A 58,382-nucleotide genomic window follows, 5' to 3' on the forward strand; every position below is an offset into this window, starting at 1 on the left:
CCCAGGCTGGGAGAGCGCCAGGCTGCCCCAGCGAGCCCTTGGCGGCTCAGGCCAGCCCTGAGAGACCGGACTAGGGGCGGCGCAGGGCGGGGCCTCGGTCCGAGCCGACTCTGCGGCCAGGGCCGGCTTCTTCAAAATCTCGCGATTTCGAGGCTGTGGCGTTACTCTTCTGAGGCCTGTGGGCGGGACGGCAGGGTGAGGGGCGGGGACAATGCGGGACCCTCCTAGGAGCCTCCACGGAGGGGCGGAGCGAGCCTCCTTCTAGATAACGGTGAAGGCGGGCCGCGCCGCGCTCAGAATTGTCGTAAAAGGGGGCGGGCCGCGCCGCGCTCAGGATGACGTATGGGGGTGCGTGTCGCTGCAGCCGGCGGCTGGCAGGGACCGGGCGCCATGGAGCGCTACGCGGGCGTCTTGGAGGAGGCGGTGGACGGGGCCCAGCAGCAGGAGCGGCACTACCAGCTGCTGTCGGCGCTGCAGAGCCTGGTCAAGGAGCTGCCCAGGTGCGCGGCCGCGGGGCGGGGCGAGGCGGGCGGCCGAGGCGGCCCGGTCCCGCCCGCGCTCACCGCGCCCCTCCGCCGCAGCTCCTTCCAGCAGCGGCTGTCCTACACCACGCTCAGCGACCTGGCCCTGGCGCTCCTCGACGGCACGGTGTTCGAGATCGTGCAGGGACTGCTGGAGATCCAGCACCTCACCGAGAAGAGCCTGTACAACCAGCGCCTGCGGCTGCAGAACGAGCACCGAGGTGCGCGGGGGCGGTGGGGCGGCGCGCGCTCCTCTTCCGGGAGCTCAGCCTGCCCTGGGAGCTCTCGGGCTCTGTGCAGGGCGAGGCCTTCCCTGGGTGTCGCTCGGAAGAGGTCCCTAAAATTGACCAGATCTTTGCTAGCGCTTTTTGGTGACAAATAAGTCAAGCCAGTTTTGTCAGTTGCACGGTCCCCTTTTAACATAACATCCAGAAGCTCCCTGCTCGGGCTTTCCCGTGCCCCTACTCTTTTCCAGGCAGGACGGCCCAAGGCCTCGGTGCCTGGTCAGCCCACGGGCAGATCCTGGTGGTGGTGGTCCGCGTAGTGGTTGACAGCCCCCAGCGATGGCCCTCAGTGTTGACAGCTCTGCGGCGCCCTTTAGGTCAGTTCCCTCCAGCGGCGCAGAGCTCCACACCAGCTGCGCATCGAATTCCCACGCACCGTGCCCTGTGGCACTCTCCGGTACCTGAAAACATCCCCTCTGGAGCCACACGCTTGGCCACAGCCTCGTGGGCCTGGGCCTCTCCCAGGCGTTCCACTCGGGGGACTCCGGAGCCCCCTCCTGCAAGGTATGCAAAGCAGCTTTCCCTGCCGCATCAGATTTCCCACCTTTGTTATTTTATTTTTCCCTAACTTATTTATAAAAAAAAGTTCGAACATTTAGAAAAGTTGAAAGAATAGTATAATGAATACTCGCTATAATGCTCTCCCGCTAGATTCGATAATTAACATTTTGCTGAAGTTCTTTATATCCCGAAATATATGCAACACCAAAGGGCTTCACCGTGAGTCTTCAGCATTCCTCTAGACCAGAATTTTCAACCGCAGTACTGTTGACATCTCTGGCCAGAGAAGTCTTCATGGTGAGACAGTGTCCTGTGAATTGTAGGATGTTTAGCAATATCTCTGGTTTCTACCCACTAGATGACAGAGGTACCCTGCCCCAGTCGTGACAACCAAAAATGTCTCCAGACAGCCTTGGGGGTCAACATTGGCCCAGGGTTGAGAACCAGTTCTCTAGAACACGAACACTCTTGTACATAACCACAGTGGATAACCTCTTCAGAAATTAATTATTCCTGGGTATCTTTTGACCCTTCCACGGTGGAATTAATTCACTTGTCTCAAATTGTCTTTCACTTTAGAAGGATCCAATGTACATTCATGCATTGTGGTTGGTTACTTTAGTCTCTCCACTTCTGGAAAAGTCCCCATCCTTTATTGTGGCGTTGACTTTTTCAAGAGTCCAGGGCATTCTATATGTAGAATGTCCCCACTCTGGATTTGTCAGATTGCTTCCTCATGCTGTCATTTAACCTGTTTCTCCACCCTCTGTGTTTCCTGTAAACTGAACAGCAGGTAGAGGCCTGATGATATGCACGTTAAATGTTTGTGGCAAAAATTCTTCCTAGTGATGCAGAGTCCCTTCCGTATGGGGGCTGGCAATGTACATTTGCCCCAGGATTAGTGTGTTTCTATCAGGAATGGATGTTGGGTTTTCTCAGATTCTTTTTATGCATCTGTTGAGATGATCATGTGGATTTTCAGTTACTATGGTGAATTGCTTTGCTTTTTTTGTGTGTGTGTGTGAAGATGATCAGCCCTGAGTTAACCTCCATGCCAATCTTGTTCTTTTTGCTGAGGAAGACTGGCCCTGGGCTAACATCTGTGCCCATCTTCCTCCACTTTATGTGGGACACCGCCACAGCATGGCGGGACAAGCGGTGCGAGGGTGCGCGCCCGGGATCCGAACCTGGGCCGCCAGCAGCGGAGCGTGCGCACTTACCCGCTACACCAGGGGGCCGGCCGCTGCTTTGCTTGTTTTAATTCCTGGGATAAACTGCATTCCTGGGAGGAATGCTACTTGGTCATGATGTATTATCTTTTTTCTCTATGTTGGATTGGATTTGTAAAATCTCGTTAAGAATTTTTGCCCCTGTGTTCGTGATGGACATTGGTCTGTAGTTTTCTTTTAATATCTTTGGTTTGGCTCTCAGGGTAATGCTGGCTTCATAGAATAAGTTGGGAAGTGTTCTCTTCAGTTTTCCAGAAGAGTTTCTGTAGAATTGGTATTACTTCTTGCCTGAGTGTTTGGGTGGTGCCTTTGTAAACATTTTTATTGAGCTATAACATGCATACAAAGTACACAGCTCATTATTTTTAATACTCAAATTGTTGCACATTGGCCAATGGGAGAACTTGAGGCTGGCCGCTGTGCCCTTTTGATGTGTCCCCATCGTTCTTTGAGCACTGTCTGGCTTTCTGGTACAGGAAGGTGTTCAGGCTCATCTTTTTTTGCTCTTTCCCTGCCTCAGCCCCTCTTCTGTCAGCCCTCCACCTCCAGCTTCCCCACGCCAACAACCTCTCATCGGGCCAGACCTTCTCTTAGTGCTTTTTCCCACTCCTCCTGCCTTTGACTGAGGCTCTGCCACATGCAGGAGGTGGTGGCGGCTCACTCCCTTGCTGTTAGTAAGTAGCAGTTGCTCTCCTTTCAGTAATCTTTGTTTATCTCCACAGAGGTTAGTAGTTCAGGGTGCTCAGAATAAACCACTCAAAATTTAAAAAAAGGCGGGGAACCAGCCAACCAGCCATTTCTCCATGGAGCCCTGGTTCCTTTTAGTGGGGAGGGTTTTTTTTTTTTCTTCCCCTGGGTAAGATTCGCCCTGAGCTAACATCTGTTGCCAGTCTTTCTCTTCTTTTTTTTCCCCTCCCCAAAGCCTCAGTACATAGTTGTATATTCTAGTTGTAGGTTCTTCTAGTTCTTCCACATGAGCTGCCACCATGGCATGGCCACTGACAGACAAGTGGTGTGGTTCCACGCCCGGGCACCAAACCCAGGCCACTGAAGCAGAACACCCCGAACTTTAACCACTAGGCCATCAGGGCTGGCCCGTAGTGGGGAGTTTTTGATAACTCTACTCTAGACACTTTGCTACTTGTCCTTTGGAAGATTCAGGCAGATTTTGGTGCCACCAGCCATGGGCGAGCACCCTGTGACTTTCTGCTTTTCCTTTCCTCTGACTTAGCAGGTGGTGACTGGCAGCCATTGCTCTGCTTGGTCCTTACTAAGGCCAGGCCCCTTCTGCCCAGGCAGTGGGCACAGCTCCCTTCTCACCTCTGGTTGCTCACCCAGTGGGCTCTGGAAGTTGACCTGGGATTTATAGCAACAGTTGATAAACAGAGCGAAGGAGATGACATTTCCCTGCACTTATCTGTTTCCTCGAATCCTGCCACCACATGGTGTAAACATTAACTAGGGAGTGTCTTTCTTGTCCCTCTGTTTATGGAGATGTCTTGAAGGTGGCTCTTGGTTTCAAACTCTAAATTTAATGTGATAAATACCATAGCCGAGGTGTTTACAGAGTGTTAGGAGACAGGAGACTGGGGAAGGCTGTGAGCACCACAGGGCCTCCTGAGAAAGGCTGTGATGTAAGCTGTCTGCCTAGGAGGGAATTTTGGGTCTGTGTTCCCTTACAGCCAGGGACCCCTCCACACAGTGGACATCTAGCCACTTACTGGTCTACGATTTTGGCTGTGTAGTGTCAAGCGTTCTGTTTTGTGATTGGTTTCTTTCCATCCCATGATACTTCTCTCCTCTGTCCAGTCCTATCACACTGGACAGTTTCACACATGCTTGTATTTATGGTACAATTTAGTGAGGACCGTGGGAGCTTTGCTCAGTGGCCATGGTGAGCTCCTCTCAGAGCAACACAGACTCCCCGGCACAGGGCTTCTGCTGGCTCATCTCATCCTTGGGCCTCCCAGGGTCTGTGCCCACCCTCCTCCCTCTGGGAGCTGTGGATGGTGCAGGGCGGCTCTGCCCACCCTGAGGGGCAGCACTGAGCAGGGAGCGACACCACCACCCCTGGTGGGCAGAGGCCGCACCGTGCTTGGGCACAGTGACCCCTCACCGCCTCCCTTTCCCGGCCTCTGCCTGGGTGGTCTCCTGGACATCACTGGATGTCCCATGGATGATGGGCAGGTTACACCCAGGACTGCTGGCCTATGGCCATCTGAGCCCAGAAGCCTCCAGAGCGCAATCTCCCACCTCTTTGCCCTGTCCTGCCCTGCCTCACCTCCTCTAGTGCCCTGCACCTTCCGGAGTCCCTTGGAGCCTCAATGCTGAGAAGGGCCCTGCCCTGGGTGAGGAGGGGACTGAGTGGGCTGGGGGCTGGGTGTCCCCTGGAGCTCCACCCAGCTTCCAGTGCAGGGCTTTGGGCGGGCTGGATCATCAGGTGGGGCGTTATGTCTACACCTTTGGCCTAGCTGCCCTTTAATGGGACTGCTGGGGCAGGCGCTGAGGTGGGAGGTGTTCCTGGCCCCCCTGCCTGCCCCTGCCGCCTGCTGATGGACTCTGTTCTCGTCCCCTCCCAGTGCTCAGGCAGGCGCTGCGACAGAAGCACCAGGAAGCCCAGCAGGGCTGCCAGCCCCACAACTTGCCCGTGCTCCAGGCGGCCCAGCAGCGTGAGCTGGAGGTAGGAGTGCAGGCAGGGTGGGCACCACCTGGGGTCTGCTGGCTGGGCTGTGGTGGAGGGCGTTCAGGTGGCTTGGGAGCTGCTGGCTGCCCTGGGCCTCAGCCTGGGGTGGGCTGCTGGAGGCCTGGTGAGTGCCTGCATATGACTCTTCAATGTGGGGGGTTGGGCTGTGCCAGGCCGAGTAGAGTGTATGTGATGCTCCGTCCCCCTTCACCTGCTCCCCAAGACTGCAGCTCCTCGTGCGCTGGGCCTGTGCAGGGCAGGTGCTGAGTGGGGGCTGTTGTGCCCTGTGGCCTTGGAGGAGGTGGTAGGCCGGAGGGTGTGTTTGAGGCTTTGATGGACAAGGGGCTGAGCCACCCTCACCGTGGCAGGCAGTAGAGCACCGGATCCGCGAGGAGCAGCGGGCGATGGACCAGAAGATCGTCCTGGAGTTGGACCGGAAGGTGGCAGACCAGCAGAGCACACTGGAGAAGGCGGGGGTCACTGGTTTCTATGTGACTACCAACCCACAGGTCAGTGCCGCAGGCCTGCCCTAGCATAGCTCAGAGGACGCTGGTCTCCCAAGGCCCGATTCCATCTGGGGTTTTATAGCTGATCTCTGGGGAGCCAGGCCTTGCAGGGGCTGGGAATTAGGCTCTAGGAAGGGTTTCTGTGCTGTGCTCAGCACAGAGGCCAGTCCCACCATCTCTGCTCACAGGAGGGTAAACTACTGCTTGCAGGGCATTGCGCACCTATCCCAGGCCCACTGCACCCTGCAGGGCCCTCGTCTGCTCCCCCTGCATATACACCTGTGTGTGCTGAGCCAGGGCAGTGCAGGCCCTGCTGTGGGCTGGAGTCCCAGCTTCTGCCCCTTTCTGGCAGGCCATGGCCGGGCTTCATTGGAAGTCAGCCCCATGGGCTCATTGCCTGGTACCCTCTAGGTCTTGATATTGGCCTCTGCCCCTTGGGAAAAGGGGACTTCTGCCTGTGGCCTTTGCCAAGGCAAAAGGGGACCAGGTGTAGCTCTGGCCTCACAGCAGCCCCTCTGCATCCCAGGAGCTGACACTGCAGATGAACCTGTTAGAACTCATCCGGAAGCTGCAGCAGAGGGGCTGCCAGGCTCGGGGGGCAGCCCTGTGACCAGGTGGGGTCCCTGCCAGTTACCCACTGCCTGTCAGGGCTGGGAAGACTGCCCATCCTACTGCCACCAGAGCCAGCGTAAAGCTGAGTGGAGCTCCTCTTCCTGACATCTGGCCACCACCTTCCCAGCTGCCTGCAGGAGGGCTTGCCCTCCGAGGAGAGGCCAGGTGGACCTTGACTGCACCTGCTGCCCATCTTTGTCTGGGTTTGTTTTGTCCAAAGGTAGGATGGTATGGTAAAGGGCAGAGCGGGCCCAGCCTGCCAGCTGGTGCCCCAGAGCTGGGCGAAGAGTGGGGCTGGAGGTCCTAGCACCTTCTCACTCCACTGGGCACATCCCGACCTTGGTCATGCCCTGGGCTTCATGCTTGTTCTGGTCTCGCCCCCCCCACCCCCCGCCCCTTGGCACGTGCAGCCTCCAAGTGGGAGAGGCCTGACGCCCAAGCCCTGTGTGACCCAGAGAAATAAAGACATCTCAGTATGGCCTGTATGTGTCTCGTGTGAGAGCTCTGGGGCGCCTGCTGCAACCAGGGCCCAACCAGGGCCCTTGCCTGGTAGCTCTGTGCCTACAGAGGAATCGGCAGAGGATGTCCCCAACCCCCATGTCACAGAGGCCCCTCCCTGGGGCACCCCTCTCTGGGGCTCCCCCATGCAGTTGCAGGCCCAACCCCACCACCTTTCCTGCTGGGGCAAGCTCCAGGGTACTAGGACCATATCCAGTCTGCTCTGTGGGGCTGGGGGCAGCCACGGGCCTGCTCCTTTCAGAGCAGCAGGAGTGTGGTGTGGGTCACTGGGGTGGCGGCACAGAGTAGCAGGAAGGGTCTGAGGGAGGGAGAAACCCAGCGTGAGGAGGCACCAGCCTGCCCTGGGAGTGTCCTGTCTGCACTGATCTGAGCACAGGTGCCCTGCTGGGGGTTGGGGGGGCATGTCCAGCACCTATGTGGCCAGGTCTGCCATAGAGCCAGAAGGGAGGTGTTGGTGGGTCCGCCCTGTCCACAGTGGGCCTGACCCCCAGGGCACATGATGCAGGAGAGGCAGAACCTGAAAGGGAGCTGTCTAGAGCTGTCGGAGCCACTCCCCCTTTGCTTGCTTACCCCACGTGAAGAAGAGCATTGCAGGCATCGAGTTGCAGGCCTCAAGCTGCAGAATGTGTTTTATTGACCAGGCCAGCTTCCCCAGCCTGGCCGCTGCCCCCCTGTGGGGCTTGGGGTGTGTGGGCTGGTTCCTGGCAGCAGGAGGACCTTTGGGTGCAGGGTTGGGGGTGGGCAGAGACTGGGGCCGTGCTCACTCGTTGAGGAGCAGTCTGCGGCAGTGCCCGCAGCTCTGGCAGGTATGAGACTTGACACACACCTGCGTGCCCATGCCCTGGGCAGGGCCCGGGTGCACCGAGGCCCCACTTCCAGCGGGTCTCACAGGCTTGGGTGTAAAAAGGTGAATCCTTCTGAGGTTGGGGTTGGCGGAAGGTGCAGTGTCAGCCTGAGGGCATCTGGAGGGAGCCTGGCGGGCAGCGGCCCTCAGGCACTAGGCCGGGTGGTGGAAGAGGCCGCCCGTGCGGAGCCTCCGCATGAGCTCCTGCCACAGCAGCTGCCGCTGGCGCTGGCCGCCCATCAGGATGCCACTGTTCTCCAGGGCGCGGCGGGACAGGTAGGGCAGCACCTCCATCACAGGGCCGTACGGCACATACTTGTACACGGGGAAGCCCGCCTGGCCTGCATGGGTGGGCAGTGAGTCCCGGCCCTGCACACCCCCAGCCCCGCCCCCGGGGAAGCCAGCTCACCCAGCGGGAAGCTGATCTGGTCACACATGCCCAGCAGCTGTCCAAAGGACACCTGTCGGTCGGCAGGGTGCAGGCCCAGCTCTTCCATCCTGTGAACGGGCGAGGTAGTGGGTGAGCCCTGGGCTGGCTCTGAGCCCTTCTGCCACCCCCAGACCCCAGCCACACTCCCGCCTCCGTCCCCTGCAGGTAAGGCGTGGCATAGGGTCTGTCCTGCCCAGACCAGGTCTCTGTGCGCCGCTGCTCCCACCTCGGCCCACAGCCACCAAGTCCTGTCCTTCCGCAGCCAGCCCCTATGCTTGCTCCCCAGCCCTTCCCTCTTGCCTGCCCTGCCCTGTGCCCTGGCCCACGAAGGCAGACCCACGTGGAGGCCCACCCTGCGGCACGGCCCGGGAAAGCTCTCAACCCTCCCCCCGCCTGTTCCTCAAGCCCCTCGCCCTCATCTGGGGACGTCCCCGTTCCCCAACCCCAGCCTCTCGTCCTCCCTTGCTGGCTGCTCTGTCTCGTTCACAGCAGCCACCAGCTGCCGGTGGCCGTCCCATCTGAGAGGCGGCTGCTCTAGATGGAGGTGTGCTGCAAGTGCACGCGGGGTTTGAAGGCTGAGTGTGGAGAGCACGCAAGACAGCTCCTTGTGCTCTGAAACACCAAACACGTTTCCATGGGAGTACGCTGCATATGTTGGCCTAATTGAAATGTATGATTGAAATTAACTTCATCTTATAATGTGGCTATTAAAACATTTAGAATTAATAGATGTGGCTCACATTTCTATTAGTGCTGCTCAGATGCTGGGGCGGGGATCCCCGATGCTGTGCAGCACTCTCCTGTCCTCACACCTGCCCTCACAGGATCTTACAACTCCTCCCAGGGTTGGAGATACCTACGTCTCGATGGTCCCCACATTGTTCTCTCTGGCTTCCCATATCCATGGATCCAGACTCAGCGTATCTCCACCAGCACTCAGGAGGCCGCCCCCTCCTCCCCCCTCCCCCAGGGGCAAGTTCAGCCTGGGTCCTCACACCCACCCTGGCCACACCCAGGCCCACCTCCCTTCTCCTCACTGTCTCGGCCCCAGGCTCCCAGAGCACCAAGTGCATATTACCCTGGACTCTGCGTGAGGCTCGTCCCAAAGGCCCTTCCTCTCCTTCCCTCAGAGCTGGGCTCCAATGGCGGGTGCCCAGTCTAGAGTGGGCCTGTCACCATGTCACCCTGGTCTCCGGTTTATGCATCTTTGTCTCCACTAGAACATGAACCCCATGTGAGCAGCGCTGCCACCGTGTTGCTGCCTGGCTGGTGGTGGTGGGGACACTCATGTAGCGTTCTGCAAAGACGGTTGCTGACCACTCCCCTACTGGTGTCCACGCCCTCTGCTGTGTGACTGCAGCTTTGCCCAGTGCAGAAGGCGGCTCTCTCTACCTCGTGTCTGGGCTGGGTTTCATGACTTCCTTTGGCCAACAGGACAAGAGCAAACATGACCTGGGCAGAGGCTTGCCCTCTCTAGGGCGTCTGGAAGCCTGAGACCACCATGTGGTGAAGCCTGGGCTGGCGTGTTGGACACTGGACATGTGATGCAGTCCCCTTTGCTGTCCCAGCCACAAATGAGGCCATGTACAGCCAACCAGGCCCCAGCTACCACGGATTCAGGACGGACCCCAGACAAGGCCAGCAGAAGCAGCCCCCAGCTGAGCCCAGCCCCCACTGCTGATCCACAGAACACACTTGTTCAGGCCTGAGTCTTAGGTTGGTTTGTTACTTGGCCAAGGCTGACATAGGCTGTCTGAGTGAGGCCCCCGATGCGCGGCATCAGAGAGACCCACACTGCTTCCCCAGGGAAGGCTCCCCAGGCCCAGAGCAGAAGCACAGCCGCGGCCTGCAGGGTAGAGCCTGATCCATGACACCGGTATCTGGAGGCTGCAAGGAAGGAGAGCGCTCTACTGGCACTCAGGACAGAGGAAGCTGCATCCAGGGCAGGAGGCAGCTGGAGCCAAGATGGTGAGGACACACATGTTTTCAGTGGGCAGGTTCAGAAATCGGGAGAAAGGAGGCCCTTCTGAGGGCAGGTTGTACCTTTAGAAGTCTCACTGTTCTCTGTCTAGCTGGTGTCCGAGTGGACTGCCAGCGCTTGTTGTTAGTGCCCCCAAGTGATTCCAAGTCCTCACGACCCTGTGGGCAGCAGAGCGGACCTTGCCCGGTCGTTCTGCGCCATCCTCTCACCTTCCGGTGCTGTATCAGACAATGCTCCACCTCTATTCACAGGGTTTTCATGGCCAATTTTTTTGCAAGTGGGTGGCCAGGTCCTTCTTCCTGGTCTTAGTCTGGAAGCTCTGCTGAAACCTGTCCACCACGGGTGACCCTGCTGGTATTTGAAGTCCCAGTGGCAGAGCTTTCAGCATCAGAGCAACATGCCGCCGCCATAGTAGGACAACCGACAGACGGGTGGTATGGTTCCCTGACGGGAAACGAACCCAGGCCACAGTGCTGAGAGCACGGAATCTTAAGCACTAGACCCCCAGGTGGCTGACTAGCCTGCAACCCCATTCTCAAATGTGAGTGGCCAACCAAAGGCTGAGTTCATAACTGAAACCTTGGCAGCCGCCTTCCGCAGAGCTGGCCCAGGCAGCAGGCGCCACCGTGCAGGGACACAGGTTCCGAGGGCGGGGCAGGAGACCAGGAGGCTTTGCATGGAGGACCCTGGCACCAGAGGGACCAAGCCTTGGTCAAGGTTTCATCACAGAAAAGTGTATTTAAGCCTAAGTGAAAGCCAGGTTTTAAAATTTGCAACTCAATTGTGTGTCCGCGTTTTAAAAGTCAAAGAAACCAGAACTAATCTTTGCTGAGCACAAAAAGGTGCCCCTGGCCCTCGACAACAACATCAGTGACAAGGATGGGGCATTCAAGGTGAGAAATGAGTGCTGGGAAGTCCCTGGGGCAGGAGGGAAGCAGGCAGACAGTCCTGCCCAGCTGGGACTCTGGCTCCCCCACCCAGCCCGACCCGACAGGGAGCTTCGCCATAGTCTGCACTCCTCCTGGACAGCACTGGTGGCCTCAGCGCTCATGTTCCCAACCAAGATGGCTTCGACTGCTGTACATCAGAAAGCATGGTTCTCAGTCGCATTTTCAGACTGAAAACGCAGCACCATCACGAACAAAGAGCGAGTAGCGAGGTCACTGAATGGGTTTGGAACAAGCAGAGTCAGCTCTCCAGGCAGCGCCCTGCAAGTGCCTGGCCTGGGCCGCATCCCTGCCCCGCCTGCACCTTCAATACTCCTTCCCCAGGCCCTGCTCAGCCACAGCCTTGAGCCTGGGGCGCCTCACCGTGGGAGGGGGCCCTGCTTTGCTCTGGGAAAGGTGAGGGCCAGCAAGGCTGCTGCAGGCAGGGCTTCCTGTGGGGCCTAAACCCCCAGGAAGGCCGAGACTGGGGAGAGGGGAACTAGGACCCGGGTGTGGATATGAGAGAAGAACATGGTGATGACACTGGAGTGATTAAGAATTCACTTCACCTTATTCCTAAATCTGACTTGTACGCATTCTACCAAAGTTTTGGTCCACAGGAGCAGATAAACCAGACTATATTAAATTCCAAATGCAGTTTAAAATGTTAGGAGGAAGTGTGTATAAATGAAGGGACACATCGAAGGCCTCCTGAGGGACCCTGACATTTCACACTGTACTTGTACATTTCAGCAAGCTATTTAAATCACCTAATGAAATTTATTTTTTGAATTTGAAACTTGAATAAGTCAGATATTTTTGTGTGTGTGTGTGTGAGGAAGATCAGCCCTGAGCTAACATCCAGCTAACCCTCCTCTTTTTCTTTGCTTTTTTTTTCTTTTTTTTTGCTGAGGAAGACCAGCTCAGAGCTAACATCTATTGCCAATCCTCCTCCTTTTTTTTCCCCAAAGCCCCAGTAGATAGTTGCATGTCATAGTTGCACATCCTTCTAGTTGCTGTATGTGGGACGCCGCCTCAGCATGGCCGGAGAAGCAGTGCGTCAGTGCACGGCCGGGATCCAAACCCAGGCCACCAGCAGCGGAGCGTGCGCACTTAACCGCTAAGCCATGGGGACAGCCCCAGTCAGATATTTTAAAAACCCTGGTAACTACCAATAATAGCCTTTTTGCTACTACAGCGCCAATGCCCAGCTGGGCCTGGGTGGACAGGGGCGCTAACCGCTCCAGCTCCTTCTAGACACGTTCCCCCAACACACCCCCTGCTCCTGCAGGTCACTGCACAGCTTCAGGGCCCTCACCAGAGCCGGGCCCTGCCCAGGAGCTGACAGCCGGGTGGGCGGCACCTACCTGCGCAGCGTGAAGCGCACCGTGTCCTCGTTGTGGGAGGCCACCATCACTTCAGCCTTGGTGTTGTGCATCAGCTCCTCCAGGACGTAGTCGAGGCACCTGGGGAGAGCGCCCCGTGAGCAGGGCTTGGAGAGGCCCCCAGGGGAGGCCGTAGGCAGCCCAGGGCCATCCAGCAGCCCGCTCTCCCAAGGGTGCCCATGGCCACAGGGCCAGGGGACGAGCACCCGCCATCAGCACCTCATGAGTAAGAAAGAAAAGGGGAGCAGCCTCTGGGGCCGGCTGTTTATGGGGGACCAGCTGAGGCACAGTGCCCCTTGCCCTCTGACAGGTGCGGCTTCACCTCCGGGAAGGAGTCTGCAAGGAGACTGAAGGCCTGGCAGGGAGGGGCCTCCCTGCGGCCAGGGGAGGGTGAGCGGTACCACAGCCTGGCGGTGAGGGCAGCTGGGCAGGTGCACATTCTCCGACCAGCTGGGCAGGTGCACATTCTCCGACCCAGCAACTCCGCCTCCAGGAACCTACAACAGCTGCGTCCTCGCCCAGGGGTACAACAGACAGGGAGAGGGTGTGCCGCGAGTCGCCCCTGTACCGATGGGCGGCAAACCACCATAAAGCTCTCAGCGACTGGCCTGTGAGCACGAGCACCCACACTGGCGCTGGTTCACACCGCAGGGCTGCATGACTCGGGAGGCTCCAGGCACACGTGACACGGAAAGGCCACAGCGAGGATGGAGCGTACAACGCCCGCAATCGCACAGACTCGGAGCTCCTGGAAAGAAGCAGGGTGCTGCCGGGGAGGGGGCGGGGAGACACTGGGTCTCACAGTCAACCTCAGAGAGAGAAAAGCTCCAGGCGGCCTGTCCGTGCTGCAGGACAAGACCAACAAGATGGACAGAGCAAAGGAGACGCAGAGCAGCTGAGCGCCCTGGCTCCGTGCAGCGCCGGGAGGCTGCACGGCTCCCTCTCCCGAGTCCTAAGTGCCCGCAGGAGCTGGCTTGGGCACCTGAGCCAGTTTTGTTCAGCTGACTTTTCCATGTTAAAAAAGAGAAAACCCTTAATGGTTCTGGAAAAAGTAAAATGAAAGCAGACAAGATATCAGTTCTGGCCTCAGCGTAGAAGTCTTGCTCCTACCCGAGACTTCTGACCCCAAGGGCTGCTCCCCCTGCTGACAGGGCCACATCGGGTCAGCTCCAGCACCAGGCGGGTGCTAAGCTGCCCTCGCCCTGTTTTCTCTCTCCCCTCCCCAGGAAGCCTTGAGGCTCTGGGGGCCAAGAAGGCTGGTGCACCTGTGGTACATGGCGCTGGTGGCCTCATAGGTGGGGTTGATGGGGTCCTCGTAGCCAATTTCCACAGCACGGGCACGCTCCTGGGCCATGTAGGCACCCCGCACCAGCTTGGCCCCGAAACACCAGCCCTCACGGCGAGCCAGCTGCACATCCAGGGTGACATTGTCATAGGCGTCCTGCAGGGCCAGGGCCAAAGTCAACAACAACCAGGACAAGCCCCCCTCCAGCCTGTGTCCCCTGGGGCCGCCCAGGGGCTCTCAGGATGTGGTCAGCGTGGGGCACCAGGGCCGGCAGCCAGTGCCTGAGGAGGTGCCCTCGTGGGGGATCTGGGAGCCAGGTGTGCGTGAGGAAGGCCCTTTGATCTCGTCTTCAAGGAATGGTGACAGTGGGGAGACCTGCAGCCTCCTCTGTCTGGCCTGGGAACAGCCCTGTGGGGGACAGGTTAGGTGCCAGCAGGCACGGTGTACCCGTCTCCTCAAGTTGAGTCGGGGGCAGGGGTGCTGCATACTGCGGGCACCTGCCTGGACCCCCTGCAGCCTCGACATGGACCCACCCCACGTCCTCCAAACACCTGGCTGGACCCCAAGCAGCCCAGCCCCGGTTTCCACTCAGGGGTCCCGCCCTGAAGCACCCCTGGGCTCCCTAAGGTACATGCAAAATTCTGAGCAAGGCTTTTCCTGGGGAGGAGCCCAGAGCCTTCCACAGACCTTGAGAGGAACCCGAAGTAAAACAGGGGGGAGAAAATGGTCACTCGTGAGGCCTTCAAGATTTGGGGATTAAGGTACATTAAGTGGACTCTAAAGAAGCTCCTTCACCTTCCTTGTGCCCCTTGAACACCCTGTCTGAGATCTGAGGCCCAGAGGAGGGGCCAGCACAGAGCTGGTGACAGGGGCCTGGAGCCTTTCTTCTGCTCAGAGGCAGTCATGCTTGGGCCGGGGCCTCTCCCCAATACTGGGGCCAGGGGAGGGGCATCCTGTCACCTGAGGGCCAGTGTGGAGGCACCAGGGGTCGCACCTTGAGGTAGCACTGGTACGTGCCGAAGATGAGCGGCTTCTCTACATTGAACCTACGCTGCATTTCCAGCGTCAGGCGGCTGATGGCCGGCTGGAAGTAGGTCTGCTCAGCGTCCACCATCAGCCGCACGCCTGCCTCAGCGGCTTTCTGAGAGCGCAGGGGAGGAGAGAGGATCTGTCTGGGGCTCAGGTGAGACAGGTGCTCCACCCCCGGCACACCCCGGGTCCCCGACCTTGGCCAGAATGTCCATCCTCTGCAGCATCCTCGTCATCTGCAGCTCCTCCTCCTCGGTGAACCGTGACAGCAGAGGCTCCAGCTGTCCCGTCTGAGGGGCAGCCTTCAGTCAGGCCACACAGAGCGCTCCCCGCCCAGGGCACCCTCCTGCCCTGTGCGGAAGGCCCACCAATGCCGGGTGCCTCGTCCCCAGGACCAGCGAGGCCGCCTCACCCCCACCCCTCCCCTGTCCTGTCCCTGTTCTCACATGAAGATCAGCACCCTACCCTGAGGCCGGCCAGCCACATGGCACCCTGGAACCTCACAGCCAGCTAGGCACTCTTATCACAGAGCCAGCTGCAAGGGTCAGGCCTGTGCACCCAAGGTGTCTGCTCCCACGGCCTCCCCAGGACCCCTGACGCAGGGCGTCACCCTTCTGCTCCCACACAATGCTAAGGAAGTGACCCTTGACCCATCCAATCACCCGGAAAGGCTCAGACCCTAGAAGGGAAAGGGCTCGGAGGAAGAACCACGGCTACAGGCAGACGAGGACAGCTGTGGCGCACAGACGGACACGCAGCAGGTCGGAGGCACCCTCGCCAGACGGTGGCCTCAGGGAGCCAGAGGGTCAGCAGGAGGCCGGCGCTCGGAGGCAGCAGGCACCCACCCTGTGTGTGGGCCGCGCAGCACTGGGGCCCTCTGCTCACTCCGCCTGCCCACTGACACTGCCCAGGGCACTCCCTGCGGGGCCTCGAGCACACCCCTCCGGCGGCCTGGCTCAGTGCAGCGGCTGCACCCCCAGCCGGCCGGGGTGGAGGTTTGTGAAAGGCAGTGTCTGGGGATGTTTCCCCAAGGCCCTTCGGCTGCTTCGTCACATCCCAGCTTAGGGGGTGGCTTCAAACACAGCTGCAAATTCCTGGACACCCTCTCATGGGCCGGTGGAGTCTCGTCCCACTACTCCTGAACACAGGCCGGCCTAGCGACTCACTATTAACAAACAGAATTGGGGGCCGGCCCCGTGGCTTAGCGGTTAAGTGCCCGCGCTCTGCTGCTGGCGGCCCGGGTTCGGATCCCGGGCGCACACCAACACACTGCTTCTCCGGCCATGCTGAGGCCGTGTCCCACATACAGCAACTAGAAGGATGTGCAACTATGATATACAACTATCCACTGGGGCTTTGGGGGGAACATAAATAAATAAATAAATAAAATCTTTAAAAAACAAACAAACAGAATTGGGCAGAAGTAACACCATGGGATCCTGAGGCTAGGCTAGAAAAGGTGACAGACCTTCTGCGTGGCTCGTGGGGACACTTGCACTGGGAATCCAGCCGCCACACGGTAAGGAAACCCTGGCTGACCGTCACCGCTGGCCCTGTGAGCAGGGACGCCCCAAAGACCCCAGGCCCACCAACCTCTGAGTACAACCTACGGAGACCCTGAGCGAGAGCCCCCCCAGCCAAGGCCTGTCAGCCCCAGACCCAGGAAGAGGAATGTAATGTGACTGCTGTCCTTCCAGGCCACTGAGGTTTGGGGTGACCTGATGTGCAAGGACACGTGACACAGGGAAGGCCCCCCCAGACACCCCTCTCCTCGTGGTCTCATCTCACTGTGTGGGGCACTAGTGGCTCTGTCTTCTTCCCCCAGACCACAGGGGTCTCGTGGGGCTGGGGAGGACAGGGTCTTGGCCCTGCTGTGTCCCCAGCTGCTGAGCCAGGGTAGGCGACAGAGAGAGTTTCCCTTCTCCACGCAGCGCCCTGAGACAGGGCTCGGTGGCGAGGGCGGCAGTCAGTCACCTGCATGTTCGGGACCACCAGGTGCTTGGAGAGCTCGGTCCTGCTGTCGATCAGGCTGCTCCAGTCCAGCAGGTCCAGGGTGCTGCGGGAGAAGGTGTGTCAGCACAAGGGCAGCAGCAGCTTCTCCACCCAGCCACATGGCTTTATCCACGGGCACTAGGATCTGTTGGGGAACCCAGGCCCCAAACCAGCCCATTCCCTAGAAGAGCATCCCCAAACCCAACCCCCAGAAAACCTGCCTCAGTGTTCAGTTTAAAAGATAGATAAAGTGTGAACACCGTCCTCTGTTTAAAGAAATGGAAACCAACACACGAACTTGCTTGCATCGGGGCAGCGGCAGCTATAAAAACCCAGGGCGCACACGAAGAACACCATGGGCCACGTCAGGCTGGAGGAAGAGCTGAACACGGAAGACCAGGCAGGAGGCAGACCAGCATGTGAGGGGACGGCACGCTGCTGCCAGCCCAGGGGCCCTGGTGACCTCTGTGCCAGCCCCCTCAGCATGAGGCGTAGGACTCTCCAGGACCGCAGCTGCCCTGACCCTTCACCTGGGTCCCAGGGAGGGCTGGGTATGGCAGCCTCACTCCCACACCACCAGTGGAGGTTGCCGAGTCGGAGCTGGCCCCGCGCCCACGCTGCCACCCAGCCTTGTGCACTCCCGGCTCCCCGTCAAGCCCTGTTCTGCGTGTCTCGGGGGGAGCAGGTCCTTCAGCATTGTCGCCCCGAGGCCCACGCTCTCCAGGGGGACAACCAGGATTGGGAGAAGCCGCTGGGGCTTGGCTAGAACCACAGCTGAACTGGGGCTGCCCTTACCCTGACACGCCCAGGGTCTCCGTGGTGAACCAGTTCTCTATCTCAGTCCTAGACGCGATGCCCATCTTTGCCACGCTTTCCTTGAGAAGAGAAACAGCGTCAGTCCCGCAACCTCCCCCGGCCCCATTCACTAACATTCCCGGCCCTCTGCCCATTGGTTGGAGATGCTGTTTTGACTCTATTACACTGTTAGAACAGGATACGGTTCCGGCTAGTGTTTCTGCTCCACAGATGGGTCTATACCCACGGTCCCCGATTCCCCTCCAGTCCCTGCGGCTCTACAGCGCTCCGCTACCCGCAGGCCGCCCTCCAACCCTCCCCGTCCCACGCATCCTCAGCCTCTGCTCAGATTCCTTCCCAGCAGCTGTGGGCTGGGCTGCAGGCCCTGGAGCAGCTCCAGGAACCCACCTCAGGCACGGCCTGGCCGGCTCCTCCCAAGACCCCACAGTGCCCCGGGCAAGGGCTGCCCCACCTGCAGCACGGCCACCTCCAGCCTTGTGTCCACGGCAGCCAGCCCAGCCTTCCCTTGCTCAGCAGCCATTTGGTGAAAGAACTGCCTCCACTTCGTCAGGACATCCGAGAACTGCAGCTGCAGATGCGGGCCTCAGCGACGGTCTCAGGCCCACGCCCAGCTCCCTGCCCTAGGACCCCCGCATGGCCCCTGGGCCCCTCCCAGCCCGCCTGTGTGCTTGTCTCCCAGCCTCACGGTATGCGCACAGGAGCTTTCCCTTAATGCTCACGGCACCCCCAAGTTCTTGCAAACTCTCTCTGCAGGTGGAAGGTTCTGGCACTTACCAGAAACTGGGGTCTCCCCAGCGCAGTGAGCTTAATGGCTGAGAAGCCGTCATCGCTGGCTTCGCCTATCAGAAGCCACAAGAAGGGCCCTTAGGTCTCCAGAGGGGCAGGGGGAGGACCAGGAGCCTGCACCCAGAATCTGCACCACTCACGAGTTAGGACGCATCTCACCGGGGGTGCGACAGACTACAGGGTTCTGGTGGTGGCCCTTCTTCCTACTGGTTACCTACAACACCCACGGTACTAGGTCCACCTGGAAGATGGGCCCCGAGACCACTGGGAAGCAGTGAACAATCCAGTCGCCAAATCTGTCAGTGGTACAGTGACACCAGTAGCTCTCTCCTCCCTCCCTCCACCAGCCTGAGTGGGGGCCGCAGGGACACCCAGGGCAGCCATGCTTCCTGGGCAGCTGCCTGGCCCCTGGCTTGTGTGCCTTGCCCTCCTCCGAAGCAGCTCCACAATCTGCTCAGCAATCTCAGGCTGAACAGCAGAGGAGAGCCCACTGAGGCCCCCGACGCCCTAGGCCACTAACCACCTGTGGGCAGGAGGACCAGGATCCTACCTAGCCCGTAAACGCCCGTGTGCATGGCGGCTCCTGACGCCACGGAGGTGGGGACAGACTCAGCAGGGTTCGAGTTTGCCACATGGGTCCTGGAAGGCAGTGGGCAAAGGAGCGCGAGACCTGCCCGTTCCTTCTCTGCCTGTTTCCTCTCCATGCCGTCGGCACCCCAGGCTGCCCACAGGGGCTCAGAGAATGCAGAAACGCCCAGCAGGGCACAGACTGGAGCACAGAAGGCACTGAACCACCACACTTCTCTCTCCTCCGGCTTCCGGAGCCCATGACTCACATCTTGGCTTCTGCAAGGCCCTCCCCATCTATTTGCCCCCAGGCACCACAGGCAGGGAGGCAAGGAGTCAGCCCTTGCAGTGGACGGCCAAGTGTCTGTCTGACTGCCGGGGTCCCCCAGCACCACTCTTAGGAGGCTGCTTCCAAGCATCACTCACTTTCGTTCCTTAAAGTGTCGAGAAGGTGCAAGACCCACTCACGGGAAGGCTGCTGAGGACGCACAGGGGCTGCGCTGTGACCTGGTGGGTTTCTTTTTTTTTTTTTTTTTTTTTTAAAGATTTTATTTATTCATTTTTTTCCCCCCAAAGCCCCAGTAGATAGTTGCATGTCATAGGTTCACATCCTTCTAGTTGCTGTACGTGGGACTCGGCCTCGCGTTGGACGGAGAAGTGGTGCCCCAGGGCGCGCCCGGGATCCGAACCCGGGACGCCAGCATCAGAGCGCGCGCACTTAACCGCCAAGCCACGGAGCCGGCCTGGTGGGTTTCTGAAGACCAAAGGACGCGGAGGCCTCAGTGACCTCCCAGCTTAGCGCGCGTCCCTCGGCAGACGCTCCTGCCCAGAAGCTGTGCAGGGTGGAATTCTCTGCTAGAGGACATGGCACCAGCTCCCGGACGAGTGCAGCCCTCGGCAAACCATATCTGACAAGAGGGAGTCCCTGCCCAGAACTAGGTGCTGCTCAGCCCACCAGCAGCCTTCCTGAAGGTCCACATCCAGGGACCTGGTTCCCGGGAGCGGGGTAAGAAGCACCTTCCTGGAGGCAGCCAGGCTCCTCAGGAGGGGCTGAACACAGGTTTGACCCCGGCGTGACCCGTGCCCAGCCCGTGGCTCTCAAATGTCACCTAAGTCATCCTCCTGATAGTCTGGGCCGCCCAGACAGAGGAGGCCCCAAGTGTGTGCTCCAGCCTCACGTTCACCCACCAGCATCTCCACATGCCAGGGCTCAGCCCAGGCTGGGCCTGGCATGTGGACAGCCGGCAAAGAGCAGGGCCCCACCTGAAGCCTCAATGCAGCGCAGGAACGTCTCCATGTGGCTGTCACACTTGGCTTCATTGGCGTAGAAGTAGGTGCGGGCGCTAAAGACACCGTCCCTGCGGTCTCCGAAGGCCCGGTGGGCCTGGTACTGCCTCTCCCTCTTACTGGTGCCTGGAGGGGCGGGCACACGGTCTGAGCACCCACCCGGATCTGCGCTGTGCTCTGGGCTCCAACCCCACTTTGGGCAGACACAGAGCTTCCCCGTGTCCAGCAGGCCCTGCTGGCGCCCCACGGCCCCCTGCACAGTGCTGCCCACCACTCCCTGCCCCGGCACTCGCTGTTCCTTCTCCCTGGCTGAGTCCTCATCACGTGGCAAACCGGGGCCAGAAAGGCAGAGCCCAGACAGGCCATAGGCCGTGAGGATGTCAGCACAGGTGGGGCAGTGGGCTGGGCGCCCGTGGCCCAGTGGGGAGCCGCAGCACGGCCCCTCGGCCCGAGGCTTGCTGTCCCTGCGCCCAGGCCTCCCGAGCACAGGATATGTGTGCGGGCGGGGAGTGTTTCTTGGTGAACAGCCGCCTCTTACTCACCGCTGCCCTCCTTCTCTGCAGCCGAGGTACAGGACCTGCAGGAAGGTAAAGAGGCAAGGTCAGGGTCATGCCCCCTGGGGCACAAGTGTATTCCCCTCGAGGAGGCAGAGGTGAGAGAGAAGCTAGCGCCTGAGCCCTGCCGCTGCCCTGAGGAGGAGGTTGTGTGAAAGAGGCCGGGTCAGCCAGGCAGGGGAGAGTGACTGCTGCCGCCTGCCTCCTCCCCCGCCAGGCCTCCAGGGTCACAGCCCCTGAGCCGAGAAGGGCAGCAGCCTGCACACACCACCCTGGAGAAGCCTCTGGCTCCCAGGAGTGGAGCCCTCCCTACGACAGGTGGTGGTGAGTCAGACCACTCTCAGAACAGTCCGGTGGAGTGAGGCCCTGCTGCTGAGGACAAGACGGCAGCACGGGGCCAGTCAGGGCTGAGGAGGGACGGAGATGGGGAGGCCACCAGCGTACCCTCTGCCCTCCACGCCCCACATCCAGGCACCTCAGGCTGAGCTCTGGCTCCCGCCCCCATACAAGGCAGGCCCCCCTGCCCGCCAGCACCCTGCTTCATTCTTGCCCCTTAGGCTTATTTTCCAAGCAGCAACCAGAATTTTTCTTTTAAAATGCAAACCCTCCCCTGGCCTCTCGTTGTACCTGAATAACACCCCAAGCCCACATGAGGACAGTGAGGCCAGCCCGTGGTCCCCTAGCCAGAGTCACAGCAGATACCATCCTCCTCCTCACTGTGGCTGTGGTGTCAGAGACACCCGAGTCATGGCTAAGCCTCCTCAGATGAAGTACTGTCACTGCCTGCCGCCCGGGGGGCACCCAAGCAGCTTTGTCTACCCTCTGACTTTGTATTAAAACCTCTTAAATCAGGGACCCTCCAAATCCTCAACAAGGTCCCTGCTAAGCATTTCCACAGCGGGCCCGTCCACCTGCGAGCCCTGGCCAGGCTCCAAAGGCACAGGGATGCGAGGGCCACTCTCTTTCTAGCTCCCAGCAGGTTCAGTAGCAGGAAGGCAGCCGGAGGCCGCAGCTATTTCCATCCGGGAACCTCCCGGGCACAGACCAGACAGGAAGTACTTTAGAAATGGGCCGAGCAGAGAAGCTGGGCCGGCCACATTGCCGGGTGGTCAAAGGCCTGTCTCAGAGCGGACAGCACCCGGCAGGGACAGGGCCGCACTCTGGACCAGGCCTGATGGCTGGGTCACAAGGAGACAAAAAAGGGCAGTTCCCAGGCGCAGCAAGGGTCATGCCGTCACGGGGGAGAGAAAGGAGCGCCCAGTGTGCACACCCACATGGGTACACACACACATGCACACACACGCACAGCCCAGAACGTGGAGGAGGGCACACTGGGGCAGGGGACAGAGGACAACACGATGCCCCGGGATCTGCGGAGGTGGCAGGAAGACCCCAAGCACCCCTTGGCTAACCCCAAGCTCAGCTCTCAGCAGGTGTTTTGGGTGATTTATCGGCCTGATACCTTTTAGAGAAAAGCAGAAAGTGAGGGGAGACTATGCCAGCCACCCTCACTCCAGCTCCCCCCAGGGAAACAAGGCCAGGCGGCAGGAGGGGAGAACCTGCAGCAGAGTCTGGCAGAGCCTGTGAGCACTGGCACGCCCACCTCCCCGGCCCCGGCCGCAGGCACACCTGAGACACTGCACACACCAGTCCCAGGGGAGCTGCCACCACCCTCGGGACCAAGGCCCAGGCAGCCCCCAGCCAGCCCTGGGTCTGCACAGCCAGGACAGACACACCTGTCCTGGGCGTCCTCATCACAGCTGATCATCAGGAGGTGTCCTAGCCCCCTTCCCTGTCCCTGCAGCTCTCAGCACGCTGGGGAGACACTGTGGGGCTCCTCGGGTAGAATGAGGCCCCAGCCTCTGCCTTCTAACAAGTGTTCCGGGGCCGGCCCTGTGGCTTAGTGGTTAAGTGCACGTGCTCTGCTACTGGCAGCCCGGGTTCGGATCCCGGGCACACACCAACGCACCGCTTCTCCGGCCATGCTGAGGCCACGTCCCACATACAACAACTAGAAGGTTGTGCAACTATGACATACAACTATCTACTGGGGCTTTGGGGGCAAAAAAAAAGGAGGAGGATTGGCAATAGATGTTAGCTCAGAGCCGGTCTTCATCAGCAAAAAGAGGAGGATTGGCATGGATATTACCTCAGGGCTGATCTTCCTTACAAAAAAAAAAAAAAAAAGTGTTCTGGGAAACAGCATCCCACCCTCCCGTGGTGGCCGCTCTCTCCCTCCTGCACCTCTGGCCTCCCACCTCCTGCTTCCCACCCTGGAAGGCCCTTCTGGGTCCCCTCCTCACGCCCTCAGGAGGCCTGCTGGGCCTCATGCACATGCAGAGGCCTCCACCCTTTCCGTGCCTCTGACAGTTCTGCCCAGGCAGGCCCAGCACCACCTGTGCTCCACCCCCCCACCACGCCGTGGCCTTAACTGGGGACAATGGCTTGTGATCACTCCCTGGAGCAGGGTCTAGAGGCCTGTGACAGGATTAGGAAAACAGACCTCTGAGCCCCCCAGGACACAGAAGCAGTTCCCCACATGGGGCTGTGTGGTTAGAGCCACTCCAGGCCAGAAACACCGGGTGAGCCATGCAGGCAACCTGATGGGGTAGACGTCCAGCCACTGCTGGCCAGCCTGGCTCTGCCCCTCAGCACAGGGGGGCCGGCCCCCAGCAGAGCTGGCCGTGAGTCACCCTGTCAGGATGGGGAGGAACCGCTGCTCACATGCCAGAGCCCAGCACGTGGGGCTCCTGCAGGACAAGGGGTGCCAACAGCATGGTGGCCAGGGCTGCGGGCTCACGGCCCTGCGGAGAGCGAGGCCGGCTGGCCTCCCAACGCTGCCCTGCAGGGCAAGGAGGAAGCCAAGCAGGTGGCCCTGGGAAAGAAGTCTGTTCACACCAGAAAGAGAAAATCCCACTGTGAAACCGCCCGGCTCCCTCCAGACGCAGCGGGCACACAGCCCATTCGTTATTCAACAAGCAGCCCCAGGGAAGGCTGCAGCCCTGGCCCTCAGCCTCCCTGGGAACACAGGGGGTGCCCGGCTGGAGAACCCCGCCCTCCAGACAGCGAATCGCTGGGCAGGGGCTGGGCTCCTCAAGCCAATCGGCCGCCGGCACTAAGGCTCAGCTTGGGACATTCCGTCCCCAGGGCAGGAGGCCCATGTGATGCCTTTCCTTCTTCTGCCGCCCCCTCCCAGGCCAGAGCACACACCACAGCCTGAGACGGCCTGTCCCAAGCCTCACGTGGGTCAGGCACAGCCGCTGTCAGGACACAGGGGCCCCAGATGCAAGCGAGGGCCCCGCCTGGGGGCGCAAAGAGGAAAGGCTGGTCTTGCCTGGACCTCCCGTGAGGCCGCTACTCTGGAAGCAGAGGGTGACCTCGTCCTGTCATTCTGTCCTAAGGCCCAGCAGAGTGGGTCAGGGCAGTGCCTGTCTGTCCCCACACTCACTGCTCAGAGAACGGGCCCTGTGGCAAGTCAGTGACCTCTGGAGGAGGCCCCCAGGCTGGCGTGCCACACCACTCCTGGCTGCACAGTCCCTTCTCTGCAGACCCATGGGCAGGCGCCAGGCCTGGCAGGCTCCACAGCCACCAGGCAGAGCCTACCTGCAGTCAGAAAACCGTCTCAGGGCTCAGGCGAGGGTAGGGCAGAGGGACCTGTCCAGCAGTCAGGAACCCCCCGGGAGGGACGCTTTAGCAGAGCAGGGAGCCAGAGCGCCTCCTACGGGGTCGATGAACGTGTTCTGTAAACGGCCGGGAGCCTATTCTCAGCCTCGTGGGCCATACGGTGTCTGCCACAGCTACCCGACTCTGCCCTGTAGGGCAAAAGTGATTTGAATTTCATATAATTTTCACATATCACAAAATATCCTTGTTCTGATTTGTTTCAACCATTTAAAAAATGCACAAACCAGCTTGCAGACTGTACAAAACCAGGCGGGCAGGCCGGGTCGGGCTATGGACCATAGTCTGCCAACCCCATCCTCACCCCTCTTCTGGTGTCGTGCACACCAGTTCTCTCGTGAAAGCCCGGAGCCGTCCTCACGGGGCAAAACTGCAAGAGCCCCAGGCAGAGCCCGGAGGGCCGCTGGTCATCAGGTTCTCCTAGCCTTGGCTCCTCCTAGGCCAGCCCGGGGTACTCTGGGGTTACCACCCGACGGGGCAGGCCTTACTCCATCTCCTGGCGCTCTGCCTCCTCAGGGCTCAGGTCCTCCTCCACTCCATAGTCCAGGATGGAGCCTACGCCGAAGGCCCTGTTGTGCTGGATCAGGGGCTGGATGGACTCCTGGTCCTCGCCGGCCACAAACTGCCCATAGAAGGTCATCTTCATCAGCTTCTCGAACAGCCTTTGCCCCAGAAGTCTCCTGGCGAAATGGAGCAGCTGAAAGGCAGAGGGAAGCGCCTGTCCTGGGCCACCCAGACACCCCTGTCCCCAGCAAAACACCCTGCTTCCCCACCCCCTTCACTGCAACCACAAAGCCTTGAAATGCTCTCCCCAGGGCCACACGCGGCTCCCAGCCTTGATTTTACGGCGGAGAACACCTGAAGCAGCTTGCTTCTCTGATCACAGCAACTATCAATCACCCACTCCTCATGCAGGGCGGCCACTCTTGCCTCCCTGCCCTGCACGCTCACCCCAGCGGGGGCCTGATCACCACTTAGTGGATAAAGAAGTGAATGGCTGGTCTCTCCCGGGATAGCAGAGGGCATGTTCGTAACATTCTCGGTGTCCACACCTCAGCAGGTTATACTGTGGAAGAGGAGGATTTGGTGAGACTTTCTAGAAGGTGAGCACCTGATTTCTGACTTTGGTTCACTGCTTATTCCAAGTCCCTAAAACAGCACCTGGCCGAGCACCTGCTCTCCAATGGCTGCTGAACAGATGAACACATGCACAACGCAGAACGAGTCTGCCTTCAGCTACAGCCAGGCATAGACAGGCTGACAATAAGCCAGGCGACCATCTACAAAGGTCTGGGAGATGAGTGCCCACCCTGGGACCAGGGGGAATCGGCACAGCCATCTAGAGCCACAGCGGACCCCCAGCTCAGATGGACGTGGCCCTGACGAAGGCAGCTGCCCATAAACTACTCAGCTTTTTCCTCCAGTCACATTTCACCACATCCCAAATTTCTGCCATCATTCACTGAAATGTCCTGAGCCACTGCTTCATGCCCACCACAATTCTAAGCTGAACCAAGAAGACAAGGAACTCACATCCTAGTGGCAGAGAGACCTCGAAGGAGGGAGGGGCAAGTGATCCACTGAGTGATTCAGAATGGCGGATGAGGGAGCACTTGCCAGGGCGCGGGTGGGAGGTGTTTGCTAACTTAGATCTGGGGAGGGGTGCATGCCAAGGCAAGGTGGTGACATGGAGCTCCTGCAGTGGGGACAGACAGGGCGGGAAAGACTGAGGACAAGCAGAGGGCCCTGGGGTTGGGAGGGGTGCTGCTGGGAGGGCACGCCCACCACCTGTCTGGGAATTCCTGTGTGTCCACTGCCCCCCACTCCCAGCTCCAAAGCAGGAGAAGCCCGAGGTTTCTCAAACCCAATGGCTAACAGAACTCCCTTTTTTGTGGTGAAGATCTCTTGGGAATCACGGTTTCAGGGAACAATCTCTAGTCTAAGCAAAAGTACGAGAGAGTCAAACACCTTCATCCCCAAACCAATCCCAAGCAGCCCACTGGTCCAGAGTGCAGGCTGGCACTGAGTAGAGACACCTCGCGGCGCCCCAAGGACAAGAGTTTCCAGGCCATCATTTCTGCCTCGTTGCAGCCTCTGTGTCTGATTTTATTACATCTCGTTGCTTTTATAAAGAGAATTAGAAATGGAAAATGAAAGTGCCAACATGGGAGACGGGGCAGACCTCCTCCCCCACCTCACACCAAGCCTGGGCCAGAAGTCCGGGATCCCATGGGCCGGAGCAGCCCCCAGAGGAAAAGCCAGGGCTTGAATACATCGAGGATCACCCAGTGGCAAGCAGGGTAGAATCAGGGACCTGAAAACCATCACTGGGCTCTCAAAAAGAATCCCCGACACTGTGCATGTCAGCGCTGCAGACTGTCGGAAACAAACCATGCGAAGCAAGCCAACTGTCTACTCTCGGGCTGGCACACTTTCCAGGCACAAGTGGTAAATAAAGTCCTGTGTCGCCTAACGACGGGACACGTTCTGAGAAGGGTGTTGTCGGGCGATTTCGTTGTGTGAACATCACAGAGTGCACTTCCACAAACCTAGATGGTTCTATGGTACTGACCTTATGGGCCCCCATCATACATGCAGTCCATCAGGGACCAAACATCACTGTGGGGCGCAGGACTGTACTTCAGCCTGTGCGGGCCACACGGCCTCTGTCATTCCTCAACCCAACCGCTGCAGCGCAGAAGCAGCCACAGCCAGCACTCACCGAAGGAGCAGGAGCAAGGCTGACGCTTTGTCGACAAAGACAGGCAGGCTGGAATCCAGCCCCCGGGGCACGGGCTGGTAACCTCCCACACACCCTGCACTGTGGCTGACCTCCTGCAGGGCTCACAGGGCACAGCCACCCAGGTCCCCGGGGCCGGGCACTCGCCCTCTCACCCTGGTGAAGGGGAGGCCGGCCTGTTCACAGAGGACTATGGAAGCACATGCGTGGGGCTGGCAGTTTTCAAGCCAGCACCAGAGTAAAGCACCCCCTTTAAAACCATCCTGGCAACAGGTGTGCGGCAGGTGGCACTATCTGAGACGAGGACAGCCCCCACCTCTTTTCCAGGTGGGGGCAATCTTCACAGGTTGAGCAACTTGCACCAGTAACACACATGCTCGTTTTCACTGTGGAAGACTCCAACACAGACGTGTGCAGAGCAAGAACACGTACAGCTGGTTCTCTCTCCTCCCTACCCCCAGGCCCAGTCACCCTCTTCCGCAATGGCTCACAGCCAAGCACCGAAACCTACGTTGTAGAAGACCTGGATTTTCTAAACTCTTCTCAAAAAGGCCTGTCTTCCAGCAAGAGTGGGCCCACTGGGTCCAGAGCCAGTGCAGCAGCTCAAACCAGGCTCCTGCAGGCTGACACGCCCCCAGGAGCGGGTCTGACAGGAAATGCACAGACCAGCACTGGCTCAGCAGGAGGAATTTTCACCACAGGCTGGAGGGCAGGGAAGGCCCAGGGGTTCTGAGGAGTGGCCCACAACTCTGCAGCCTGGCCTCTGCCCCATTTCCTCCATCACCAGGCACCAAGGCCACTGTTACCAGCGGGACCACCAGCAATGACAACAGTGGAACAGGTTCCACAGGGGGCACACAGAGCGCCTCACACCCTTAGTGGGCTCCTTGAGGGTGTCCCCAGGGCACAGGAGGGACACCAGGAGAGCCTCTCACCTCCTCCAAGCACCCACATCTTGGTCCCTGCACTCTGGCACCTGCCAAGGCAGGCACCCCAGAGACAGCGGAGCTGATACGTCCCTCCTACGGCACCCCAGGACCCCCAGCTCCGCTGACTTCTCCGCTTGTTTGGAAACCAGAGAAGAAAACTCAGTGCTGTGCCTAGAGAAATGTGGCCCATTCCAAGCCCTCTCCCTCTCCACTTCTCCAGTTCAGCCCCTTCTTCCTCCGCATCTCCCCACCCGGCCCCCACTCCTGCCACCATCAGCCCTAGGCTCGGAATCTGAATTGTCCAGGAAGCTTTGGGAGGAACCAAGGCCAACAGCTCTGCCAGCCTCACAGTCCCTTCAGAGCCACCCGGCTCTGACTTGCTGGGGCTCCGCCCTCCCTTCCCACCCGCTGTGGCCTTGCCTTGACCTAAGCCTAGGATGTGGCTCGATGCTTCTCCTTGGTCCCAGGGGCTGAGGGAGGCAGCACGATACCCTCAGTACAGTCTCACCTGAGAAATCAACACCGCCTGCATGAAGAGCCTTCCAGACCCTCGGCACCAACAACTGGACCCTTGCAAACTGTCCCCAGGACCACCTTAAAAAAAGTGTCATCTCTACATCCCAGACTGACAGTAGCTAAAATAGTGTCCTGCTTTTTACTTCCCCAAAGCCCTCCCACTTTGTTACCATGCTCAAGTTTTAAAAGTTGGGTGTTTGAGCAGCTTCCTATTTTCCCCCACACTGCCTTTCAGAAGCGGCCTGTCTGGGGAGCCCCTGGGTCACAGCTTCCCAGAACTCTGGAGTCCTAGGCCATGAGCCCTTCAACACCACCAGACTTCCCTGCAGGCAACATGCAGGACACTCGATTTTAAATTTCAGGTAACAACTTTGTATTACTGCACGCGGTATATAGCTTAAAAATTAAACTGGTCTTTGTTTTTAGTTGGTAGTAACAGACATGTAGCAAAATTCACGGCCCGAAAGCGAGTGCAGGAAACACTTCCCTTCCTCACTTCCCCTCAACAGGCGATGCTCAAGAGGCCTCCGCTTTACGCTCTGAAACTTCACAACGGACCCCGGGATGGGCAGACGACCCCGCGTCCCGCCCACCGCCCACCGCCCACCCGCGCACCTGCTCGTGGCGCGCCAGCAGCGCGGGCGAGGCGCACAGGCGCAGCACCAGCAGGCTGCGCGCCAGCTCCCAGCTGCGCCGGCTGCGGTACGCCTCCTGCGCGTTGCTGAAGTCCACGGCGGGCACCGTCGGCCGCGCCGCCTCGGCCTCCCGGCGTCCCGGCACGGCCCTCTGGCCCGCGGCGGGCTGCTCGCGGGTCGCGGGCGCCGTGGACAGCGGGGCGAGGCGGGGTACCCCGGAGCGCAGCGCTGAGAGAATACGCCTCAGAGCCATGGCTGGGCGTGCCCGGGCGACCGGGCTGCTTAAGTACGCACCCCCGCCCCGCCGGCCCCGCCCCGCCGGCCCCGCCCCGCCCCGCTCTCACCCTCGCTGGCTCCTCGGGGTCCCCGCCCCGCGCCCTGAGCCACGCCCTCTTCTAGAGTGGCCCGGCTCGCGTTCCGGAACAGCGTGCCTCCCGTGGTAGGCCCCGCCCACCGAGAGACCCCAGGTGAGCCTGAAACCGGCCTTCTCAGCCGGTGGCCACGCCCCCGAGCGAGACCCTGTCTCCTTGGCTGCCCACCTCAGCTCCGCCTTCCCCGCAGGAGATCTCGCACTCCCGGGACTGGGCGGGCTATCAGGTGTTGGATTTCCTCCCAGGTTTCCCAGGTCCCCCAGCTGGCCAGGTGGGTCCGGAGCTCGCCGGTCGGCGCCAGGGCACACCTGTACACCTGGGCTCCTCCCTGGTCGTTGAGCTGCATGGACTCGCAGCTGAAGCCGCGGAGAATCCAGGAAGGCCAGAAGGCGGTCCCGCCTCTCCTCTCATTTAAAGGGGCGTTTGGGAAGCCATCCGCCCTCTCCCCGGGCCTAAGGTGCGATTGTGGGAAGCAGGCCCCGTAGGAGCTTGCCCAACCCCTGTCGTCTCCCGTCTTCCCAGTCCCACCGCCCACTCAACAGGCAGCCGCGGACCTCCAGGCTCCCCTTGGAACTCCTGCAGCCCCCATGGTTCCAAACCCCCTCCCATCCTCCCCCGCAGGCACTCAGTGCCACCCTTGGGGCTGACAGCACAGCCACCTGCTTTGTCACTTCCCTCGGGCCTCTCTTCACTCCTAAGGGCCTTCCCACCCTCTGCCCCTCTTCCTTGGATGCCCTTCCTTCCAACATCGTGAGTGGCCTGCTGCCAGAGCCCAGATATTGCCTCCTGGGAGGGATTTACGCTGACTGCCTGCCCTAGTGCGCAGGTCCCCATCACTCACCCCTCAGCCCCCCCGTGCATCTCCTGAGGACATTCCTGCACCCCCACAGGTGCTGGATGTGACTGGGTGGCAGCCTCCCTCCCTGCCTCACCCCCTGCCCACCTGTTCACCAGGTGCTCCATGCATCTTGGTGCATTGGACACCCTGACTTGTTTGGCACTGTTGACATTTAGGGCCAAATAATTATTGTGGGGCGCTCCTGTGCATTGCACGATGTTTATCAGCACCCCTGGCCTCTACCCACCAGATTCCAGTAGCACCCCTCCCCCAGACCTTGCTAATGTCCCCTGGAGCACACCATCACCACGGCTTACGTGGAGGGAGTTGCCTGACACAGTTTTTCTGCCCCTCTTCCTCCTGTTGGAGTTGAAGAGAAAAATGGTGAGACAAAAGGGGCACGTCAGCTGATGCCCAGAGGCAGCAGCTCAGGAGCCCTCTGGCACCTCAGAGACTTAGCTCACCAAGGGTATACCAGCCTCAGCGGCTGGCCATAACCACCAGACTCCTCCATTTGCCTTCCATAGATGAACTTCTCTCCACCTGAAAACCCTTGAGGGGCTCCCCACTGCCGTCTGGACAAGGCTGCATGGCACAGCCTGCCCCATTGGCCCTCAGTGGCCAGGCCCCAGGCCACACCCACCACACCTCTCACCCCTGCTGGTCATTCTGCAGGCAACTCCTCTGAGCTCTAGGTCGTCTGCATGCTGCTCATGGGGACCTGTCCCTCCCCCTGCACCCAGCCTCCCTCCTCCTCCTCCTCAGGGTGGCTTGGCAGCATGTGCCTGGCTAGGCACTGATTTGGCTACAACTCCCTCTTCTTGCACTCGTTGCTGGTGATCTTGACTGCCACATTGCAACCACCTGCCATGTCCCCCACATTGCCTTCTTAATGTGTCTTTATTGAATGAAGGAAGGAGCATGTGTGATGTGAGAAATTTGACCTCAGGTTCCAGGCTGGTGATGGTTGGTTCGAGACTTGTTCTCCAGGCCCTGCCCTGCCCCCAGAATCCCCTAGGACCACACCCAGCCCTTGCCCAGCACCGTGGCTCCTGCTTTCCATGCAGACACCCCCTTAATGCTACATTCTCTCCTCTACCTGGGCTGCGTTCCCCCAAGAGCATCTGCACCTGATTACCAGGATTGGACCTAGCTTCCCAGTCCTCAGCCTCTGCTCAGGCACCGTGTGTCAGGAGGCATGGTCCTGCCCCATGGGCAGGTGCACACGCCGGTCAATGTTGGTGGCACACTCCCAGCTGACACACAGTTCTGGAGAAGGTGGGAAGAGCTGACCCCAACCCTCACCATCAGGAGCCAGTACTGTGCTCAGCTCATTTTCAGGATAATCCTGCTGATCTTATCTGCCCCTGCCCAGTGACCTCCCTCTAATGAAGTTATATTAGGGGCAGGGGGAGAGGGGTACTTCAGTACCACCAGCTGTGCACTGATAATGGAGAAGGCTGATAACCATCCACATCACACACACTTTTGGCAAAGTGATTGAGCACCAAAATGTCAGGTCAGCTCACGGGCTGACTCTCCCGTGCAACCTCTCACCTGACATTCACCACAAACACCAGACGTCTCCATTGCTGCTCTCACTCAGGAAATACAGGCATGGAGTCTAAGCCAAAACACCACTGACAAGGTCAAGGCAGGGCCAAGGCAGAGCTCACAGATGAGATGGCATTGTCATGCGGTGATCAGTGACAGAGCCCAGCCTGGCACCAGAACCCTAGCCACCTGGATAGTGCCCAGGGGCGTGCTCCATCCTGCCCCATGCGGTGGGAGCTCACACTGGATTCCTTACCCCATGTCATCATAAAATGTTCACTCTGTAGCCTGTGGCTCAAAACCAAAGGGCTCAAGGATGATGGCAGTGGAGATGGTGGAGTGGGAAGCTGCAGGAATCCATCCGTCCACTGAACAATGATTGAGCTCAAAGGAACTGTCTTAAGCAACTATTTTGGAACTCAGGAGCCTAGTAGACCACTTTCAACCTCCAGGGAACGGCCTGATGAAAAAGCTGGTAAATTGCAGTCCATTTCAGTCGATGTCCACCTTTAGAGAGCAGCTACTGTCCCTCCGCCCCCATCCAGGGGCAAGCAGCCGTGGAGACAGTGGCAAGTGATACTGGCTCATAGCTGCACTATGCAGAATAGCCAAAAGGCGGAAGCAGCCCAAGTGTCCATCGATGGATCAATGCAGAAGCCAGTTGTGGTACACTCGCACAGTGGAATATTATTCAGCCATAAAAAAGGAATGAAGTCCTGACGTATGCTACAACGTGGATGAACTTACGAGACACTATGCCCTGTGAAAGAAGCCAGACACAAAAGGCCATGTGTTTTATGATCCCACTTATGTGAAGTGTCCAGAACAGGCAAATCTATAGAGACAGAAAGTAGATTAGTGGCTGCCTGCAGATGGGGACATGGGAGGAATGGGGAGTGGCCACTAATGGGTATGGAGTTTGGGTATGAAAATGTTCTGGCACTAGATGGTGGTGATGTTTGCTCAACTCTGTGAATATATTAGGCAGCAGCCCAGCCACCTCAGTCACTTGCCAACCCCCTTTGCAACGGCTCTTCCCAGATAGCCCTGCCTCCGAGTTCCTCCCCTGTCCCATCTCACACGGATACTTGGTGAAATATTTGTTTTCACTTCGGCTGTGAGCATGACACTGGAACTCGGTCAAAGTTATGATTTTCCTGTGTGCCTCTTACCTGTATTTCCTGAAATATTTGTCTGCCTGAATCGTGGCTCCCCGCATCAGAATTCATTCTGATATGTTAACATTTTGCCGCTTGCTCTTTAGCCATTTTTCCCGATACATTTGCTCTGTCTACAAGCGGAGGAATTCATTCACATCTATTTAATTTGGGGCTTGTCTTCTTGTTATCGGCCTGCACCAAACATGGGCAGTGTTTGCTCTCCTGGCGCGTAAATCCCCTCTTCGGCACATTATCCCCTTATCCACTCCATGCCGGCGCTCCCAGACTCTGCTCGAGCACTATTTAGCTATGTAATTTTACTGATTCTCTTCAGAGCTAGTAAAATATGATTACATTTCCTGACATTAAGATTGTCTGCTAGATCCTGGAACACTCTGCTCCGTCTCCGTGAGCCATGCTGCACCCCCGCCGCTGTGCGTCGTCACTCTCAGTGCCTGTGTGTGGAAAGGCGTTTAGATGTCCCCTGGATTCTCCCCTTGTAAATTCCAGGGGCACTCCATGTGCTGACAAGTGTGGTGGTCACAGCCTCCCCTCCAGGAGCTGCGGTCACTGCCCCATTTTATGCGGGGGAAACGGAGGCTCAGAGAGGAGGAGCAACTTGCCCAAGGCCCCCAGCAGGATTTGAAGCCAGGGTTGCTGTCCCCAGGTGGCTTCTTCCATCTTTTCCAATTGTCAGGTGTGTGCTAACTCCATGGAGCCCACCACCCCCTCGGGGACGCAGGTGGCCGCATCAGGTGAGCCCTGGCTGGCGGCCTCCTGGGAGCCTGAAGGCTGGGGAGGCAGGAGTGTGGGAGCTCAGCATGTGCACAGGCCTCAAAAGGGGCACAAGCTGGAGGGACCCTCGGCCCCTGGGACAGAAGGGAGGGAATGTCGACGGAGTTGAGGCTGGATAAACGTGCACATCTCTGCGGTTAGTGATGTGGGATTCTGCGTGTGAGGCAGGCGGCTGGCTCGGGGCTCAAGGTGCCGTCAACAGGGCTGAGCGGGCGTGTGCTGCGTGAAGACTGGAACAACGCGGCAATGATAACAGCAGCAGCACCCCCAGCTCCTGCACGCGGCCCTGCACCAGGAGCGTGTGGACTGCGAGCAAGGCTCAGGCGGCGGCTTTGGACCAGAGAGACTTTGGAACTTCTGTGGGGAAGTGAGAATCATAATAATACCACCTCAGGGTCATTGCCAAGATTCCACGGGCACCAGAGGTGTTAGGCACAAGCCCCGGCACCCACTGGTCACCTAACAGACCCAAGCTGTGCTCTGGCCACCTGGACAGGGCACCTGAGAGTCAGGGGAGCCTCGGGAGACCAGGTGCCCTGTGGGCTGCTGCCTCGGAGAGGTCAAGGCCGGGCTCAGAGCAGGTTACAGGCAGGGGCTCTGCACAGAAGGGGATCCTCTGCTGGCTTCCATCCTGCAGACGCAGATGTGGCAGTGCCCTGCACAGCCTTCCTTGTGGAGGGCCGACAGGTCCTGGGCTGAGTCTCAGAGGCAAGGCCATCCTAGGAAGCTGCAACTCTGGTCTCCCTGCAGCCCTCCCTAGGGGACCCCCTCAGACACCCTGTGAGTCTGGTGGCCTGACAGCCTCAGATCAGGGCAGGATGTCAGAGACATGCCACATGAGTCCTGTGAGGTTGACCAGAAACCAGGACACTTGGTGACGCTGGGCCGGCCATGCCCTCTCTGTTCCAGCTCAGTGACGGTGACACCCCAGCTCGAGAGGGAGAGCTCCCCAGGGAGCAGAGCCAGGCTGCCCCATGTGGCTCCTCCAAGGGACCCACCCGGCCTCTCCCCAAGGAGAGACGTCTCCCCATGGGGTGGGACACAGGACGATGCCTGTAACAAGCTGCTCTTGTGGTCTCTGCATGTGCTCCAGGCCCAATGGGAGCTCCTGGGAGGAGTGCGGGGGACACACCTAGTCACTTGTTACTTCATATACCTCTGTCTACTTTGAGCTTTTTATCCCAACAAGCATGTGTGACTTATGTGATAAAAAAAATATATTTTTTTTGGTGAGGAAGATTGGCCCTGAGGTAACATCTGTTGCCAATCTTCCTCTTTTTTTTTTTTTTTGTGAGGAAGATTAGCCCTGAGCTAACATCCATTGCCAATCCTCCTCTTTTTGCTGAGGAAGACTGGCCCTGGGCTAACATCTGTGCCCATCTTCCTCTACTTTATATGGGATGCCGCCACAGCATGGCTTGATGAACGGTGCGTAGGTCCGTAGCCGGGATCTGAACCTTCGAACCCTGGGCCGCCAAAGTGGAGCGCGTAAACTTAACCACTACGCCACCCAGCCAGCCCCCAAAATATTTTTTAAGCGCATAAATAATAGCCATTGAAAGAAAAGGCAAAGCAGTGGCTTCTGGCTGAAGTCCTGGACACTTGTGAGGGCTGGCCTGAGTCAGGATTACATGACCAGCCTTTCATGGCTTTGGACATGGGTGGAAATGTCCCTCGTACCGATGTCTTGTGCAGGTAGGACCTGCTCAGTTCCCTGTGCATGGCAGTTTGTCCCCCGGAGGTGGGTGGCCCCAAGTGTGCAGGGATGAGCTTGTCCAGTGTCCCCAGAGCCCAGCCTGGCTATGTGTGCCAAGCAGGCTGCCAGCAAGGGCCTCAGCGCTGGCTGTTGTTCCTGGGTACCCATGCAGGGGCTGGGGGGCATCCTGGAGGAGGTGACAGCTGAGCTGAGATAAGCAGGACTCTGGCCTGGTGAGGGAGAGCTGGGGCCTCAGGGAACCACAGTGAGACTTGGCCCGAGATGGGGAGGCCAGCTCCCCTCCTCCACTAGCTGGATGGACACTGATCCTGCCTCTCCAGCCAGCAGTGTCCCGGGGGCAGGGTGGCTCTCAGCCTCTGCTTCTGACCTCTGACCCTTACCACGTGCCCCATGCTCCCTTGTCTCCCTCCAGTAGTACAGGGATGAGCTGGGCCCCTTGCGCTCCCACTAGTCCCAGCTGCCGAACCACAGCCTTTCCTGGGGGTCTGGGAGGGCATGGGGTGAAGTCGGGGGCTCCTTCCCTGTCTGTCCCCCTAGAAGGTGCATCAGAACTTCCACTGGGGTCACCGAGATGGGTTCCCTTGGGCAGGGGTCAGGCACACATCACGACTGAAGGCTCCGGTCCCTCCTGCTGCCCCAGCCCTTCTCAGGGGCTTCCGGCCCCCTGCAGGGCCATCTCCTTGGGCTGAGTGGGAGGCATTTCAGCCCCAGGTCTTGCTGGGGGTCGCCCAGCGGAAGGGCAGAGCAGGCCTGGCACTCTGGGTCCTCGGTGGGCTCTTGGGCTGGGGCCTCTCCCTGAGCCCCTTGATAAGGCGGGTTGAGGACATCCTTAAATGTCACCCCAGGGGTTGACGGGCTCAGAGCACTGTGGGGCATCCACGTGGTGATAACATGGGCACGTACTTGGGTGTTCGCCACATGGATACGTGTCTGACACACGGGGAGGGAAGGAAGGGGTGGTGGTGGGCTGAGAACACGTGAGCCAAGGAAGGCAGGGCTCCGATGAGTCTTGTTTTTTACGGAAATGTTTTTGTATCGATTGCTTTTTTTAAAAACAGGTAACTTCTTTTTTCTTTGTTTTTGAGGAAGATTGGCCCTGAGCTAACATCTGTTGCCAATCTTCCTCCTTTTTTCCTTTTTTCTCCCCAAAGCCCCAGTAGATAGTTGTATGTCACAGCCGTACATCCTTCTAGTTGCTCTGTGTGGGACACCACCTCAGCATGGCTTGATGAGTGGTGTGCAGGTCTGCGCCCAGGATCCGAACCCACGAACCCCGGGCCGCCGAGGCAGAGGGCGCGAACCCAACTGCTTCGCCACTGGGCTGGCCCCTTGATTGCTTTTTTAGAGAGTCTTTATAATTTTTTACAAAAGTAATAACGCCATAAAATAATACAGCTTATCTTGTAATAATCAGGTCCAGTTGCAGGCAGACCTGTCGCTGGTGCCCTTCAACCCAGGCTCTCCGGCACTTACCACAGATTGATTCAGCAGGGCCTGGCTGCCACTGGCCGGGAGTGGCTCTGGATGGCCGTTCAAGGCCTTCAGCTCCTCTCTGGGAACTACCCAGTGCACAGCTGGCAGTTCTGCTCCTGTCTGGCGAGGAGCCCAGCCACCCCCACTGGGGACGTCCAGGGCTCAGGGGCACGGGCTCCCCACTCTGCTCAGCTCGCTGTCCCTTGTGCAGCTCCAGTGGTAGGTGGGAAGGAGCTCAGGGTGTGTGGAGCCCGGTCAGCCTGGCACCACCCCTCGCCCCTCCCCGTGCATCTGCGCTTAGTCCCTCAGCCCAGCAGTGATTGTCCTTCCTCGCTCAGGCCGGCTTCACTGTGGCACAAGCTGCACCTCCAGGCGCTGAGCGACACTGACCTTGGCCTCCCACCAGGCAGGGCACCGGGCGACGCCCGCCCGCAGAGGCTGCTGCACACCAAGGCAGTAACGACCCGGCCCTGCGGCTGTCCCTGCGCTGCTCTGCGGCCCCTGCAGCTGCTGAGAGGCGCCCTGCCACGTGGATGGGCTGAGGAAGGGATTCAGGCTGCGGCAGACCCTGTTATCATGGACAGCTGCACAGACAGGCCTCCCCCTCCTCTGATTAATGTTTAAACATATGTGGGGGGAGCAAGAGCACAAAAGAAGAGCAAAGTGGGAGCCAGGGAGCACAGCAGGTGGGCTCCAACCTCCAGCTTACCTGAGACCCCCATCCAGAAGGGACAGGCCAGTGTGCAGTGGCCATGCCACAGAAACAGGGAGCCAAGATGCCACCTGCCCAGCGTCTGTACTCTGCCCGCACCCAGGAGGGAGCAGAGGAGCAGGGGAGGCGGGGGAGCTGGGGGGATCAAGGGGCAGGGGAGGAGAGCTGTGTCCCTTGCCCACCCAGATGCTGCCAGCTCCAGGTGGGCCTGAAGGGGAAGCTGGAGACTGTCGATGTTGGGGGTCCTGTGCCCTCTCCGGAGGCTAAGCCTGGAAAGTGAGGGTGCCCACCCCAGGCGAGCCTCAGCGAGTTCCCCCAGGTCCAGGGGTGGGTCTGGAGAGACTGAGGTGGGTGCCAGAGGGCACAGTGGGGTGTGGGCTACAGTGGGAAGGTCCCACCTCCAGGTCATAAGGACATCAGCCAGAAGGGGCGGCCCAGAGGCTGTGGGGTGGCTGGTGGAGAAATGTAACCCACAGACACACAGTCCTAAACCAGAGTCCTGCGGGGGCCCCTCAGCCCCAGTGCTGCCCCAGCTTCTGCCTCAGCCCCCTCCCAGGTTCCAGGACCTCGCTCTGTACCACCCAGACCTCACCCTCAGCCTCTCAGAGACCTTTTGTGCTTTGAACACCACCTGATGTTTTGAAAAAGCTCATTGTCTTTCTGATTGTAGAGGTAATGCATGCTTTTTGTAGACAACTTGATAACTGCAGAGAAGGTGGATGGACAGAACAGCATCATCTGAGACCCCAGCACCCAGGACGAGAGCCAGAGCTGAAATTCGGGTGTGTCTCTCTCCTGTCTCTTTTCTGAGCAGGCGTGACACACACGTGTGTGCACACATCATGTGTGGACATGCACAGACCCCTGCACACTCGCACGTGCACACAAGGCACCCTTGCCCCGCCCTCCCACGTGTTCATGAGCACAACCGCCCCACACTTGAGGGCACTCTGCACAGTAGACCCCTGTGCGTTAACTGAGGCACGTTCCCATTTCCTTAAAAGTTCTCCATGACGTCTTTGTACCCGGCCTTGCCTCACTTCACCAACCGTGTTCTCCCTCCTTTCTGGAACTTCCCACCCTCCTGGCTCCCAGCTCCTGTACTCCTGGCACCCCCTCAGAGCATCTGTGTCCTCATAGGGGCCGGAGGGACAAGTCGCGGTGGTGTGGCTGCCCCAGGACATGTTCTCAGGGCTCCGGAGAACCCATTGCTCACGGCTGCTCGGTGGGTGTAGAGGTCTCAGGGAAGCCAAGAGACGCCTTCAGCGCTGTCCCTCCAGCAGCCTGTGGGTGGGTGGTCCGCCGCAGGACCGGCCAGCACCCAGAGAGGGCGGGTGGGATCAGGAGCACAGCAATGAGGGATGCCGCCCCTCACAGAGCAGGGCAGGATCGGAGTGATGTCTTGGAGGGGCAGGAGCCGCCGGGTGCTGGGGGACGCCGGCAGGGAGGCCCTGGACATCGGGGCTTCACAGCTGACGGGATCTGTCGGAGTCAGTGCTCTCACCCTGAGCCCTTCACAGCCCCCGTGCTTCACCCACAGGTGAAGACCTGGCCTCGGCTCGGTCTCCGGCCGCCGCTCTCTGCACGCAGTAGGCCCACCTGTCCACCTGCCCATTCCTTCATCTGCGTGTGGGGCGCCAGGAAGCCCAGAGGCAGGCAGACAGCCTCTGCCCCAAAGTGCACATTGCGGGGAGGCCCAGAGCCGCCAAGCCCCACAGATGCAGCGGTCAGCACCTTCTGGCAGTGGCCACCATTCACTGACCGCTCGCCAGGTCTGGGCACCAGGGTCAGCACTAAAGTCACGGACATCCAGCATAGCCCACGGCCTGTTTTCACTACATATCGAATGCCATGAAGACTGAGGGAATTCATTTGTTCACGTACAGAGCTCTGGGGCACACAGAGAGAGGCTCACCACGAAGATATGCTCCCCCTTGACATGCTGCTCTTCAGCCCCATGCTGGGAGGGAGCTCGGGGAGCGGGCCTGCCTTCAGGGTGCAGTTGGGGGCAGAAGGCAGGGGCAGGTGGCGCTCCTGCCCTTAGCCTCCCTTAGACCCTCCAGGGGCCAAGAATGGGCGCCACAGTGCGGGGTCCCAGAGAGAATCCCCCGAGAGCTCCTGGCCAGGATGAGGCTGGGCACAGGACTTGACACAGGCTCCCGGCCCCCTCAGACCTCGGGAATTCAACCCCGTGCGTACTCCGGGCACTGGCTAGCCAGGGCCCGGAGGGTCCAGTGGGGCACAGAGGGGCCAGGCCCGCAGTGACAGAGCTGGCTGGCAGAGGGCAGCAGAGGGCTATGGAGCCACCCAGGCCAGGCCAAGTCCCCTGCCTCCTGGAGCCTTGTCCTACCCCCAGGACACCCACACCCTGACCTGCTGCTGCAGGGGGAGGTCAGGCCTCACCCCTCCCGTGCCCCCACCCCAGGCCAGATGCTGGCCTGGGGGCCACCTCCCCTCAGGCCTCTCTCCTGCTGCCTGCCCCCAGCACAGGGCTCTGGGCACCCTCCCTCCACTGTCCCCACCACACACACCATGGGTCACCCTCCTGGACACTGTCCTGGCCCAGCCCAGGGTCTCCCTCCCACACTCCCAGGCCCAGAGGATGGGGTGAGGCTCCAGAATGTTCCATGTGGCGCTCATGATGAATGTATCCCAGGGGCCATAAAGCACGTTTACACCACACACATCCTGAAGAACACACCTCCCAGCAGTGCAGAGACACCTGCTCGGCAAGCGGGCCGGCATGGCCATCAGTGGCATCTGTGGACACACAAGGCGTGGCCCCTCTGGGCGAGGTCCTCCTCCGTAGACGGGGAAGCAACATCACAGAGCGACACTCGGCCTCCAGGGCCTGGCCGAGCCTCCTCAGGGTCCAGCCTCTCCCAGTGTGGGCCCTAACAGAGGTAAGCATGTGCTGAGTGCACACGAGCTCCCTTGAGCCCAGCATCTGGAGGGCTGCAGAGCCCCATCACCTCAGCGGATGCTCAGTCCCTGTGCATCTTCAGGTGATGGGGAGCTCACCCCTTCAAGGCTGCTGGTTCTAGGACCTTCCACAACTTCTTCCCATCAGCCTAGGCTTGGCTCTGTCCGCCCCCTCGCCCCAGGGGTGGTGTTCCGAATTTGCCATGCACACCCGCAAGCTCTCCTCCTCCGTCCTCCGTCCTCCTCCTGCCTCCTCCGTCCTCCGTCCTCCTCCTGCCTCCTCCGTCCTCCTCCCAATGCGGCTCCAGCCTCTGTCCTGGCCCTCCTCTCACCATCCACCTTCTTTCTCCGAGACACCCGGTGTCTCGGTTCAGCCAGGATCCGCCACTGTAACTAGTGAGGCGCATGGTCCTCTCTCCAGCCCACCCACTCCCAGGACCCATCTCTGTACCCAGTTCCCACTGTCGGCCCCACACACCTGACCCATCTAAAACCAGCCCAGTCCTGCCTCTCCATCCACCAAACAGCACCACTGGCCCTAGGGACATCGCCCCTCATTCTCCTTCACTCATCTACCTCGTCCCCCTCTCCCTCCTCCCCCACACCATTTGGCTCACCCCAGTGTCTATCCTGGACAGAAGTTCCTAACTGCCCTCCTTCCTCCACTCACACCTGAGAAACCTCGCAGTGCCACCCACTGCACTTAGAATCAGCCCCAGCTGTCCCCCTCCGCCCCCGCCCAGCCACACCAGCACAAGGCCCACCCCTCCTGCAGCAGCGGTGACCTAGCTGGGCCTGGCCCTCTCCTGCTGAGGACTGGGGCCTGGCTGGCTCAGCTGATCAACACAGACTTGTCCCTGCCACAGCAGCTGGTCTGGACTAGGCAGAACCCAGGCTAGCCAGGTTGCTGTGGCCTGCCCTAGGCATGGTGATGGTCCAGGTTGGTGCAATGAGGGTGACGCCCAGGGCGGCTGCCAGACAGCTAGGGTGAGAGGTGCAGACTGTGGGCTATCCAGAAGGTGAAGCAGGCCCACAGGGCAGCACAGCTGAGGGAACCCCAAGGAGCAGAGCTGAGCTCTGATCAAGCAGCACCTGAAGCCCACCCTGCTGTGAATCTTCCCAGTAACACCAGCCCACAGTTCCCTTCACTGTCCCACCCAGTTTGCAGCGGGTTTCTGTTCCTTGGAGCCAAAGGCTCCCTGTGGGGCGCATCATCACTGTCCACCCCTGCCTCGCCCCTACCCCAGCCCAGAGCTTCTTCCCACTCCTGCAGCACGCACAGCGAGCCCCCACTGTGCCACCTTTGCCCTTACTGCCCCTGCCTGGACTGTGCCCTGAGGCCCCACCAGGGCTGGCTCCAGGCTTCCCCTCACCGCCCTGGCCAGGCTTTTTGCCAAGTGCTGGCCACTGTTTCTTTCTCCCTCACACCTGCCTCAAGTTGGGGTGCCTGAGTCAGCTTTCAGTGTTCAATGCAGTAAGCTGGGGGTGGGGACCGAGCTGGGTCTACTTGGCTCCCCCGGGGGAGCCTGTACCCAGGAGGAAGGGTGGGCAGGGGACACGCACCCCCGCCTGGAGCCCCAGAGTTCACAGCTGGAGCTCCCATGTGTCTGTTCCCCCACCCGGGCCCACGGGCCACCACAGGGCCGGAGAAAGACTCCAACGGGGCTCACCCATGCTGGGCCCCTCTCTTCGTTGGGGTAGGGGGTGCTGTGTCAGTGCAGGGACCATGTCCAGGCCCCAGATAGGAGAGGTCCTAATCGGAAGCTCGTGCTTTGGTTTTTCTTTTCCGTTGCTCAATCAGGAGTGAGGGGGCCTGGGCCAGGTGCAGCTGCAGCCCCACGGCCCACAGGACAGATGCAAATATCCCCTCTGCTGAGAAGGAGCTCTTCTAGGCCCTGGTGAGCTCTGATTTAAGGACCACTGTGCTTTTCTGAGAAAGAAAAGAGAGGCTTTCTGGGTGGGAGGAGGATAGTTGGGGAGCACCAGTTTCACTTCCAGGGTCCCAAGGCGTCCACTCGGCCACATCTCAGTTACCAAAAAACACCACCTCCCCTGGCCAACGGCAGATGCACGGGGCCCTCGGCTCCACGAGCTGGTCTTGTTAAAAGCCTGTCCTCCCAATTACCTGCAGCCAGCTTGCCTTGGGGATAATTGGCTTCCTGCAGCTCCTTGGAGGCCCTCCGCCTCCGGAGGAAGCAGGCGAGGGTTGGGCTGGGTGGTGCTGGCCAACAATCACATTGGCCCACAATGAGCCCCAGAGATGCCTGTTGGCCCCCAAGTACCCAGCACTGGCCAACAGGGATGCCTATCCAGAAGGACAGATGAGTGGAGGGAATGCTCCCTGAAGGTCATTGTGCCCAGGAGGAGAATGTGCTCAATGCAGAACCCCAGACCCAGACTCTAGGGGGACCCCAACCATCCCCCACCCCATCTGTCACCCCCTGGCCAGGCAGACCTGGCCAGGAGTAAGGGTGGGCAGGGGGCACGCACAGGGGTTCCTGCAGGCCCTGGCCCTCCGCACTGCTCTACCTGGTTCCACACCCTCGTCCTCGGCGGCCTGCAGCCCCTTGGCGCTCTGTGATGGGCCCACGAGCCCACACGGAGAGTCTGTAGCCCCCTAATCCACACAGGAGCGCCAGGAACCCGGGCCAGGCCAGATGTGCCTGCGAGTGGCGCAGGGTCTGCAGCTGGGGTAGGGGGTGGGTGTTGGAGGGCTGCCCAGTTCAGGGCGCCCTCCCCAAGGAGCAGCCCCACAGGGCAAGGGTGGGCAGGGTGGGCGTCTCGGGCCCGCCCGCCGGGCAGATCTGAGCCTCCTTCACCTTGCTCCTCCCGCAGCACAGTGTTTGCAAGGCCAGGGGCATTTTGTAATGAAAGGGTTTGATGATTAATGGAAGCAACTTCCCACTTACAAAAAATTGAATAGAGCCACTGCCACAAGCTGGAGCCCCTCTCGACACAGAACAGAAGCCTCCCGCCTGGCCCTGCTCTCTGGCCGGGCAAGGTAACCCTGCCATCCCCCAGCTGGTCAAGCATCCCCCTCTGCTCCCAGTGCCAGCCTTGGGCCTCCCGTCCTGTCACTGGGCTTCTGGACTTCCTCATCTCCACTGCCCCCGGAGGCGGCCCCAACTGCGCCCTTCTCCACGGCACTCATGGATTCAGACGGCCAAGGGGGCACTGAGCCTCCATGGCGCAGCCTTGCGCCCCTTCACATCAAGGTGCAGGGCAGGGGCCGTGGTCTCCCAGCCGTTGAGCGCAGCCCAGAGCAGAGCCGCTTCAGGGGGAGTGGGGAGGAGGCCCCGAGCGCCCACCTGGGTTAGAGCTCAGGAAAAGGCGGTGTATGGGAGCCATGGCTGTGCCAGGGAGAGTCTGGCCGCACAGAGGCTGGCGGGGACGTGCCATTGCCGGGGTGGCATCGAGGGTGCCCCTGACCGTATCTGGCAGGACAGGGTCCCGGCCTCACCAGTGGTTCTGTGAAGGCCCCGCAGGCAGGCCGACCTGGCCTGAACTCCCCCTCCCCTTTGCCCAGCTGTCTGACCCCAAACTCCATCCTCCTGCAGCTCCCTCGGTTTTCTCATCTCTACAGGAGCTGACATGGGATGAAGTGAGATGATGAGAAAGGTCTGGTGAGAGGAACCCTCGGTGAGATTGAACCCGGCAGCCACAGCCTATTTTCCTGAGCATCGGGAGAGGTGGGGCTGGTCTGTGCTGGAGCCCCGTGGGGGGAGCAGTGGCCACAGCTAGAACACGCCGCTTATCACCTTTGAGCACGTGGTCTGGGAGGGGGTGGTGGTTTGGGGAACATCACCCAGGCTCTCTGGGCTGGAGGGTCCCATCTGGAATGGAGGGACCAGGGGATCTTCCAGACACAGTGCCCATGGGAAAATGGGCTCTGAGCTGGCCGCCTGCCCCTCCTCAGCCACCTTCCTCCCGCTGTGTGTGGCTCTGTGCAGGACAAGCCCTTGTCCCCTCATCTGCCAGCTTCTCCCCTCCGTTTCTCCTCGGTCCTGCCTGGTCCCCTGCCTCAGGGCTTAGACCCCAAATTTGAATGTGTGGGAGACCCAGCTGACTAGACACCCGGGGGAGGCAGGCAGCCTGTTTCAGGGCAGCGGCAGAGTGAAGGGGGTGTGTCTCCAAGTGCCACGGGAGAAAACAGCCCCAACTGCCCTAAATTGGCCTGGGGCCAGCACTCGGCCGGGAGCCGGGGGACACTGTGGAGGGGACGAAAGCTCAGATGGGCCCCACGGGTCTCGGGCTCCAGTTCCCCAAAGGGCTGGCAGCTTCCCAGTCTCGCCAAGTGCAGATCTGGAGTGGAGGGGATGCATGTTTCCTGCAAAGCCCTCTCCGCCCGAGATTTGGCTCCTCACTAAAATCTGAGGACCATGGCGGAGGGCGCCCTCCAACATCTCTCCCTCGGCTCAAACCAGAGAGCGTGTGTGCAGCTCATTGCACAGGTTGGTTTTGAGTTTTTAGTGTGGTTCCCCCAATTTCACAAAATAGGGCCCCAATCAAGACATTTACAAGGAAAGGAGACAGAGCATGCTGCCTGCCCAGAGTGGGGCGCAGGGACTGTCGTGGGGTGGGTCTGGGGAAGCACCACAGGGCCATGACACTCGCCTCCATCTCTCTCTCTCCTCAATCGGGCTCAGATATTTCTAGAAGTGAAATAAAATCTCTGCCCCACGGTGGTGGTTTCTGCACTGCTCCCCAGGTCTCTGGGGTCAGGATTCCCCCCTTGTGGCACCGCGGGTGCAGTTTCCTGCACTTTGGGGGCTCAGGGAACAGGGTGTGAGCAGTGAGGGGAGGAGCTTGGGGAAAGATGAGGCTGCTGGAAGCCAGGAGTGGGTAGCGCCCCCCCCCAAAGCAGGTGGGACCCACAGAGCCTGGAGCCCAGGCCGCTGAAGCCGGAGGCATGGAGCCTGTGGCCAGGAGGTGGGAAGAGAGGCTGCAGTGGACAGGTCTGCCCCCTACCACTCCTGGTTTTCTCTGCCTGTCCTCAGATAGTAGCAGCTCTGTCCTGCCTCAGGGCCTTTGTACTGGTGGTTCTCGCTGCCCGTGTCTGTCTCCTTCTGGTCTCCTCTTCTGAGAGGCCTTTCTTTAGTACGTACTATAGCAGCTTCCTCCTGAGTTCTATTTCTGCAGCATCCAGATCAGTCGCATTTCCTCACTGCCTGCACCTGCCCTAGCATCTGGCATGCACCTGTCCTAGTGTGCGTGCTCTACAGAGACTAGGGTGCAGCAGAGAGAAGGGGCTCCCTCTCCTCCAGGGGGCTTCTGGGGTCACTTCTCAGGCTGGGTGCATGCTGGACTCTCACCCTAGCCCTGCCCTGCATTTGCCCGTGCTCCATCCTCCTGGCCAGGCCGGGTGGCTCAGTGGTGCACCAGGAAGGTACTGGCTCAGCGGCCCGGGTAGAGGGGCAGAGGGTGCAGCCTCAAGACCTCGGCCAGGCCATGGGCGTGGGCACAGCTCAGCACCCCAATGCTTCCTTCCCATAAATAAGAGATTCCCTTCCTCCTTCCAGCCTTCCGCAGCCACTGCCTGCTCACAGGCCCGGCCCTTTGTACCCACATGTTGCCATGGAGATGGCAATTCAAAGGCCTGGCACTTCAAGGCTTCCCTCCTCTCCTGGCGGGCCGGGGCGGGGGTAGCCAGGACAGTTGCCCAAGCCGGCGGGTGCCACCCCCCTCTCCGTCCAGCTGAATGCCCGGCCCTGCCTGGACCAGCGCACCCACTATCTCCCACTCTGGTGCAGCGCTGGTTCTGGGCCCCACCCCAGGAACAGGGGTGCTTTTACAGGGACCTTATTCAAAGTGGGATATAATGAGGGAAACTGAGGCACACTGGTCCCTGGGGTCTCTCTGCAGCCTGGCGTGGTGCTTAGCACACAGAGGGTGCAGCGTGCTGCACAGCAGCCATGTGACTCTGGACGTGCCCTCCCTGCCCCCCAGCCCAATTCACCATCTGTACAGTGGGCCGTCCCCTCCCTGGTACCACAGGTTCCCTGAGGCTGGGACATGGGCCTGGAGAGATGCTGCCCCTTCGTCTGTGCCCCCAGCACGGGAGATCCTGGGGCTGGCAGGCAGGGTGGGCTGCACTGGGCTCCTGATCCAGGACCTCACCCGTCTCACCACACCTCTGTGTTCCCTGCGTGGATCCTGTCTCTGAGTCACCCCGTCCAGAGCGTGGCAGGGGCTCTGAGGCTCTGGCGCTTTTTCTGCATCCTGTGCACCACGCACACTTCTCATCTCCCCGTAATCCACCCTTTAATAATCTCCTCAGCCTCATGCAACTAGAAGAATCTACAGCAGAATTTTCTGGTGCAACTACCCCCTCGCACCCTCCCCAGCATAGCAGAGGGAGAGGTGGCGATCCAGGATTCATCACCCACTCACTGTGGCACTTGGGCAGATCTGGGACCAGTTTGAGCCTCAGTTTCCTCTCCTGCAATGCTGGAAGCAGCCGTCTACCCTTTAACAAATATCCACAGATGTCTGGGGGCTCGGCTTCGTGTTGGGCCCAGGAACGGGACACCTCATTTATTTGGAGAGACGCTGCCCCCTCACTCCAATCCAGGAACTCTAGTGAGGGCGGCCAATCACAGACTGTCCCCCCACTCCCATCCCAGGGCAGGCTGGGCCAGTCAGGGACTTCCCTGGGGGTTGACAGATGGAAGAAGGAAACCAGGGAGAGGCAGCAGAGCTGGCTGCACCCCAGGCTGGCTCCACGGGGCCCAGCCTTTGCACCCAGCCTTCCCTGCCTGCCCCCCATCCCACCCCAGCAGCTTGGCCCAGGGCAGCCCTCACCCTCACATGCTGCACAGATGGTGCCATGGTCCTGGCCCCAGGGGCCAGCAAGGGGCATGGACACAAAGAAAGATTGTGCAGGCCAGGGCCACGGGACAGACACGGCACAGCAGGAGCCAGGCAGCTTCCCTAGGTGTTGCCGCAGCACAGCATCTAGGCGACCCTCAAAGTTTTACGTTAACCTCTCAGGAGCAGGTTCTCCCTTCTGGAAGGATGCTGGGGCTGGCCTGATGTCCCTTTTCAACAGAGGGGTTCCCCTATGACCAGACAGTGTTGCTAGATCCTGTGAGAAGCTCTAGGATGAAAGTGTGAGGCATCTGGTGACACAGCTGGGCCCAATCCCAATCCCAATCCCTGTAGGCGCTGCCCACTAGTGTCTTGGGTTTGAAAATGGGAGCTTTGAGTGGACACATGTGCCTCAGGGCTGCGTCAGGACTCCAGGCTCCCAGGCCAGCACTGGCGGGCCCGCCAGCCCGTGCCTATCAGCTGCCTGCTCTCCAGCCTGAGGCCAACAAGCTCTCTTGCTTGGAGCAAGGCCTGCCACAGTCTGAGTGTGTCCCCTCATATTCGAGTGTTGAACCCTGTCCCCCAAAGATGGGGGTATTAGAAAGTGAGGACTTTGGGAGGTGCTTAAACAAAAGGATGGAGCCCCCACGAGTGGGATGGGTGCCTTATGAAAGAGGCCCCAGAGAGCCCCCTTGCCCCTTCTGCCGTGTGAGGACACAAGGAGAAGTCTGTGACCCGGAAGAGGACCCTCCCCTGACCATGCTGGCACCTGACCTGACTTCCAGCCTCCAGAACTGTGGGCAACAAATTTATGCTGTTCAGAAGCCACCTGGCCTGTGGTATTTTGTTATAACAGCCTGAGGAGACTAAGACAGGCTGGGTGCCCCTCCTCCACCACACGAGCCTCCAGGGGGCCTGCCCCGGGCCCCAGGACATGTCTGGAAGGCAGGGGGCGGGGACCGACTCTGAGAACCTCTGGTGTGGTGCGTTGCCGGGCCTGGTACACAGCAGGTCATTAGCAGAGCTGGGCCCTCCCCAGCCCCACCCCCTGCTGCTCCCAGAGTTGAGCTCACAGATGTCACCAGGGCTAATGTGGGCTCCCCGCCCACTAGAGGGAACCCTACAACAGGCAGAGCCCCACTTGGCCCCTCCTCGGGTGGGCACAGTTGGCCGAACACTGCTGACCGTGCTCCAAGGGAGCTGAGTGGTGCCTGTTCCAGCAAGGGAACACCTGGCCTATAGCAACGAGGTCACTCAGCCAGGAAGGGCTAGGGCTACAGCACAGGGCTTGAACCCAGCCTGGTGACCCTCAGGTCTGAGCATCCCCCACCACACTCTGCTTCCTACAGAAGAAACAGAGGAGGCTGGAGACTCAGCCACCTTTCCCCACAGGAAAAGGCCCACTGCATCTGAGGACTCCTACCCTAAGCCCACTGCCTCTTACCTCCTGGGAGCTCAGATGGGGCCACACCCCCATCTGCCGTCCGCACATGGGGTCGCCCACGGGGGTGCGGCTGACCCCAGCCCACAGGGAAGGGGGCCCAGGCCAGGTCCTAGGTGCAGGGGTGCCCTCTGCAGAGCAAGAGCCAGCCTAATTCAGAACCCACCACCACGTCCAACAGTGCAGGGTAGATGGAAGGATTATACCATTAGGCCTCTGCCGCCAGGAAGAGTGGTTCAGAAGATGTTCCAGGTGGGGGCAGGGGTCCGAGAGGACGGCAGAGGAGGGTGGTCCGGGACTGGGCTGACCAGGTGAAAAACAGGTCCATACAAACCGCCTGAGTGACGGCCCAGGTCACGCCTGCAGGGAGCGTGGTCCTACTGTTTGGTTCTATATATCCCAGGTTTTTGCTAACAAACCCATCTTTTTTTTTCTAAATAAACTTTTTTACTTTAGAACAGTTTTATATTTACACAACAGTTGAGCAGATAGTAAGGGAGTTCCCACCTGCCTCAGCCCCACTCCCTGTGTGAACACCTCACAGTAATATGTCCTGACGGACGAGCCAGTGCTGACACAAGGTTATCAATGAAAGCCCATGCTCTATTCCTATTTCCTTAGTTTTTACCTGATGTCCTTTTTCTGTTCCAGGATCTGCCTGACTTTTAGTCATTGAAACTCCCCGAAAACAAGGGGACACAGAAGTGTGGTCGCCGGCTGGGCCTCCAGCTGCTACCTCCCCCGGCCCTGCTGGGCCCCAGGCATTCGGGGGCTTCCCGGAGTCAGGCCTGGACAAGGTGGAGAGAGTGACCCACCATGCACCCAGTGGTCACCTTCCGCACTCCTTACACCCTGTGAACCACGGAGACCCTCTGGGCCTCAGTTTCCTCATCTGTGCCACGGGCCCAGGCTGCTGCCACATCCACACCGTGCTCGGCACCTGACAGGCATGTGGCAGAGCCTTTCTGCTGCCTTTGGCTGTGGCCAGATGCTCTTGGGGCTGCCCTCCCCTCTCTCAGGAGCCTGGGTCCCCCAGACAGGTCTTCCCGTCCCAAGGCCTGGATGGAGTGGGGGCGACGGGCACACAGGAGGCATTTCTGGACCTGGCAGGTGGAGTGGCTTCTGCAGGTGCCTCCCCCAGGTCCCATCCCCCCAGTTCTCAACCCCCGTCTCCTCTTGCACCTCACTCTCCCACCTCCAGCTCAGCCTCAGCAGGAAAGGGGACCTTTTCCCCAGAAAGCTCTGCTGGGACAAGACGAGCCGGTGAGTTCTGGGACAGGGGAGACCCACGTGCTCTGCTTCAGTGAGAGCAGCTCCCACCTCACACAGGTCCCTGAAGCTCAGCCCCAGGGGGCAGGGCTAGGGGGCTGCCCGGAGCTCAGGCTTGTCAGGCGCCCCCTCCTTCGATGTGGGTATATGAGGGATGGACAAGCAGAACTAGGCAAGTGGGTCCCTGCAGAGTGGACAGTCAGCCTTGGCCACCCTGGCCCAGCACTCAGGGACCAGTGATCTGGCTCCTCCAGGCAGCCCTCCTGGATTACCCCCCTCTTTTCCAACCACTTGCCCTCTCTGTACCTCCCAGATGGACGTCCCTAGGCAGGCCCTGCAAACTCAGAGACCCCTGATCTACTCTGGGACCCCCTCAGGGACATTGCTCCCCTCACATTCCACTCCTCCTGCCTTCCCCATTCCTGTTAATTCTCCCTCCTATAAAGTAGGTCTCACTCCATTTCACCATCAGGGAAACTAAGGCTGGGAGGGGAAGGGACTGCTCAGGGGCACATGGCCAATCCATGGGAGGCCCAGGATATGCTGGCCGCCTGTGACACGTGGGGTCAGCTGGGGTGTGGTAAAGCCATGTGGACCGCACGAGGAAGCGCAGTGGCGCTCAGGCTCAGGGGCTGCAGTGGGGGTCTGGGGCGGAGCAGGGCCTCCACACGTCCCTGCTGAATCTGGCACTGCTCCAGAGAAGCAGGACACAAGACTCGTCAAAGCAGGCCTCCGCCAGAGCCATGCTAGGAAAGACAAAAGGGGAGCGGCGCTCCGAGGCAGCTCCCTGCGGTGGGACAGCTGGGAGAGCCCCTGCCTGCGCCTTGTCAGTGGTGGTAGCCGCCAGGGGAGGGTATTTATTTTATCTAAAATAATTCTTTATTTGCTATTTTAACTAAATCCCCCAGCCTGTGATGTGGAATAAAAAGGGCACAAGGAAGCATCTCTGTCCTGCCCCATCTCTAGCCACCTGACACCCCCAGCCATACCTGCAGGTGGCCCCCTCACCACCCCAAGACGTACCCACGGGTGCCCCCTCCCTCGCCCCCAGCCATACCTGCAGGTGTCCCCCTCATCACCCCCAGACGTACCCACAGGTGCCCCCTCCCTCGCCCCCAGCCATACCTGCAGGTGTCCCCCTCATCACCCGCAGACGTACCCACGGGTGTCCCCTCCCTCACCCCCAACCGTACCCACAGGTGCCCCCTCCCTCGCCCCCAGCCATACCAGCGGGTGTCCCCTCACCACCCCCAGCCATACCCGCAGGTGTCCCCTCTGTCACCAGAGCGAGCCCCCCATCTTGATGAATTCTGCTGCCCTGTCAGAGGGTGGGGGGACTGCATCTCACTGTAATTTAAATTAGCATCTTTCTCATTTTGAGTGAAGTTGGGCCTGTTTGGGCCGGTTGTAATGGGTTCATTTCACATGTTGGTCCATTTTTCTCTTGGGCTGTTGATCATTTTCTTACTCATTTGTAAGAATTTGTTTCGTTGTAACAAAAAGTGGCCCTCTGTGAGACGAGTTGCTGATATCCCCACGTTGTTGTTTCTTTCTGGATTTTCCTCCCATGCATCTGCCTTTTATTTTTATAAGGTTGAAAATATCCATCTTTTATTTTACGGCTTCTGGGTTTTGTATAATTTTTAGAATGATTCAAGGTTTTAGATTTTTTTATTCTTCTAGTAGTTTTATAGTTTCGTTTTTACTTTTAAAGCTTTGGTCCATTTGGAACTGATTTTAGTGTCAAGGAGTGAGGTGGGGATCCAAAAGTTTCCCCAAATGTCTGTTCAGTTGTCCGGAGACCTGTATTTATTATGTATTTTGAATTATTTATTGGATAATTCCGTTTTCCCTCCTGGATTTCTCCTGTTCCCTTCTCATATTTGCATTGGAGTCTCTGGGTTTTCTCTCCCATCGTCTGACTGTCCATTGGCTGTGTTATCGCGGTTCTAAAATATATTTTAGGATCCCACATGGCTGGTGTCCCTTGGTACGCTTATTTTAAAACATTTTCCTGGGTTTCTTTCATGTGAACTTTAGAATTGCTTGGGCAAGGCCTCTTGATTTATCCCGAGAACGAGCCGTCAGAGCTCAGCGAGACGGCAGGACGCGCCCGGGTCCCAGAGCTGAGCTTATGTCGCCGGCTCTGCAGCCGGGCCACGCCCCCCACGGGTGCAGTGCGCAGGCGTAGTGCCGCCCAAGGCGCTGGGCTGTGCTTCTGTCCTCGGCCTCGGAGGGGGAGTGTCCCAGGGGAGTGGCCGAGGCGGAGCATCTTCTCTCGGGGTGTCCTCACTTGCCTATGGGAAGATGTGGGCTCTTCTGCTCACATGCACCTGGGCAGAGCCGGCCCGGCCCTGTAGGACAGGCTGGAGAAGCCCCGTAGCCAGAACAGGTGGGCAGCACTGGGCAGGGAAGTCCAGGAGGGGAGCCTGGCCCGAGGCAGGTGGCTAAGGCCACTCTGCTGACCTCATTCCAGAGGAGGCCTGCAGGCAGCAGCTGATTGGCCCTCAGGCTGAACATGTGCATGCTCAGCCTGGAGCCTGGGCATTGATCGGGCCTCCCAGAAACCTGACCCTCAGGCAGGTCAGGAGCAGCAGCTGGGAGCTCAGGATCCAGGATATGGGCAGCCCACAGCTCTGCACTCAGGTCTCCTCTCGCCTGTCCTCAGCCCCACCCCCAAGGCCCAGGCCCAGTTTCCACAGCAGCCGACCTGGGAGGAAGCAGCTGCCTGGCTGGGAAGGGTGCAGCTGGATGGGCTGCTGAGAGGGAGTTGGGCTGGGGTGGGCAGACCCCAGATGTCCTGAGGCAAGCTTGGAGAAGCACCTCTGTGGCTGGCAGCAAATCTTGACCAGCCTGGACTGTCAGCAGGAATCCTGGCTAAAAATACCCCTGTATCAGGGGCCCACCTGCTGCCGCAGCTGCCTCAGAGCCCCTCCTCACGTTGGGTGCTCAAATGTGACCTTCAACCCTCATGCAAGAGGCTGGCAACAGGGCCCGTTGAACAGATGAGAAAATTCAGGCCCTGCACCCATCGAGTCCCAGCCCAGGGCCCCAGTCTCCAGAACTGGCCACAGAGACCTCTGTCTCACCTGGGCAGGGGTCAGGGTAAGGCTCAGTCCAGGATAAGCTTGGGCATAGGGTGAAGGCTCTTCTGGCCCCACCCTGCAAGACTCTCTGTCCCATGACTCTTGGAGTGCACAGCCACTTGCTGGGGGGCAGAGCCCCAAGAGCTTGGGCTGAGTCACCCAGCAGAATACAGGGCACCAGGTGAGTGCCAGGCGGGCTCTATCTCAATTGCCTGCCTCATTGGTGTGTCAGTCCCTGTGGGCTTCCAGGTAACCACATGGCATGGACACACTCTTTGTTCTGGGCTCATTAGCCGAATGACCCAGGCCCAGTCTGTCCTTCCTGGGGCTCAGTTTCTCCACCTGTTCCCTATGAGGGTGAGGGGAGTGGGAGTCCAGGAGAGGTATGAGAGTGTCTGGAATCAGCCTCCCAGAATGTTTGTTGAATGACTAAATGACTGAGCAAGAGAGCAGATGAAGGCATTGAGGGGGGAACGTGAAGGACTGCTCCACAGTGCCCTTTGGATGGGAGCTCTGAGCTTCAAGTTGAGCTGGCCGTTCTCTGCCCTCAGCCTCTCCGTCTGGGAAATGGAGTAGATCTGCATGCCCTTTGGATCATGGCAGCCCAGAGAGGGGGCTCAAGGACTCAGGGGCCCGGGGAGCCCTAGGAAGAGCAAGACTGGGCACTGAGCCTGGGTTGGCCCAGCAGGAGCCCCTCATTGTGACCCCAGAATGGGTTTGCAATGCCTGCCCTGACCTCCACTCCTGTCCACTCCAGCTGGCAGCCATGGCCATCCCTACACCTGCTTTCCCCACCCCACTGGGTACTCATGGGTTCCCTTTCCAAGTGCCCCCTGACCCGGTTTTAACCGCCTGCTGTGCTCCCGTGTGAACAGCAGCTCCCAATGTAGCTGTCACTGCCAGGTGGGTGGCTCTGGAAGAATCCGCATGCCCTGCAGGGATGGAGGAGGGGCATGAATCAGGCACTGATGCCTTGGGCACAGCCTGGGGACCCTGCCTTCCGGAGCTCTGCCCCTGCACCAGACTCTGGGTCCTCAGGGACCAGAAGCGTCCTACTCAGCCCCAGCCCCAGGCCAGGGTGGTGCCCAGACAGAGGCCACCAACCTGGCTGCCCTTGCTGGGGGAGGACCCTAAGCCCACCCCCTCAGTCACCACGAGGGAGCCCTGGGGATTCACCCCCCCAGCCCCAGGAGGCAGGAGAAGGGGCAGGTCCTGCCTTGGCAGCCAGCAGATGGTGCTGCACATCCCATTCGGCCTGAGTATCCTCCCCTCTCCAGGCTCAGGCTCTTCCCCTAGAGACCCGGGGTTGGGGGGTGAGGGCCACCACTGTGCAATGCACCCAACTCATTGACAGTACCCAGCAGCCTCCCGGAGGTGGGAGGTGCACATGGTCTGGTCTGGCAGGGGGTTCACCCAGCATGGCAGAATTCAGGACACTATCCCGTGGGAGGGGGCCCCTGTTCAGTGCGGAGGTTGGAGGCATTTGGAGACAGGCAGGGCCAGTGGGATTCTTGGGGGCACTGTGGGGGCGGGCTGCCAGCCCCTTTCCTGTGCCGGCCCCGGTTGCTGCTGTGTGTGGCTTTGATGAATAAGAGATGAGGAAGTAGATTAATTATGGCTTAATATGAACCAAAGTTGGGCAGAGGGACTCCTTGGGGTGCAGGGCTGATTACCAAAGGCCAAGACACCCTCTGTAGCCCCAAGATTGGGGATGGTGGGGGGCTTCTGGAGGAAGCAGTGGCTGTGGGAAGGGCTGCCAGGATGTAGGTCTGTCTAAACTCCCTGAGCTCTGTTTTCCTGTCTGTAAAATGGGTAGTGGGGGTGGCGTCTACACCACAGGACAGAATGGGACGATGTACTTAACAGGCCTGGCACAGAGTCCTCTTGGGCCTCGGGCAGGCAGCTGCCCTCTGTGGTGACAGCAGATGGTGGGCGGGCGCCCGCCAGCTCCCTGGCACTGAGACCACATTCCCAGCCACCCACTCAGAGTGCTGGGAAGCATCACATTGGAGCAGCACTTGGGCACAGGAGCAGATTTTGCGGCGTGACCCTCGAGGATCCTTCCAGGTTTCTCCTTGCACCGCCCTGGGGTGGCCCAGAATGTGTGTAGCAGAGACCGTGTACCTCACTTCCCCACCCCTCCCCAGGAGGGCATCGAGGGACTGGATGCCCATGGGTACCCCACCAGGCTGCCAAGCAAAGCCACCACAGGCCTGTCTCTCCAGGATGGAAACAAGCCTCCAGGAGCCCATGGAAGTGGCGACCTTCTAAGGAAGTCGAACCATGTCCCTGTCAGCCCAGCACCAGACACAGTGGAAGGGTCCCCTCGTCCAAGCTGGATTCTATGAGTGGACCTGGAGGTTTGAGTGAAAATCGCACACTGCCCAATTAGGGCCCTGCATGGCCCTCTCAGGGGACAAGAGAGGTAGACGAAGGAGGGACCGTGAGCAGGTGACCCAGCCCAGGAGGCGTTAGTGTCTGCCTTGTCCACATGCTGTACTGAACTCAGAGAGACCAAGGGGCTGGGCCCAGGGCACACAGCCAGGAGAGCCCTCTCATGCCTGATATGCTAATGGTGGAGGCTGGTCCCCAGGACTGAGGGGTGAGGCAGCCCCATGTCAGTACCAGGCCTCCTTGGAGGGGAGTGGTGGGCTGGGTGAGCTGGCAGAAGGCCATGCCCTACGTGTGGTGGTTCTGAGGGGGAGCAATTCAGGCAGAAACCCAGCCCAGGCAGGGTGTAACAGGTCTGTTTAGCCCAAGAGCAGATCTGCCTGCAGTCTCCAGTCCATGCGTGCTCCTGATCCCCAGGGCAACATGTCTCAGATCAGTGCAGCCCAAACGGCTTGTCATCTCTGCACCCCTGCTAGGCCTCCCAGGAACTGCTCAGTGTAGACTGCATTAAAGGGGCAGTGTGCAGCCAGGCTCTTCCTATGAGGTCTCTGGGTCCTCCCACAGGGGTTGACCCCTAGGGCTGGCTGTGCCCCTTGACCAGAAGCTGCAGCCCCTGTCAAGCCCTCTGCACTGGTCCCTCACCAACTGTCATCTGCCCTCCCTCCCTCGCCCTCTGGGACCTGGGTGGTGATGGCTCTACAGCTGCCCTCCTGGGAAGGGCACCATCCCTCATGCTGTCCTGCACCTGCCCACACCCTGATCCATGTGCCTCCCCACATCTCCAGACTGAGAAGCCAGCTGTGTCCTGTTGGAGGCAGACTGATCCGCCACCCAGCCCTGCTCAGCTCCCGTTCTGCCTGCCATGGGCCCCCTCAGGGCTAGCCCACACCTGCCCACCCTAGCCAACACCCACAGCGAACACCCAGAAGTCATCCCACAGACTGGGCTTCTGGAGACAAGGGCGCTGGCCAAGGTGCTGACTGGAAAGGGCTTGGGAAACCTGCCCGCAGCCCACAGCGGCCAGCTTGCAGGCCTCAGCCCCGATCCAATCGCACAGACTTGTGGGCAGGTGGGAGGCCCAGGCCACAGCCCAGAACAGCCAGGAACATCTGGGCTTGGTGGCTGGAGAGGGTCCCAGTGCAGGAAGTCTCCATGCTGTGACACTGGCTCCCCGTTCCCTCTCACATGTGCCTGTGCCCCAGAATGGCTGCCCCCAGCTGCTGCAGGAGAGGCTTTGAACCTGCAGGGAGGCAGGGCACAATCTTCAGCAGTAGTGGGCCAGCCCAGGGCCCTGGGTCATTATAGCCACCCAGGAGCATAGGATCCTGGTCCACACTAACCCTGACCTCAGACTCATGGCCAGTGCCACATGAATTGTCATCTGGTCTGAGGTGGCCCTGTGGGGAGAATTCTTCCTGATCTGGGAGCTGCTGCATGCAGGGACCCTGGAGGAAGGGTGCTGACATAGGGCACAAGCCTCTGCTGGCTCTGTGAGCTTGGCCGCAGGTTCCCCATGTGTACAATGGGGTACACACCTCCCGTGTGGCATGGGGAGGACTCACTGATGGCACTCAGCAACCAGCACCCACTGGGGAGGCGGCAGTGAGTGCATGGCCGGGGGGGGCAGGAGCAAGTGCACAGGAGCTGGGGCGTCTGGGTTCCACTTTACCTCCTGTGTGTCTGGGAATCAAACGTACTCCTTGGTAAACCAAGGCTGGGATGCAGCTGACAGGGACCGAGCAGGCAAAGGTGTGGTCAGGGCCACAGTGCAGCAGCCAGAGAGGTTTGGGCAGTGCGGCCTCCACACCAGGCCAGAGGGCCAGCATGGGTACCTCATTGGTCTCCACCCCACAAGGCTGCCTGCGACTCTGTGCTCAGATGGGAACACTGGGCTCAAAGAGGTCCCCACTCTCCCTTGGCGAGGCTGGCAGGCTGAGAGCCCTGCACTCTGCTGATTTCTCCCAGTGCCACCTCCGCAGTGTGGAGGCTCAGTCTGGAGGGGAGGCAGCGTGCCCCGGCCTTCCCAGTCACCAGGTCATACTGGCTAGGGCTCCCAGGGGGACCACCACGCCCTCAGCCAGGATGTTCCAGCCACAGGGAGGGACCCAGGGCTTGCCCTGGTCAGATCCCGCAGACTGGAACCAACTCTGCCAGCCAGTCCCACATCCATGTGGTCCTCTCACCTGCAGGGCAGGCTTGAGGAGGCCCAGGCCCAGCAGATCAGCTCCCAGTGCACCTCCATGTGCAGGGCAGCCTGCAGGCACGCTGGCCTGGCACCTGGCTGAAGACTCCAGGATGCACCTGGAGCTTCTCTGTGAGGCCAAGGAGAGCCCCAAGCAGGAGAGGGAAGTGGGACGCCTGTGCCCGGGTGCATGTCGGGTGCAGGGTCATCGGATTCTCCGGTCCTAGAGCCTGGGCTGGCTCTGTGGCGGGTGGGGAGTACTAAGCAGGAGGGCTGAAGGGAATCTCCTGAGCTTGGAGCCCCCACTCTACGGGAGGGAACAGATGGGGGACACCTGCGGGGGTAGGGGCAGGACTGTGCCTGCATCCCTTCCCCGGGGTGGTGCAGGGAAGGGCCACAAAGATGGGTGGGGGGCTTCGGAAGTCT

General features: G+C 59.8%; 2 protein-coding genes across 4 annotated transcripts; one reads left to right on the forward strand and one right to left on the reverse strand.

The window, feature by feature from the left end:
• Positions 1–390: 390 nt before the first annotated feature.
• DGCR6L (DiGeorge syndrome critical region gene 6 like) lies at positions 391–6,817 on the forward strand. The gene is made up of 5 exons (XM_004442331.3): positions 391–500; positions 582–742; positions 5,115–5,215; positions 5,587–5,727; positions 6,251–6,817. The coding sequence occupies exons 1-5, from the start codon at positions 391–393 to the stop codon at positions 6,332–6,334; spliced, it is 597 nt and encodes a 198-aa protein (XP_004442388.2). The 3' UTR covers positions 6,335–6,817.
• Positions 6,818–7,452: 635 nt separating this feature from the next.
• PRODH (proline dehydrogenase 1) lies at positions 7,453–29,491 on the reverse strand. 3 transcript variants are annotated; one of them, XM_087423686.1, is made up of 15 exons: positions 29,219–29,290; positions 25,370–25,484; positions 24,907–25,115; positions 20,726–20,760; positions 20,160–20,309; positions 18,318–18,382; positions 17,995–18,111; positions 17,523–17,602; positions 16,710–16,791; positions 14,933–15,025; positions 14,701–14,847; positions 13,687–13,862; positions 12,404–12,502; positions 8,109–8,197; positions 7,453–8,040 (listed from the first exon to the last, which is right to left on the reverse strand). In XM_087423686.1, the coding sequence occupies exons 2-15, from the start codon at positions 25,442–25,444 to the stop codon at positions 7,853–7,855; spliced, it is 1,605 nt and encodes a 534-aa protein (XP_087279812.1). In that variant the 5' UTR covers positions 25,445–25,484; positions 29,219–29,290; the 3' UTR covers positions 7,453–7,852. The 3 variants fall into 3 exon arrangements, with proteins under 3 accessions (XP_087279812.1, XP_004442389.2, XP_087279813.1); XM_004442332.3 differs by lacking the exon at positions 25,370–25,484 and having other exon boundaries at positions 29,219–29,491; XM_087423687.1 differs by lacking the exons at positions 7,453–8,040; positions 8,109–8,197 and adding an exon at positions 8,285–10,016.
• Positions 29,492–58,382: the final 28,891 nt, after the last annotated feature.

The sequence above is a fragment of the Ceratotherium simum genome, chromosome 35 (genome assembly GCF_057802395.1).
Source record: "Ceratotherium simum simum isolate JZ-2026a chromosome 35, ASM5780239v1, whole genome shotgun sequence".
NCBI classification, from domain to species: domain Eukaryota; kingdom Metazoa; phylum Chordata; class Mammalia; order Perissodactyla; family Rhinocerotidae; genus Ceratotherium; species Ceratotherium simum.

Coding starts and splice junctions, on each gene's coding strand:
- DGCR6L (XM_004442331.3), top strand. CDS start 391: ATGGAGCGCTACGCGGGCGTCTTGGAGGAGGCGGTGGACGGGGCCCAG. Junction 501..581: donor CTGGTCAAGGAGCTGCCCAG/GTGCGCGGCCGC, acceptor CCTCCGCCGCAG/CTCCTTCCAGCAGCGGCTGT. Junction 5,728..6,250: donor ATGTGACTACCAACCCACAG/GTCAGTGCCGCA, acceptor TCTGCATCCCAG/GAGCTGACACTGCAGATGAA.
- PRODH (XM_004442332.3), bottom strand. CDS start 29,491: ATGGCTCTGAGGCGTATTCTCTCAGCGCTGCGCTCCGGGGTACCCCGC. Junction 20,761..24,906: donor GCAGAGCGCCAGGAGATGGA/GTAAGGCCTGCC, acceptor ACCTTCCTGCAG/GTCCTGTACCTCGGCTGCAG. Junction 12,503..13,686: donor ACCAGCGCCATGTACCACAG/GTGCACCAGCCT, acceptor CGCTCTCCCCAG/GTGCCTCGACTACGTCCTGG.